At 48.1% G+C, this 72,089-nt stretch overlaps 1 protein-coding gene and 1 long non-coding RNA gene across 2 annotated transcripts; one reads left to right on the plus strand and one right to left on the minus strand.

Moving 5' to 3' along the window:
- The first annotated feature begins 11,653 nt into the window (after positions 1 to 11,653).
- On the plus strand, positions 11,654 to 45,929 carry LOC144153532 (uncharacterized). The gene is made up of 10 exons (XM_077685159.1): positions 11,654 to 11,747; positions 12,024 to 12,053; positions 12,954 to 12,995; positions 14,210 to 14,314; positions 15,858 to 16,072; positions 19,383 to 19,486; positions 38,262 to 38,355; positions 42,271 to 42,453; positions 43,193 to 43,315; positions 45,662 to 45,929. The coding sequence occupies exons 1-10, from the start codon at positions 11,654 to 11,656 to the stop codon at positions 45,779 to 45,781; spliced, it is 1,110 nt and encodes a 369-aa protein (XP_077541285.1). The 3' UTR covers positions 45,782 to 45,929.
- LOC144151371 (uncharacterized) lies at positions 30,921 to 36,751 on the minus strand. The gene is made up of 3 exons (XR_013318857.1): positions 36,575 to 36,751; positions 35,882 to 35,968; positions 30,921 to 31,714 (listed from the first exon to the last, which is right to left on the minus strand). It is a non-coding gene; the product is annotated as an uncharacterized LOC144151371 (long non-coding RNA).
- Positions 45,930 to 72,089: the final 26,160 nt, after the last annotated feature.

Consider the following 72,089-nt stretch of genomic DNA (forward strand, 5'->3'; position numbering starts at 1 on the left):
AAGTGTGTTGCCCACAGCCGCCAACGGTGATCCCTCGTTCTGGCCCAGCGCTGAGCCTGAGCCCGTCGGGACACGTGGCGCCTCCTCCCGGGTGGGTTGTCAGCACTTGCTCGCCTTCTCACAGCGCACCCAACCTGCTGCTCAGCACCACCGGTAGGTGGCAGCGGTAACAGTAGAGGGTTTTAGATTAGCGGTGAACTATGCTTTCTGACGTGCATTTACACGATTTAACGTTGCTGATTCCTAAATAAAATTTAATTTTTGAAATCATATCTTTTGCACCCATATATGGATCTACGCCCCATCGAGCGACTCGACGTAGCAGCTTTTCCAAAGCTTTTTGTTCATGCGAAAGTATTACGTGCCACATTTGAGCGAAACATCCCTTGTCTGGTGTCAGCATCTGCAAAACTGCTCCTAAAAGTTCTATTCGCTGTGACGTGTACCACATTCCAAGCCTTAACTGAAATTTTCCTGACATCAGTCTTAACTTTAGTGTTACTGGTCTAACGTCGTTAAAATGTACCTGCTGCTTGAGGTATGAAGAGATTTGTTGCTTGGTACGTAGTGAAGCTCAATGTTAGGACTACATTATATTAAATCAAACAAATCCAATAGCCGTCGTGTGTGTCTTCTCTTCTGTGTCCTGTATCTAGCGCTACTTACGATGAATCAAAACCAACTAGCCCAACTGTCAATTTTATCGAAAGCCAAAAGCACATTCCTACAGGGGTGCACTGGCTGACGCTTTCCCTGGGCGTTTTTGACATGAGACCAACTTTTAAGTTTGCACGTCTGACAGCGTCAACCGCAGCTTGCTTGACATACCATACTTCAACGTTGTCTCGCACATCGTCACAGTCAACGTAGAGCTACCAAACTCAGGCGGAACAAGGACGATAACACATACCTGTACATGTAGGCCGACCAACGTTTGCCCGGAAAAAGACGCTGACAGGCACCAGGAGCTCCTGGCCGGCGGCTAGGAACTCCATGTGGAAAACAAAATAGTTTTCTTCTCTCTTCTTTTCTCTCTTGGTAGTGCCAATACCTGCACAGTGTTGCATATATGAAGATGCCCGCTCACAACATCCCCCCCTTCACACGCACACACCACTACCCAGGCCTTTCTGCGCTGCAGTACATACTGTACCGCAGTGGAGATTAAACTATTTACATCACCCACGTCGGCAGAACAGGAAGATCCACGGCACTGCACCCCAAATACACAACTCCAAAACAACACTCCCAGGGCAAAACCCGGATTACTCAGGAGTGTTCATTTCTACATATACGCAGTGCTTAGTATGCTTAGATTTTTTTTCCATTTGTGCATGGAGAAAAAGTAAATCTCAGTTTTGAATTTACTCGAAATTTTCTGATCACCATCGTGCGCTTCGTCGTCGAGGCTGAAGCGCCGCCTGTCATTGGCAATCATTACAGGTGGAACCGGTGCGTTGAAGGCGACGGGCACATCCAAACATGCCATCGGTCCCGTGGTGGCCTCCGGCCCGGCGCGAGCGAAGAGCCGTTTTGGAGTCTCGTCAGCCGACGACACTGGCCTACAGCAGTCGCAACAGCTACAGTCGCAGTCGCAACAGCAGCCACTCGTGCCAGCATTCGGGACACGCTCTGCCGAGTCTTGGCTACACCGTAAGTTAACGGAGTAGCGTGCATGAGGGTTCGAATTTTCCTTGAGAACGGCGATCCCGGGTGTGTGCCTAACCCGAACGAGAAGTAGGGCAATCGACTTTTGCTATTGTCATTTTTTTTAAGGGGGGGGGGGTGGAAGGGCAGCCGAGCGGCACATTTTTCGCTTGGGATTTTAAAATACCGGGTATTTTCAACACACTGCGTTCCACGGAGAGTTCTACTCAGTAATATCCCAGCTAGACAAAAAGTGAACATGAGACAATCGTTTATATTTGAAAGCAAGGTCTGTATGAAGTTGGGCAGAAAAGGGTAAGGGCTATTGTCCCAGTTGAGTCCATGCAGTCTGTAATAATAATGCTAACGAGTCTGTAACTTCTTGTACACTAAATGTGAGACGAAATTCAGAGATTTCTGCATGGGCAGAATCAACTTCTAAACATGTATTCAAGTATGCAATTGAAACAAAGCTTCTGCGCAATGCTGTTTGGGCTTTGTTTTTTTTTTCTTTTTGACACACTTCCGCCGTACAAAATTAGTTAGCTATGAGGTACATAAAGGTTGTTCAGCAGGTGAATATATTCTGCTTCCGCGTGCGTGCCTTACTTTTGAGCCAGTTAGAAGTTCATATTAGGTCATTTCGGGGCATTCAACGCTCCTAATCTTTTCGAATGTTTTGACAGTTGGCGAATGATTTACAAAGACCGTTGTAACCGAGCTATAGTAATTTCCAGAAGGAGCAATGCGGCTGAACTTGGTACATTTCAGCTGTTATAAAAATTATTGTTGTCAAAATTAATACGGAGTGCTGCACTACCGCGGGCCTCATCGCCTGTGTAGCGTTGGCGCGTTAAACCTCATAATAGAGAGTTTAAGTATAGCGTTTTCAGCTATACGCAAAGTGTTACCGCTCTCTATTTCCATGCGTCGGTTGCACTGCGCATTCGCAGTACGCGAAGTTGTTTTTGCGTTTACGGGCCGTAAAACGAACGCCCGCTATTCCAGCGCAGTAGCGTGAGTGCGCTACGGCCCTTGCGTGTGGCAGTATTTACAACATGGAGGCAGGTAGAGCGAGGCACCAAAACGTTTCCGTTCCCCTGTGGGCAGTTCTCTGCGTCTTATAGAACAAGTTACGTGCTCCTGTATTCTTAAATAGCTCCCGTGGTTTGATCATTGCTACCGCCGTGATGCTATCGTGGCATCGCTGACTGCCCGAACAAAGCTCCGGCAGGCCGGCGTCGGATGGTGTGTGTGTGCTGTTGACGAGTTGCCTTCACGGTGGAAGACGACGGTGTGCTCCCGAGGGTGGACTGTGCTTGCTATGTTCGTAATCAGTAATTACTAGCGACGACTCAACTCAGTGTGTGTGGTTAAAAGCCTTCTCGGCTTGCACCAGGGTGAAGTGACTTGCCGTTCGACCCCGCAAATCGAATGAATTGAGTGCGATATTTCCGACGGGCTGGAGGCAGAAGATCGCATTTTATTTTTGTGCTTGGGCGTCGAATTGCAAACAGTTACGTATATATGTCGCGTGCGTTCGAAACGGATTTTCGCAATGTTTACGAGTCAAATAAAATGTATACGTGAAACCCAGTCCTTTGGGTCTGCACGTTGTGTGCTATCGCCAAAACAAGTAACCTTGAGCCTTCAATGCTTCCACTACAGAGTGTGATTAAGTATTCTAGTTCACTATACTGATTATGTAGGAGAATATTTCTGTCATGTTGTGCACATTTTGCATTCAGAACTAACGGGAAGGCGTTTGGATACGCCGGTTGGGAAGTCGCCCAAAATTCCGGGTGCTCGTTCGGCCAGATGAGTGTGGCTTCGCATTCGGTTCAACATATAGCGCCATCAGTGCTAGCGTGCCGCAAGGCAAAACCGGCTAAATGTTGCACTAAAACTCCCTGCACGGTTCCGACGTAGCGTGCCACAAAAAGGTAACATTTAACGTACGCAAAGTAACAAAGCGCTACTCTAAAGCTCTCAATGCAATCAATGTATAATGATGTCCTCCGTTTTCGTTTTCAGCGCCAGGATCCGGAGATCGACACGAAGATACTCCTCCCGACGACCACCAGACAAGCACAGGTGGGAATTTATCATTTCGTTGTTTTCACGGTCTTATATTGCTACAGTTTACTTGCCTGCTTCTCTCACGATGCCGGAGTGATTTTCGAAGGCGATTCTCAACCCGATGGCTTGAACTTGTTTTCAAATTTGAAATGCCACTTCCTTGAGTACGCAGTTCGATGGGTGTTTTAATCCCTGAGAAACACATGGGGGCACTTTCAGGAAGGGATACATAACCGACCATCGCCTTCCGAAGGAGTTATCAGCGCACATAAAGCACACAAAAAGTATGACGAGGGTTCGGCATGGAGGTGAACAACAAAAACACTCATGTGTCGAGATTTCAGCGCACGTTAAAGATACCCAGGCGGCCAGAATTAAACCGGAGACCTCCAATGCGGCGTACCTCATAGTCCGGATCTAGCTTCGGCGCCGTGTTAAATCCCATAATCAAAATGAAGCACCGAGGCCAAAATCTCGATTTTTTTGGAGGAAAATCAAGCCCAAGAGAATAAACATACGCCTGCACACCCACACACACCCACACGCACAGCGAGAGAGAGGCAGAGAGAGAGGGGAGCGGACACTCGACGTACAGAATATTTGGCAGAATTAAAACACACTAGTCTGCGATGATCCTTTGCCCAGGTGATTAGACCAAGGTATGGCGGTTACATAATCGCTATAAATCATAAATGCCTAAAAATTATTGATATACTTTGTATCAAATACGAACAATAATTGCCTTCTACGGTCACGTTACCAATTATGGTGATACGCGCACGGATATGATTAACAGCCGACACCCCCCATTTGATACACGGCAGTACAGACAGTCGAGTTCTTGTATCAACTCACCTCGAGTCATTCAAATGCTTTTTTGTGCTTGTTGTTCAAAATGTACGGGAGACAGTCTTTAGTGGTTAAAGAGCACAGAGCTTTCGGTTTTTTTTTTGATTTTGTTTTTTGTGAAACACATGCTCAGGTATACCCCTGATCATAGGTCGTCAGACTCGCTCATGAGTGCACTCACATAACCCCCCCCCCCCACTTACCGCTCATGAGTGAGTGGTAACTGAGTCTCGCAATTGTTTTGTACTCGCGAGTGTGTGTGCGAGAAAGTGCGAGCCCCAGTGCAGTGGACTCGGCCACAAACCGCGAGTGCGAGCGCCACTTGTGGCAAGCCCCACTCACTACTCGCAAGTGCTAGAGAAACTCGCAGGGAGCCCCGCTCACCACTCGCGAGTGCACTCGCGCGACTCGCGCCATTTCCGGGGCTTACCGCGGTGAGCGCCACTGTTGCGCTTGTACACGCTGTTTGCTATTCGTCGCAGGAGCCGTTTGCTGTGTCGGTTGTTAATGGCTGGGTCGCTTTTATCCTAGGAAATATGTCGTCACTGAGCTCCTGATATGGGGCACCCTAGAATTAAATCTCTGCTGGCGTGTTGATGTAGGAGTATGATTTGGATGGACTAGTGACGCCGTAATGCACTGATGCTCTTCCGTTTCATGAGTCATGGAGGGCCTGCTGCACACACTCGCGTGTGAGGGAAGACGACGAGTAGTGAGCGTGAGCACAAGTGAGTGCCAGTGGTGACGGTGAGCAGTGAGCGTGAGCGCCAGTGAGTGCGAGTAGTCACGACGAATGGTGAGCGTGAGTGCGAGTGGGTGCCAGCGGTGGAGGGCGCGTAGTGAGGTGAGTGCGCGTGAGTGCGTGAGGGAAAATATATTTTCCTGTGCGAGTGTGACTGAGTGGTGTCCAGTTTTTTCAAGGTATGCCCCTGATTTAAAGCAAGCCGAAAGTACACCGTACTACTTTCACAGGGTCACTCTTATTAAAAAATTGTCAGTTACAGAAGATCAAACAAAGACGATTTTATTGTCTTTCCACGAACCCGGCTGTTTTCTGCCTGCGTAAATGGTGGTAGTTAGAGTTATAGTTAGAGTTAGTGTTAGAATTCTAAGGATTTCTAAGGAGTTATGGAGAGTTCTAGCCCTTTCACTGCCGGGTGTTTCTGGTCGTGAGGCACCCCCAGTGTCGGTTTGGTTTCCGGAATATTAGGAAGGAGCATAGGTATTTATTTGATTATGATAGCGACCGCAACATAACGCGTCGAAAGGAGAGAGCGTGGGTAAGAAATCGCCTTTCTCTCACATATTTTGTTTGCTGTGCACGCTTCCTAGGCGACGACCCCACCGTTTCAACATCAGAACCTAACGCTGTGGAACTCACACCCCTTCCTTTGATAACAAACGCTCAGAATGCGAATCCGAGCTCGGGTCGCATTGTGATCAGAATCGGTAGAATCATCGTTCCTGTACGCAGTCAATGGCCCCGCGCGATCAGCCATCCGATAGTAACCGCGCGCACGGAGGGAGCACGTTCAGCCCCCCGGACAACGCACAGAAATGACGCGTTGCCAAATCATGATGGCAGATTTTGATAAAAAGGGGATACAACATTGATACAAGAATTTCGTTTGCTGGTGACAGCGGCAAGTGAGGGCACGGTGAGGGAGTGAAAGCCGCAATTGAGTCATGTTTCCGTCTATTGGAGAGTAAAAGGCCCTCTGGGCTAACCTGGCACGATGTAGCAGACGCGGAAAGAGCATAAAAAAAAACTTAGAAACGTGCTGCGGATGCGAGAACCTTTGCACCCTTACGGGATCGTACGCGTTCCGAATGATCACTCATCCCGACAGAGTACAGCGCGCGGAGCGACCATGCCCGCCAGCAACGAATGGATTCCGCAGATGGCGGGAACAGTCCAGGCGCGCCAGCGTTGCCCTATAGCGCGAATTTTTGAACACACAATGGAGAATGTACCGGTACGTCAGTTACACTACGGAGGGGAAATGCGGAAACGTAACGGTACGTCAGAGATATCGAAAGGGCTAGAGTTGTCATTAGAGTTCTAAGAACTCTAACGGCGGTAGTTATAGAGTTCTTAGATGTTCGGGAGCCTTAAGCTTGCTTTTGTGGGTGGGTGTTTTCGACCACTTCCGACAGCATAGCTTTTAAGTTTGTCGTTATTTGATCGTGCATGCATGTTGGCACAAAAACTTTCGGCTGCTTTCGCAATAGTCAGGTTTCATTTTGCAGAATCCCAGTCGGAGGAACGTAAGTGCTTCTGGGCTGTTTCATCACATTTGCTTGGTTTTTGCAGCATCTAAGCGAATAATAATAAAAAAAGACAGGTCATCTCCTGTTGCAAATATTTCGAAATTGCTTCACATTGCGTGCATAGGACTTTCTTAACATGCCTGTTCCCGAATTATTTTCCAGATTCAAGGTAAGTTCAACTTTCTAACACTATCTTGAGGATTAATATATTTTGCAGGTGTATTAGTAGCAAATTTGAGCGTATTCTTCTCATTCGGCGCTGTACTCATTGTATACTGCGCTGGTCTTCGGCGTAATTGGGGATTGTTGCGCACGTGGCTAATCTAAGAGCTGATGATGGACGGGCTAAAAAATGTACAGCATTGGTCGGAATGTCCCCGTCGACGGCGACTTACGCCGAATGTCCGAGAATTTGACCCCAAAGAACCTATGCGGCAAAGATTTCTTCTTTTGCAACGAACCTCGCAATGTTTTTATAACACACGTTCAAAGAATCATCAAAGGCATACCACAAGGCTATGTGGGAATTTTTAAACCTTGGTGACATGCCCGGTGCCCGGGAAGTACTTAAGCTGTACATAACTTGCGCGGTAAAATCTAAGCTTGACCAAGTTATAAAATGGACAAAAGCACTCGGCAGAACTTGGGCCTATCCATGCGGCTGTTGTAAGAGCGAAATCATCATACCTGCAGATATACGTATTGTTCATTTCCTGAATGCTAGAGACAATGGGGCTGAGAAAAAATAATTTTAGCAGTTGTGCAAAACTACTGGAATACAATTCATGACACTGGGCGAATAGAAGGCACGAACGAAGCACGGCGGACTATGTGTATTCAGCAAAGATGATTACAATACCCTGTAAAAAATTTGCGCAACTTGCACTGGTGGCGCAAGTATGGAAAAACCGCAGAGCTGGTTGTCGACCTAGCTTATCCCCACACTTACAGCGGGTTCCAGGAGAGAGGGAATAGCCGGACCCACCCCAGCCCTGCAAAGCTCTTTTGGACGGCAGTGTAATGCAAAGACCATCAACGCATGTAAAGTTCTCTATTCAGTAGCAACCGTCGTCATCCCTTTCGTCGTCGTCTTCCGACGCCTGAGCTGCGTCGGGCAATATCCTTTTGTAGAGCGTCCTCACCTCAGGTAGACCTCTACATGATCGTCAGCTCATCCGGTGGCTTTATCCAAGCGTGAATTGTGAAGGAATAGCGGCGCGGCGGACCCGTGGTGCGCCGTTCACTATACGATGACGACGACGAAGGCAAGGGCTCCTTATGCGACGCAAGCGCACGCGCAAGCCTCGACTATGCCAGGCGGTCGCCATGAGGACGCGCCTATGCGGACAAGGTTTTCTGTCTATGCCGGCCAGATTTGTGCCGGAATAAACAGCTCTGCTGTTAAAGTGCGCGCCAAGCCATCCTGTGGAGGCCGTTGGCAAGCGAAGCTTTATACACAACCTACCACGGCCGACTACAGGCCGCTTGCGTTAATCACACGTTACACTCTACCTTTAACACGTTCTTTAATATTTCACTCCAGGACAACGTTAAGAACAATGTTATGATTGGTGTGATACACACTCGGACGTAGCGTTTTCACCGAAGTTATATTCTTCTTGAACGTTAAGTCAATGCACGTTCCACGGTTGGTGGTCGGTTATTTGGTATCGGCGTTGCACACGAGTGCAAACTCTTCCGAGGATGAAATAGACGAGCCACTGCTTTTGCCGCTTCGCATTGTCGGAGTCAAAGGGACCGACGACGATCATGGGCGTAGCGCGGTTATCGGTATACAGTGCGTTCGCATTTCGGGCTTGGGTGGGTTCGGCGCAATTTGGCAGTGTAAATGGCATCTCTTGTAGTGACGGTGCACACGTCGCCACGGCCAGCCTATTGGTCCGACCTTTCAAGCGTACGCGTCTGGATGTCGTTGCTAACATCATCCCTCACGTATATTGCAACGCAGAACGCGGCCGACCGGCCTCTCGACTCGCAGCCGCTTTTTACTAAGCCCAGTGCATGCCAACGCGCGCACACGGCCGCTACATCTACCGTGGGTGTAGCGCACAGCGGCGCGAGAGGTCGCATGACTCTATCAGGTGTCATTCCATCAGCTTGAACGCAGTGGGTAAACCGCAGCTGTGCTCGGTGTGTACAGCCTGTCTCCCCCGTCACCGCGTGCTCTCGTAGCGCAATGGGTAAGAAAACGGGTACTCACTCCATTTCTCCATTCAGTCCAGGTTCGATTCTTGGCGGTGGCAAATATTTTCTCTTATTTGTGCACTGGAGTTTTCTGTTGACGCCGACGGTCACGACTGAACCCTGGGCTGGTAGTTAAAAGCCTTGCTTTGAAAAGTCGGAGAAATTTCACGACAGGTACATAGACTGATAGACTGATAGACAGGTAGACGATATACTGATTAGAAAAAAGACGGGAAGGAAGGTGCAACAAAAGCAGCAAACTGTTTCCCGCGCAGGTTTCTGAAACTATTCCCATGCACTCTAAACTTTACCTTGATTTCGCGATCAACTTTCATTCCTTCACAGTGAATACCAATGACCTTGGAATGCATGCAAAAGAAAGCCTGTTCTTGGAGACCTGGATAAATGAAGCCATTTTTCCAATGCTTTCGTTCCCGCCGCGGTGGCTAAGTGGCTGAGGCGCTGTGCTACTGAGCACGAAGACGCGGGTTCGATTCCCGGCCTCGGCGGCCGCTTTTCTAATGGAGGCGAAAAGCAAAAACGCCCGTGTGTACGAGATTTCAACGCCCGTTAAAGATCCCGGAGTGGTCAAAATTAATCCGGGATATGGCGCGCCTCATAGCCTGCGTTGAGTCAGCGCGTTAAACCCTACAATCAATCAATCCAATGTTTTCGTAAAATGGTTTTACTCAATCAACCCCATCATAAATGCACAGTCGTTACCTGCAGGGACGTTATCCGGACGGCCATAGCTGAATAGCACGGCGAGAACGGCCCTATACGTTAACAATTTTTGTTTGTTTTCGTGCTGCCTCAGATTTATTTAGTCGAGTTTCATCTCACCTGACCAAAGAAAAGTAATGCTTATTTTTCAGTTACACAGCCATTGTAACGTAATTAGCAGGCTAAAAACAGAAAAAAAACAACAGGATACTCTTAACGATGACCGCACACACCGCTCTACCGGTAGTTGGAAGCAGAAAAAGCCTTTTTTAGCTGGAGGATAAACATAGTAAATCATGATACCAGCTGCGAGGAAAAGAACAACATTTTCTAATCACCATACCCGCGCCCCCCCCCCCCCCAATCCAAGAAAAAAACGCCACCGGTAAACTTGTCCTGCTAATTCCTCCATAGTTGTTGCTCGAAACAGTCGAGCCTCGTGCAGTTAGCAGCTAAAAATGTATTCTAATACAAGTACTGTCGAATCAATAACTATTGTTCGTGTTTGCATACGTTGTAATTTTATCATTCAAGGTAGCTTCACTGATCTTTTGTGCACTCCGATGGCCACTGACGCAAAAAATGTTTTGCGGAATTTTCGTGAATGTGAAGGGTGCGCGCGGGACGACTGTATGACAAGGTGCGTAATTTTGTAAACTTTTATCACCAGTACGCAAGACAAGACCACCAGCCCTTGGGCGGAGCGAACGCCCAAGGAAACAACGCTGCCAACAAAATGGCAGTTAAGCAAATTCATCCAGACAGCTGATGTGAGGTCAAGGGACAAAATATTGTTCGTGGAATCTCGGCAAAAGGCATACCAAAGGATACGCCTCTTATTGCGCGAGCAATCGATAAAGACGTGTCGAAAAAAATTTCTCGTCGCTCCGTCAACGCGGCTAGCGTTGATTCGTCGACGCAGAGAGAGAGAGCGACAGAAATGAGAGAGGGAGCTACGTTCCAGAGTGGATAGCGAGATGCCCAAGGAGACATCCGTCGGAGCGCGGCTGGCCACTCGCCCGTGCCGACCCGCTGCTTCGGGCGCGCGGAGTCTCGACGAGTACAGTGACTCACTCCCGCCAATGCTTGTACGCCTCGTACTGCGTCGCAGTGTAGAGGTTCGAATCCCTTTTGATGTTGATTTATTTTTTTTTTCGAGGCCATTTTTCATGGGAGCCTTCAGTACTCCACGAGCGAGTTGGCAGGCTGCGTGCAGAGCGACACTGGCCACTTCTTGTTGGTGTGGGTTGACATCTGCACCGACAGGCATAGTGCCGAATGATTAGCCGACTGCCTCTTACTACACAGAAACAATCCAGCCTAGTTCCAAAGGTGGGGGCGAAGCACCTCGCAGTTGAGCGTCTCCGATCACGCTGAGGGCGTTCCGCCAGTGCATGCGCCTCGGCTAGTGGACGTTACGACTCTAATCGGTGCTGGCAAGCCTATCTGACTCATTATACAGCCGCCGCATTAGAAAAGATATCGCGAATGCCCAACCAACGATAACGTCAGACGACAATTACGCACGTTGCACAGAAGCAAAACCGAAACTGGTTTGAGCTACAACAATCTTCGACATCGCCAATATCCCCGCAACAAGAGTACGCGTTACTATGCTGTAGTTGTTGCGGCCGCAACAAATGTCGCAAGAAATTTTTCTATCAGACTGTTATCAAATATTAGTTTAACGACCCAATAAACGATGAAAAGTGTGTTCATTTGAGCCCGTGTATGCAGTGCAAACAAAATCAGAAGTTTGACAAATTCACTTCAGTGTCCCTTTACCAAGCTGGCCAAACAAAGTCACCGAGCGACGCGTCGCGTCACCCTTCCCATCAGCACCCGCGGCGGGGTAAATTCGTGGTGGATGGTGCCCGTCATGGTGCTGGGCGCATGCGCGGGGCTCCTGCTGCTGGCGGTGGCTGCCCTGGGAACCACGTACACCTACCGCATGGTCATCGCGCGACTCGCAGGTAACGAGTGCCTCTACCGCCTAATTCGCACTCCTCGTGCGATTTTGTTAAACCGCGGTTTGACTGCATGAGTAAAGTAGACTGGAGCAAAGCAGAGAGGGTCTGTATCCTTCCACATTGCTTTTTATTATGTGGCAAATTACTAGAACTGGTTTCGGAAATCTACAACACCTGTTCTTTTCCTGTTAATTTCACGCGTTAACCGCCTTGCTTTAATACTAGTGAGGGTTTAAAGCTTTCAATGCATAGACCTAATCTCACTATTTTTCTCGCCAGCTGCTGAAAGAGCTGCCAACAACCACATTGGTAAGCGAAGGGTCGCCGTTCTTTTCATTTGTCAGCTTTTTCATCGTCGAAATGTATATTTACGCAAAAATGCTTGGGTAAGCATTGCCACGCTACACGGGAGAATAACCAGCGTTTGTCACTGTCTTCTAAACATTGTGTGAGTTGAGTTCGGACGTGTTAACGCGAACACGACCACAGAGCAGTGTGTTTGGTGCTTGCGACAACAACCTTTAGCGAACTGTGCACGATGGAAAACCCAATTTTACGCGACTGTTTGAAATTTACCCCTCGCGTTCCTACGTGAAAAAAGAAATGTGAACATTTTTTTGGCGTGGGAGGCGAGCATGTATTTGAGAGGGGTGGGTGGGGTTCAGCGAAATACAACATGGCAATGCGGAGAGTGGAATATTATTCACAGTAAGTATTTGGTGCTGTACGCCCATGCTTATCTTTTCAAATGAACTGTTCATAATTTGTGTCAGCATTAGCCTCAAAAGGTAGAGGCCATTCCGTATTTTTTTTAAACCGTTAAAAATCTGATTATTATAACACGCTAAAACTAAGGAACAATTCACCCTCGAAACATCTGTGAAATTTCTGCACCACAGGTAAGTTGTAAAATACACTTCAAATATGCTCTGATTTTATCGTCCGTTCACCCGTCTATTTAAAAACAATTTTCATCCAATGGTCTAAATAAAAACAATGATATAGGTACGAACAGGTTATGTTTACATTTACTGAATTATGGCCCTCCGGTGTGAACCCTAATCAATTTTCGTTTTACTATGGATTATGATATGGTGAGCTGTCCACTTTTTTCATGTACTGCCACGCACATTGTAGGAGTAAGCCTTCTCTGGATCGTATTCTGTGTATAATTAAGGCCAACTTCCATCATTCTTTTTCTGCTTTCAGGAGAATTCGGGAATCTAAGCGCCTTCCTCACAGAAGACGACGGTACGTCACTATTTTCCCCATTTCTGTTCGCTTTAAAATATAATTAGATAAGCCGGAGTTCCGGTTAGGTAGTAAACTGTTCCCCACGAAATATTGTTCGCCAGGCAAAAACAAAACAGCAAACTGTTTACGCCTGGAAGGCTCCGTGGTTCCATTACACTACAATAGCTTAAATAGGCAATAATAGAAAAATATAACTTTGTTCAATTTGAAAGAACAAGCCTTTGCTAACTCAATCAGCGCTATTGTAGCAATGAAAGACGTTTGTTTAAACTCAAAAACTTCGAGAAGTATTGAATAACTTTCAAATTTCGCGCCAGTGTTACGTAGTATGGGACAGCGACAAAAACATAATTATCACTGTGAAAACTGCCCGTTAGCATTCAAGTAATACGGTCGACGTGACCTACAAGCCCCGATACAGTCACCCAGTCATATTTTATGGCGGTGGCTCAGGCTGCCGACCGTACAAACAAGAATCGGTGACGTCAGAGAAAAGTGGCCAGAAAATGGGTGGCGAAACCTACTGCTTAATCTGTTCTGCTCAATACCAAGGTCACTGTTTAAAGTTTTCGATGAAGTAAGCATCGTCGTTATCGGGACAAAGCAGTCTTTTTAATGAACCAAACATGTATTTTGTCTGCACGGCCCATATAACAATGGCAGGAAGTCAGCAACCCCCTTAGTGGTCATAAGATGTAGTCAAGTGAGGAGGCCAGCGGCTTGCTTACGGCTCCCACACCACCAACCCGGTGGGCGGCCTCGTTTCGGAAAGGCGAAGCCATGGCACTCCTGCCAGGCCCCGAGTACAGCGACGACCGAGACGACGTGGTCGAGGACGGAGTCACTGGACCCAGGCCCCGGCTGTGGTGCTTTCTCGGCCGCCTCGACCCACGGCCACGCACCCCCGCCGGCTCTGTCAGGAAGGGCAGCAGCAGCAGCGCCCCGACCCGGGCCAGCATCGCGCCCAGGGGACTCTGCTCGGCCCTCGTCTACCAGGGGGTTAGGCTTGTCTGGCGAGATGGTCAGGCCAGCATCGACGTCAACCATCCCTGTGAGTTTACAGAAGTAGATCGGCTCGTATGTTTTAAGGCCCTCATTATGCCTGGAAAGCGTCCAATAATATATGCTTGTGCAGATGGTAAATGTTTATGATACAAGAAAGCTCCGCGAATAAATTGTACGTGTATAAACTGAGTAATTGTCCATGACAGCGAACGAGGAGGACCTCCAGCGCCTGGCGGCGCGGCGAGATGTGGACCCCCTGCTAGAAGTTCACATTCACGTTGCTGGCAGCCAGCATCAGCCGCCAACGTCAGGTATGACCGTACGACGGCTGCCATCACGCGGCTAGGTCGTACTAAAGTTAACGCCATTACCCGTGCTCTGCTTCTGACTTCGTTGTCACAGGCTACGACGCACGCTTTTTGCAAGCAAGAATATGTACGCTCGTATGGAGGACCATCCGCACCATCATTATCCTACTGTTGTCATCATCATAATGACAACTAACATGATGAGATGAAATGAGAGCAGGATACGACCCACCCTCGTAAGAAGCAATGGTGGTTGATTCAGCTCCTTATGCATAAGAGTCGTGATGGACTCCGTCTTCTAAAACCACCATTTAAATTGACGTGGATGGAATCACAAACGAGCAGCTTAACCACAAATACACACGTAGAAAAGTCGTTTACAGAATTCTCTTCAAAACTTTTAACCTATGCACGAACGTCCACGCATCTGTTTAACCTAAGCCCACTCAGCGTCATCGGTTTTCACCAAACTGATCCACGAAAAAACAAACATCATTCCCTGCAATTCCAACCCTTAACTGTGGTATCAAAATTGCGTGTTTTGTGTTAACACGTCAATTCGTCGCTTTACACACGCTATCCGAGCGGAGGTAGCTTCGCATGCTACACTACTGTCTAAACTCCAGGTGAAGTTGAGCAACAGGGGAGGGCAGGCAGAACCCTCTTAACCTTCAACGTAATTTGCAGTGAAGCTAGCACATACTGGGTCAGTTTTTTAACTGCGAAACTGTTTTCGGTCGACCCTTTATGGTACGAAGCTCGGAAACGCTTGCGCAGCGATGTGGAGAGAGAATAGCCGCCGATGGGGCGAGCAACACCAACGACGCATACAGCGAGTGAAATGAACCTTCGAACGAGACGGTTACATAGGTAAAGATTTCCAGAACTACTAAATCGGTGGGTACTTGTACTTGTACTTGTCAACATAGTACGTGTCAACATTGTACTTGTACTTGTCAACATTGTTGAGCGAAAAGAAAATAATAAGCGCATTTTTAAGCAACAGATCAATACATTAGTGATGTTTGCGTTATTCTTGGACACCTATACTTGCTTTGTGTGAGAGCAAACAAAAAATACGCCCTGAAAATACCGAAAGCGCTTGGGGCGCTCCCTCGCGGCAGTGTTTCTAGTTCAAAAGTAACAAAAGCTTACAGTATATGGCGCGAGTAGTGGAACACGGGAAAAATCAATTGGCGCGATGAAATCAATCGATCTTGTGGCTTTGAGAAGCTCTAGGAAGCTTAGGCGATTAGAAAAGACAAGGCAGTATGGCTGTTAACATCAGCGTTTGAGACATCGATTCAGGAAAGTTGGGCTATATTTTGTGGTTTGTCCTCAGTTCAAGATGATTCCAGCAATCGTACACTTGAACGGGAGCTCAAAAGCACACTTTCCCGCTTAAGCATCACGTACCTCCGTACCTGAAGTGATGTTGAGTACGATCTCAACGCGCTTTAAACCTTTTGTACCAATGTTGCCACATGACGTGTTTTGCGCACCAGGCGAAATCCCCTCCAGATTTTCTTCGGTCCGTTTTGCGCAGAGACGTCTCCAGCCGACGCCGGCAGCAACGCTTCGGCGCCCTCTGCGACCAGGGAGGCGCTGCGATCGCTCCTCCATTCTCCGCAGGGAACCACCGAGGTCTTCGCCATGCGCTCCGCCCGTTGGCTGGCAACGCACCATTTGGACGGCCTTGTGCTCGAGTTGGGCTACGCCGTCAGCGGCGCCGCGCCTGAACTCGTCACGCGTCTCGCCGAGGTGAGGCGCCACTGTACGGCGATACCGTGTGCCAGTCTCGAATAGACCTTATGCAAAAGTTCCGCCATCTACCGGGAGAAAAACGAAACGAGCCCGCGACGCCATGTTGGGGGAAGGCGGTCGTGGGATTACTGGGTATGGAGCGTATGGGAGGCTTTCGGGGCTTGGCGATCCTTAAGCCCAACAAAATGAGCAACGAGTGATCTGTGATCTGTTGCCCACATTTGCGAGCGACTTCGTCAATACGCATTATGCATCGAAAAAACAGTCAGGGCGGCACCGGCAGGGAAGCTTTTGGAGGCTGTCGCGTTTCTTCTCCTTTTTTTTTTGGATGTGAGAACGCGAACATTGAAAGTACATCCGTGTTAGTTCACATCCTGCGGGTTTCTCAGGAGGTCATTCCTGAAACGCTTCGAGCCGATGCGGGCTGCCCCGAGGTTGAAATGGGGGAGGGGGGCACTCCGCGATATAGCTATGCGCGAAGGGTCCTCTGGGACGCAGATGAAACCTACAAAAAAAATAATAAACTGCATACCTTGCATTTTTTAACAGCGGGGCTGTTGTAGCTGACCGTAATGTATAGCACGTAACCTGTGTGGCGTGTAACGCGTTAAACATTGCCAATATATTACCAATATTTGCCAATTAATATTTAATCTAGCAATACATTGCCGAGCACTGGTGACCGCTTGCCTCGCGGCGACCGCTGAGCATCCCGAGCACACGCAAAGACTTTCGCAAAAAAAAAAAAAGAAACTGCGAAAACCCTAAAGAGCGAGAAAATTCCGAGCGCTCGTGAGCGCGTGTCTCCCGGCGACAGCTGAGCGTCTGCTTCTCGCGCCCTGGACAACAAAACGGGATGCACACTACCGGTTAGAAAATTCCGCTCGAATAATTTGATCTTGGGAAAATAGGCTCCGGTCGAACAGCAGGCGACGAGCGGTAAATGACCGATACACGGTTTACTACGTACGTACTTGCGCTACTCATGGCGCTACGTGAAGGTTGCAACTCTCGCGGATCCCTTATTTCCTGTAACGTTTGGCAAATGAAATAATGCGTAGTACTTCCATAAAAGCGCAGCGAACGTCCGGAATAAAAAGAAAACACGGGCGCGCAATGAACGAACGACAGACTCAAAACTCATCTCGATAAAGTACGAGCTGACTGATGCAGTGCGCCTTAACTACCAGCAGGCAGGAGTGCTCGGCGGCAAATACAGGGCTAGAAAATATCTAACTTTGGCACCTTTTTAGTCCTGCACATATTATTCGTTTCGTGACTATTCATGCGATCTAGCTATAATATTACTGCGCTAAGAAGTCGACACACGCAAGCGACATCACGCAGGGCTTGAATCACGCTTCCGTTGAGAAATAAAAAAAAAGATGTGTACGCTTTTTCTGTGGTCGTCCTCGTATCATCTTTGTGCACAGCAAGTTACACGGCAGTACTTATGCATCTTGGATAACGATATATGCCTACGTGCGCATCGCTAACCCCGGCCTATCATGTATACTGCGGTATCCGGAGATCTGGGAATCCTCCAACATGACGGAAGCGCACGCGGTTCCCGCGAGAGGGCGCCAGTCTTTGCATAAGATCTATACGCGGCAGCATGACACCGCTACGCGCAACCGTCGGCCTCCTGCGCAGCATCTTGTCTTCCGAACAGAGGTGCCCATGCACACATGCTTGTTGCTCGAGCGTCGTTAGTTGTGTACTACTTAAAGCACCCGCACTGCCATCTTTCGTTAAATTCAAAGAGTCTGGACATCAGCACCCTGCCGTAGATGAGAACAGAGGCACTGACGCGGTTTCAATCCCGGCCACGGTGGCCGCTTTTTATATAGAGGGGAAAAGCGAAAACGCCGGTGTGTTGTGATCTTAACGCACTTTAAACATCCCCAGTTGGTCAAAATTTAACTGGAGCCCTACGCTACGCTGCGCATCATAGCCCAAGTGTAGCCCCGGCATGTGAAACCCCCGAAGTATGAATTTTTAATAAAAGGGATAGTAATAAGAGTCGAAACCACCAATGTATTCTAGTGCGAGACATTCTGTGATAACGTCATGAAAACAAGAGGGGTGAGCATAATCCTTAGCCCATCATCGAGACACAAAGACCCTAATCTGTCGATTGAAGGTCTGGAAGTTGGCCAATCATACCACGCCAAAAAGGGGAAGGAGGAACGTATGCAGCATTGTGGTTATTGTTCCCTATTTTCGCTTGGTGTTACGAATTGACAGCGTCATTCAAGTCACCAATCAGTTTGCAGTTTGCCAGAAGCGGTGGATGCAGGAGCCAGATGCTCGGTCTGAGAAGTTAGCGCACACCGTAGGGCTCCTGTTCGGGCATTTAAATACTTAGTACTGCCGCATTGGGGACAGCCTCTGTCCATCGCAAGATGCCTAAAGCCACCACCCGTTAGATATCTTTCCCATGGCTGTTTCCTTGTGCGTCCCTCAGCCGTCACAGATCAGTTGAGGCACCGGAGCCACTTCAGATTTCCGGATGGCATCGTCTTATCGAGTCAGCATGGATATGGCTAACAGAACATGCTTCAAGAAATCTACTCACAGCTTTCAGTTCTAGTATTAACGATGAACAGAAAGAAATGGAAAGTAATGTTTAACAAACACGTCTAGAAAAAATTCAAGGTAGGTTTGATGTACTAGAAATAGAGACTAAAATCGTCTACTGCAAGTTCTCAGAGCTGATCCAGGTCACGAAAAGAGACCCAGAGAATTGTTATGGGTTGGCCTGCAAAAGCTGAAAATGTTCAGCAATTAGTTGTTTAGCTCGATATAAAGACTAGTATACGTGTGTGCATTACCGATCATCATAAACGGGCATGAAACTTGCGGATTTACTATTAAAACTCAAGCAATACTTTGGCCAGCCCAAATAACCACGGACAGAGAAATGATAGGGGGTAACACTTAGGTATAATGAAGCAGCGTCATGGATACGACAACAGATTCAGGGGGAATTCATCTTAGCTCAAATGAAGAAAAAACTGCGGGGTAACGTGGGTGTCGGACAACGGGTGAACTATCCGTTTCACGTAACGGCTAGCGAGGGGTTGGGAACGAAATAGCAAAAAGCAACGAGTTCGATGGAGGAACGAGGTAGGAAGTTTGGGGTCCAGGAATGGATTCGCAAAACGTTCGACGAAGGGCGTTTGAAGCCTTTGGGCGACGCCCCCGTCCTGTAAGAGGCATGTAGAACCTGTAATTGCTGATGTTGATTTTGATGGTGGGAATGGCAAGGATGTATTACACACCGTCACGTTCGGCGCATGCGCAGATCAGCCACCGCCAACTGGGCCGCATGGGCAAGTCTTTCACGCTTGTGCTTCCGGAGTCGAACGCGCTCTTCGCGCAGTATGACCTCGACGCCCTGCTCACCACGTACGTTGCCTGTCACGGCTTTCCAACCTTGGGCGCCAGCATTTCTTCACACAGTGGGGGTATCCAGAGAGTGGTCAATCACCCTTTCCGCCTCCCTACTGGTCGAGCACCTCGCAATTATCACAACCAGGTCTATAGCCCGTGCCTTATCCATCTCCCCTCGTCGCCATGCTCCATGTATCAACCGTGCCGGCCCGGCCATTCCACGAGGTCCTTGAGCATCCGCCACTGTCTCGGCGTACATTGAGCAAGAACACTAAATTCGAACGACCCAGAAAAAATATGAATGTTCAGATTGCAAACTAAATGTGCGATCGTAGGAGATAACGGCAAGCCTTGCTATCTTTCGTCTCATATCCTTGTCGGTGGTAATATTTATGATCTTATTGACACCTCTGCATTTGCATTTTCACCTGTGTTTCACACATTTTTCCTTTTCACTTCGATTATACGGCAGCGACGTCTAGTGGAGACAAAGGCTCTTTCGCAAATTTCTATTCAGAGCATTATGCAATCACGCGGAAAGGAAATGTAAAACTTTTTTAGCCCAACTGCGTACGGCCTCAAGGGTCGATGAGACGCTTCCGTTACCGCGTGGTCTACCAGAACATTTTGATCGTCACGGTCGGAGCTTATGTAGAACACACTAAACTTTTTTACACCCTTTTTGGCCGAAAAGGGTGTAAAAACCTTGTCCCATGGCTAACACCTTTAAAAGGTGTTTTCGCCAAAAAAGGGTGTACGGACGAAAAAAGGGTGTAAGAACAAAAAAAGGTGTTGAGGATGCTCAACACCCTTAAAGGGTGGTGAGGACGCTCAACACCCTAAATAAAGGGTGTTGAGCATCCTCACACGTTTTTTAAAGGTGATGGCACGCGCAGTACCATGGTGTTGCGCATGTCATCACCATCGCCTTGGAGGCTTGCGACCTGTCACCATGGTGTCCTAATGCAATTCATGGCGACAGGTGTATGTCTGGAGGCTGTGTAAGTAAATGAAATGCAACAATTTATGACTAATGGCACAATTTTAAGTTATATATACAGTGATCCCTCGTGACATCAAACTCGGATATCTTGAAATATCGGTTAACTTGACATGACACACAAAAAAACGTAGTAGTCTGAACCAAAAAAGAAGAAATAATAGAACTTCCCAATTTCATGCACGTGACGATCACAACGTTGGTGCACTAGAGGGACCACTGAAAACTGTTATCAGTGTGCTCACTACACATTAGCATTCAATTGATACAACTAGACAGAACTGGACCCCCACTACAATTGCAATCATGTTTTCTGGTGGTAGCTTCCAAAAACAATATCCCATGTGATGTGCACCCGTAGAGAACTTGTATTGGTATTTGTCGTCACAACTTTTTTAAAAGGCAGACAACCACATTTATAAGTTCTATTGACCATAAATTGCACAATTTCTTTTGTGTCAAAAATCTTGAGACTCAAGCCGAATGAAACCACGTTTTCCGAACAAACTTTTACAATCGACAGTAAATGTTGCAACACAAAAAAAGAAACAAGAATGTTTGCAAAATTCTGTGCATGAATCCTGAGACTAAAACTAATTCACAACCATAAACTATGATTGAGGTGTCTATTAATAAACATTTTGGCAACTTCTCTTAAAACTTTACAGCTAAGCACATACCAAATATTAAGATACAAGCAATTATGAACTTCCTTCCCTCCGAATGCAATGAGGTGGATACAGCAGTCTGAACTATAAAGAACATTTATCTTTGACCCATCCTATAGCCGGTATTCATTGAAAAGTTTAGCTGTCAATTTCTTCGTTTGGCAACACTGAAATAGCCACGAACATGGCTGATCGCACGGCTCGTGCCACTGCGGCCGCACGCCGAAGAAAAATATAACACCGACGTGCGTCGCCTGCTCCGTTTCAACCGATTCTCAACAGTGGTGTCATCAAAGTTGTTATTAAAAGCACTCGCGTTGGAGTCAAGGCATTACTTTGCGTTCGGCGGGCTAGAGCTTGGAATGTCCAAACCATATCATGCGCTTAGCACAGACAAGTACCGCCAGAATCCAAGCACACCCTTTAGGGTGCTTGGATTCTTTCGCCGCAGGAGCACCCTTTTCTGCCCAAAATATCATAGGTAGGAGCTTTTCCTGCAAAAGCACCCACCTAAAGGGGTACAAAAAGGGTGCATCATCCTCGGTTCACAAATGGCGCTGCAGGTGTGCAGCCACATATGGCACAGTATGACACACAATTACGGTATGAAACATTCGTGCTTTCCCAGCTCCGTTCTATGAGACATTCCATTAAAGCTCAATGTCAGCTGATAATTTACTTGAACTTTCTGACCCACCGATTTTTGAAACATCCATTTATAAAGTCTAATATTACAGCCAAATCGCAGTACAGAAGTTTTATCATTAGAGGATGTTGATTATTCGAAACGGTGTTAAAAATTCAATTTTATGTTCATTTTGCTAAACTGCAGCGCACATCCTTCGAGCTTCACTGCACAGCATAAACGTGTTATGCAGTGAAAGCAAGAAGGCGTGCAACAAATCAACTGCACAAAAGTTCTTCGAACCTTAAAACCCTTGGCTTCTCAGCATTTCATCAAACTTCCAATCACGGTAGCTACTCGCAATGTTTAGTGCCTTATTCTTGAGCTGAGCAGAAAAGCTCAATATTAAGGCAGACCAAATACAATATGTATACTTCCCTACGTACTGTGGCTTTATTCTACCCATAAAAGTTGGGTCCCCACTGCCACTTATTTTATTTTACATTATTCTTGTTGCTTCATGAAAAATGACCCCACATAGCAATACCAAGAACTGTAAACATCACAGAACAATGCATATGAGTTCCCTGGTTGAAATGTGATGACATTGTTGTTATAGCAGTATTTTATCATGAGTCTAGCTTGTGCATGGTGCCTTGCATTATGTCCCTGCTGGTGGATGTGGGGTCATTTTTCGATGTTGCAAATGAAAAGCCAACAGCCAGTGCCCATTAGTTTCGTCTAGTATTACAAGGTGCGTCATGGGAACCATCAAACCCGTCTATAGCCCTTTTAAGAGTTGACTAGAAGTAAAATCAGCAATATTATCAATAAAACGTTACGATCTTTTTTATTAGCAGCTTTACTGTTGCTAGTTGCTATATTTACGTTTTTTCTGCTTTTCTTAATGACATTTTTGTTTCGCTGAGAAGGTGCATAACCAATGAAAGCTTTTCTGTAAACCTTTGGTAGCTATGCAATTGTTAGAAAATATTTTACTAAATAAGGCAGCTTAAACTTAGAATACTTGCATTTAGAAACATTAAAATCAATTTAAATTGATCATACATTTCTGGCTGTTTTTACACAAAGCTGCACATGGGATATTAAGTGCACCGCGAGGAGGGCTCTGGATTAGCTTTGGCAACTTTGGGATATTTATTGTGGACTTAAATCTCCACACATGGGCATTTTCACTTTCTGCCTCCACCAGGAAAATGGCCACCAATTTAGAGAGCTATTCTTACTAGTATTTGATGTACATTTTAAAATAATCTCAAGTATTATAGCCACAAAATTATTCTCTACAACAGCACCCAGCGGGTGCTGTTATAGAGAGATTGTGCACTACACCAGACAATGTACTACACTGTCGAGAGCTTTGACATCTACAAAGCAAGCTAATACTGGTAAAATGTTTCATACCATAATTACTGTGTGTTCAAAGCTCACGTGTGAAGTACAGATACTGGTGCTTCAGCAAGAACCGAGGATGAGCACCCTTCCTGGTTCTGAAAAAAAATAAACATGGAAAAATGCTTTAGGCAGGATTAAGAAACAGGGTTGAAAGAAAGTGAGCAAGCAATTCTTTCAAAATATGCAAAGCAATGCAAACAAATATTTATTTCAACTTCATGTCTACAAAAGACAATCTCATTAAGGCTGGTAATGGGGTCTTGGGTAAAAAAAGAGCAGAGAGCACTTATATAAATGCTACAGGGAACCTTCAAGACAAAAATTGCTTTAGCACTTAAACTAATCGCTGTTGAACAAATTCATGAAAATTGAATGGATGAAAAACCAGCGGTAAACACAGGACACAGTTAAAAGAGAACAACAGGACAAGCTTATCCCGTCGTTCTCTTCCGTACCCTGTGTTTTCCACTGGTTTTTCATCCATTCAAACATGTACCAACTAGCGCAGTTCGATGCCTTGGTATCATAAAAAGACGAATTGTCACTCCTTACAGACAGTTGAAAAAAAAGAAAGTATAAAGCAGGTGACAAAATTAAAATGACAGCAGATTGGTTAACTTTTAATTTTAAGTGATAATATAAAAAATAATGGCATGAATGAAAGTGAGCAGCAACCACAGGACCATGATGCTAGGCCAACATTCCACTTTGAAGCAAAATATCCGCTTTCAACGCCACATCGGCCAAACATGCAATGCGGCAACCCTTTAGGCCCACAAAAACTTCCATAATCTTTAAAAAAGCTACAATTTAGTTGAGAAAAACTGACCACAACAAATTGGAATTGACAACTAGATACAGTTGTCACACCAAAGCAAGCCGGCGAAAGATGAACAGATATCTAGCTGTACTACCCCCTATTTGTGCCCTAGCCTCTGATCCGCTGCAGCAAACAAAAAAATTGTTTATATGTAGAACTATGGCTCTTGGTCAAACATAGACAGTTCTAATGAAGGAGCCAAGTAGGTTCCGAAACGTTGGGAACACTTCGGATAAAGTCCTTGGTTAGAGTATTATATTTGTTTCCATCAAACACAAAAAAAAATGCATGGTAAAGCGCTAACATTAACTTTGTCTACTGCAGTTCCTTCATGCTGACATCACTACAGGAACCAAAAATACAATACAGTGCATTAAAGGGGCCATTCGGACAACATAGAAGTTCGCTTCGTTCGAAATATTTCCTGTTTTATAGTGCCCCACCGCTTCAGCAAATGATGCTGCATTCACTGAGAAATTAATTTAGGTTAAAAGTCTGATTCTCCCACCATATCGTGTGTTTTTGGGATGTCAGCAATGAAGCCATAAGTGCATGTAATCAAACAAACTACTGCGTCACTCGGGTCTGCAGCCTTGCTAGCCATCAGTCCTCCCAGGTGGAGCTACCATACTCATCCACAAACAGTTGTTTGCCATTGCTTTGTTTTTGACCGCGTCTGCACCTGGCTTGTTTTCGTTACTGTAGAAAGTAATGGTTTTGTGAAACATGGGGTATCCTCGACAAACAGGGTCACGTAAGACAACATCGCCTATGCCAATCGGCCAGGGCCGTGCAAGCCAACTACAAAGCGGCGGAGTGCTGTGCAGCTAAAACAAGCATAGTGCACGCCGTACCAACAGCAGTGCGCATCGGTACTTGTATGTGTACGCGTATTTTCGTAACTTTGATTGTTTACTGCCCCATTTTTACTGCTGTAAAATGAATATGCATTACATTTAAGTGCAAATAGCTCATTCGGCATGCTTATAAGGCCTGCCCAATTTGCGTTTGCTTTTGCCGGCCTCAGCCAATCGCACAGCTGGGGACATATGAGATCATAGGTACTGCTGTGGGAAATGAGCTAGTGGGTCGCATGGCCATTCCCTTTTTCCTAATTATATAGCTTATTCGAGTGAAGTACAGCTAAAAATGGTGTCAGTATGATTCTAACGAGGCAATCTGTCGAATGAATCAAACTTGTGTGTTGTCTGCATGGCCCCTCTAAGCAAAGACAAGGCAGCCAATTTTTTTATTTAGGCTGCCTTCATGCACACAGTACGGGACTCCTGACATATTTACAGTTGCAATAAAAATCAGAAATAGAACGAATATACATTGAACACTCCACAATGTCCAAAAACAAAGGAATAATGTGCGAGTGAGCTACCTAAAACACTGCGACAGAAGATCATATACATCAAGGCAACTAATAAAAACCATGGCTAGTGCATAGCCACTACGCAGCTCATTTGTTAAGAGCTTATGTGCGTCCCCACAAGTTGGGTGTGTAAACCCACTGACACCTAGCAGAGTCCAAGGTTCGACGAAAACTCGTCAGGGGAGGGTGATTCATTGATGAAATACAAGCAGGCACTCGCCTGGTCAAAAACAAATAAATAAAGACGCCTTGGGGCCCCTACTGGCCCCTTGTTCACAATGAAGAGGGGGTGAAAGGTCGCGACTATCTATAGGTTCGGTGGCACAGATTGCGCATGTATATCTCGGGGAGATTACCCCGCTACCGGTTAATCGTGTTTTTAGTTGGTTGAATATGCTCTGATCCTAAAAGTAGTCGTGTTGACAGGCGCTTCTCTGATGCGATTATGCTTGCGGAATCCTAATCGATGGAGTGGTCAGTAGCCAGGTGATGATCCGCCGAAGCAATTCAACTTGCATTGCCTTTTTTGACATCGTTCTGGTGCTATTGAATTCTTTTAAAAATTTCCAGTTTCACCTATGTAGGATTAAAAACGAAAAAGAGACGCCGACCAGTCCAAACAAAACGTACTGACGTTTGGGCTTCCAGCACGGAAGCCTTGTTCACAATACATGCATCACCAGAAGTGGGTCGTTTAAGTGGGCTTAAATAATCGCTGCAAAGAGCGTGCGTAGATCGGGTTTAGATTTCCGTCGTTACGATTGACTGTGTTAGATGTGGTCTGAATGATTAGTGATTCCAGATGTAGCCGTGATGCTGTCACTTTTTCTGTAGCGACGATTCTTGCATTGTACCAATCAATCTTGTGGTCATTCACGACGCCGTGTTCGGCTAAAGCATTGTTGCGGACGCTTTTATTCTTTACGTCACGTGCGTACTGCTGCAGACGATTCTTATACTTTCCTGATTCCCCGATATACACGCCACTGCAGTCTGCACAAGGTATCTCGTATACCACACCGGGGAGGCGCTCCTTGGGCAAGCGGTCCTTGACTCTCACGAGCTCATGGCGCATCTTTTTGGCTGGAACGTGGGCCACCTGCACGTCATATTCCCGTAGGATACGTGCCAAACATTCACTTGTTCCTGGAAGGTAGGGCACAGGAGCTCGCTTCATCGGGGCAGGAGGCACGTCCAGTTGTCCCCGTCGGGTCAGTTGGCGTTCCGTTGCGTTTTTAAAGTGGCTAGGGTAACCGCAGCTAGCCAGGTCGTCCCGTACCTTTGCCGTGTCCACCGCCGCATCCTCGGGCTTCGAGCACAATCTTTTCGCACGCTGCAGTAGCGTGCTAACAACAGCCGTCTTGCAGGAAGCGGGGTGCACGGAGTTGAAGTTCAGGTAGCGGCCTGTGTGCGTTTCCTTGCGGTACACGCTGAAACGTAGCCTCTGGCCCTGCCGAGACACGAGGACGTCCAGGAAGGGAAGTTTGCCATCGGCCCCCTCTTCTGACGTGAACTGAATGGCACGTTCCATACTGTTGAGGTGGGCCAGCAAGCTGTTCGCCGCGTCTTTCTGAACGACGCCGAAACAATCGTCGACATAATGCAAGAACACTTTTGGTTGAGGGGCAAAGGAGGCTAGCGCGCGTGCTTCCAGCGCTTCCATAGTCAGGTTCGCCGCCGTGACCGAAATAGCGGCACCCATTGGAGTCTCCTGCCTTTGCTTGTAAAAATGGCCTATAAAGACGAAGTACGTATTGTTGAGGCAAAAATCTAGAAGCCTACGTAGTTCTGGCACATCCATCGGTGATCTCTTGGGCAACGTCTGATCAGCCGTTAGAGCAGCGGTGCATAGGTTGACAGCCAGGTCAATCGGAATGCTCGTGAAAAGGGACTTCACGTCGAAGGACACCATCAAGTCGTCTTTCTCGATCACAGTGTTGCGAGTCTTCTCGACAAAATCGAAAGAATTACGAATGTGAGTGGTCCCTTTACCGACGAGCGGCGCCAGAACTTGGTGCAGGAACTTCGACAGGTGGCCCTGCACCAAGTTCTGGCTCCGCTCGTCGGTAAAGGGACCACTCACATTCGTAATTCTTTCGATTTTGTCGATAAGACTCACAACACCGTGATCGTGAAAGACGACTTGATGGTGTCCTTCGACGTGAAGTCCCTTTTCACGAGCATTCCGATTGACCTGGCTGTCAACCTATGCACCGCTGCTCTCAAGGCTGATCAGACGTTGCCCAAGAGATCACCGATGGATGTGCCAGAACTACGTAGGCTTCTAGATTTTTGCCTCAACAATACGTACTTCGTATTTATAGGCCATTTTTACAAGCAAAGGCAGGAGACTCCAATGGGTGCCGCTATTTCGCTCACGGCGGCGAACCTGACTATGGAAGCGCTGGAAGCACGCGCGCTAGCCTCCTTTGCCCCTCAACCAAAAGTGTTCTTGCGTTATGTCGACGATTGTTTCGGCGTCGTTCAGAAAGACGCGGCGAACAGCTTGCTGGCCCACCTCAACAGTATGGAACGTGCCATTCAGTTCACGTCAGAAGACGGGGCCGATGGCAAACTTCCCTTCCTGGACGTCCTCGAGTCTCGGCAAGGCCAGAGGCTACGTTTCAGCGTGTACCGCAAGGAAACGAACACAGACCGCTACCTGAACTTCAACTCCGTGCACCCCGCTTCCCGCAAGACGGCTGTTGTTAGCACGCTACTGCAGCGTGCGAAAAGATCATGCTCGAAGTCCGAGGATGCGGCGGTGGACACGGCAAAGGTACGGGACGACCTGGCTAGCTGCGGTTTCCCGAGGCACATTATAAACACAACAGAACGCCAACTGACACGACGGGGACAACTGGACGTGCCTCCTGCCCCGATGAAGCGAGCTCCTGTGCATTACCTTCCAGGAACAAGTAAATGTTTGGCACGTATCCTACGGGAAAATGACGTGCAGGTGGCCCACGTTCCAGCCAAAAAGATGCGCCATGAGCTCGTGAGAGTCAAGGACCGCTTGCACAAGGAGCGCTTCCCAGGTGTGGTATACGAGATACCTTGTGCAGACTGCAGCGGCGTGTATATCGGGGAATCAGGAAATTATAAGAATCATCGGCAGCAGCACGCACGTGAAGTAAAGAATAAAAGCGTCCGCAACAATGCTTTAGCCAAACACGCCGTCGTGAATGACCACAAGATTGATTGGGACAATGCAAGAATCGTCGCTACAGAAAAAGTGACCATCACGGCTACATCTGGAATCACTAATCATTCAGACCACATCTAACACAGTCAATCGTAACGACGGAAATCTAAACCCGATCTACTCACGCTCTTTGCAGCGATTATAGAAGCCCACTTAAACGACCCACTTCTGGTGATGCATTTATTGTGAACAAGGCTTCGGTGCTGGAAGCCCAAACGTCAGTACGTTTTTTTTGGACTGGTCGGCGTCTCTTTTTCGTTCCTAATGTACCCTCCCGGCCAGACGGGATTCCATCATGCTCTCGATTTCACCTATGTAGGATGCGTCGCAATCCTTGCATGGAATTTTGTAGGCAACACCGGGGAATCTTGATTTTTCTAAAGGGTCCTTCACGCGTACCAGCTTCTGATTAAGCCTGTTCGTTGGCACGTGTGCAATTTTAACGCCATATGTGCCAGACACCCTTGCAAGAGCTTCACTGATGCCTTGCGTGTAGAGGACGGCAGCGCGGTTTTGCCTGTATTTTTCAGGAACCCTTTCGGGGGAGGCAACTGAAGCCCGCAATTGTTGCGTCCTCACAAGCTTTGAAGGGTAGCCATTGCTGCGAAGGTCCTTCCTTACCACGGCTAGCTTTTGGTTGCGCAGACCAGGCTCAGAGCAGATTCGTGGTGCGCGTGAGAAGAGTGCAGCGGCGACGGAGCGTTTTTGGCCTATAGGATGCGTAGAGTCGAACCCCAGGTATCTACTCGTGTGGGTCGGCTTTCGATACACACTGGTTGTAAATCCTTTGGCCGACCGTCTCACAAGTACGTCGAAGAAGGTGATCTGTCCATTATTTTCCTGTTCTATGGTGAACTGGATGCTTGGAACACAAGAGTTTAGATGCTCAAATAAAGGCATGACGTCTCGGCGGTGGATCACACAAAAACAGTCGTCTACGTAGCAGACAAACATCTTGGGGCCGTCTTGTACGAGTATAGCGCAGAAATTTCTAGAGCCTCTAGGACAATATTCGCACAGACTACTGAAACGGAAGCTCCCATCCCTGTTCGAAACCGCTGGTCCGTTGAAAACAAAATATATGTGTTCTGCAAGCCAAATTCCAGGAGACAATATAAGTCTTGCGTCTCAATTGGCGAACGTGAAGGCAGAGATGCATCGTTCTCGAGTAGATCCTTGCAACTCCGGACCGCGTAATTTTGCCTGGAATTTGGCCCGCAGAACACGTTTTGTTTTCAACGTATAATGTTACAAGCAGCGGTTTGGAACAGCGATGGGAGATTCCATTTCAGCAGTCTGTGCGAATATTGCCTTAGAGGCTCTAGAAAATTCTGCGCTATGCTCGTACAAGACGGCCCCAAGATCTTTGTCTGCTACGTAGACGACTGTTTTTGTGTGATCCACCGCCGAGACGTAATGCCTTTAATTGAGCATCTAAACTCTTGTGTTCCAAGCAACCAGTTCACCATGGAACAGGAAAATAATGGACAGATCGCCTTCCTCGACGTACTTGTGAGACGGTCGGCCAAAGGATTTACAACCACTGTGTATCGAAAGCCGACCTACACTGGTAGATACCTGGGGTTCGACTCTGCGCATCCTATAGGCCAAAAACGCTCCGTCACCGCTGCACTCTTCTCACGCGCATCACGAATCTGCTCTGAGCCTGGTCTGCGCAAGCAAGAGCTAGCCGTGGTAAGGAAGGACCTTCGCAGTAACGGCTACCCTTCAAAGCTTGTGAGGACGCAACAATTGCGGGCTTCAGTTGCCTCCTCCGAAAGGGTTCCTGAAGAAGACAGGCAAAAACGCGCTGCCGTCCCCTACACGCAAGGCATCAGTGAAGCTCTTGCAAGGGTGTTTGGCACATATGGCATGAAAACTGCACACGTGCCAACGAACAGGCTTAAGCAGAAGCTGGTACGCGTGAAGGACCCTTTAGAAAATCAAGATTCCCCGGAGTTGCCTACAAAATTCCATGCAAGGATAGCGATGCATCCTACATAGTTCACTGGAAATTTTTAAAAGAAGAATTCAATAGCACCAGAACGATGTCAAAAAGGGCAATGTAAGCTGAAATGCCTTGGCGGATCATCACCTGGCTACTGACCACGTCATCAATTGGGATTCCGCAAGCATAATCGCGTCAGAGAAGCGCCTGTCGACACGACTACTTTTAGAATCAGTGCAGATTCAACCAACTAAAAACACGATTAACCGGTCGCGGGGTAATCTCCCCGAGATACACATACGCACTCTGCGCCACCGAACCTATAAATAATCGAGACCTTTCACCCCCCTTTCGTTGTGATCAAGGGACCAGTAGGGGCCCCAAATGTCTTTATTTGTTTATTTGTTTTTGACCAGGCGAGTGCCTGCTTGTATTTCATCAACACCGAACTAACCCGCCTGAATCACCACTTTATAGACATTGAGAAATTCTTTGAATTGGTTTATTGTAGCAAGCAACCACTTTATGGACATTGAGCAATTCTTTGAATTGGTTTATTGTAGCAAGCTGTCTTGTTTATTTCCTTATTTTTTTGGCATTTCCTGTCTCATTTGAAATTGGGAGACCGGATAGCTTTTACTACGGGTCATGCACTGGTGACAACAAATATTTGATTTCACTTTAAACAATTTTGAGTTCTGTTTTATTGCTCACCAGCCAATGACCTGAAATATAAGAGGCTCTTAAAACATGTGCTGGCATTTCTTTCCTGCACTGTAGTACAACTAATCATGACTTTTATCATATTTTGTTCACAAATTGTAATGTTTAGAAAGTATTCAGCTGAATGAAAACGTTATTTCAGAAGCATGCGCAATCAACAAGGCCTCAATGACTCTCCCCACGTGGTTCACTTGTTTCTGTCACAAATAACCTGATTGCAGCCACATTCCACCCAAGACGAAGGTAACATACCCTCTGGGATGATGAATATTTAAAATGCCTTACGAGTAAGTGCTCAGCACATGAAATTGTGGCATTAAAACAGAAGATCCGTCTGCGGCATCCTTCACTTGGGGCACCGCTTGATCACAAACTTCGAGAAGCTGAAAAATGCTCCATGCGCCGCTCCAGCCAGCAGAAACAATGGAGGATGCAAGTTGGTAGGTGGACCGTTGGCATCCTGCGATTGTGAAGATTTTTATTTAGTAGATGCTCTTCTTTTTGTACCATTGTTCATTTTTTCTTTAACAAGCAGCTGAAGTCCTGCAGGTTCTACGAATTATACAAGCATAATAAAATGCAGCAATGCAGAACAATTGGCAGGTTACCTCAATTTTTCTTTTCTAGGAATGAAAACAATGTAGGTAATCTATACACCACTACAATCAAACCTTTCAATTTTTACCTACTTCACTCCTAACAAGCCCGCATACACGTTAGACATGTGAGAAAGCTGCTACATTTATGCCCACAAACTTAATCAGGCATCAGAAATCGGCAGGGAACGACGTGTTACCTTTAAATGGCACTTTTTTTGTTCAAAACACGTAAATGGGCGAGAAAGGCCCATAACTATAATTTCGTACCCTTATCTTTAATGGTTTTCACGCAATGCTTACATCTCACTTCAGTACCTTCAGGTGGTGGAGATCTTTGAAAACTCATTGCGGGCAAGTGGGTTGTGTTCAAGCTCTCGTATCTTGCCAGCACATGCTGGATTCCAGCATTCCCAATTCAACGTGACGACTCGAATGTGGTGGATGCAAGAAAGAATAAGCACACGCCAAGGGCGTAGCCGGGGGGGGGGGGGGGGTCCAGGTGATCCTCCCCCCCCCCTTCTTCATAATGTTTTATGCCAAGGCTGGGGTGCGGTTTAGGCAGCCTGAAAAACCGCCTGAAGTTACCTGCAGTTTTAAGGACATTCTTGCTCACATAAAGCTGAAAACAAGGGCTATGTCAACGTCTGATCCCTGCGCCCGCTCCAGATGCTGTACCTGTCAATATATACAGGCCGGCTGCATTTCGCGCCGGATACACCGACAAGCGCCAAGAACCTGCTGCGAGCCGATCAAAACAGCCCCACTGTTTCAATGGCGGAACAGCACGGCCGGGGAATGGCAGAACAGCAGGAAAAGCCTCATATAGGCTTACATGTGGTTGGGAGCGTGTCATTCCTTGTCTTTACACTGGTACAAAGTATAATCACATGACAGAGCATGTCGCTGTATTTTGTTCAGTCAACTATCAATCCTTGATATGTTTATTTTTCTACCGACATTGCATTTCATTGACTATTGCAGATCCATAATTTCTGCTGCATAAAAAGCATTGCTCTGCCCATGTTGTATTTCCTCCACATCAACAAAACTACACAATTCTCCTTATTGCGGAGCTTTGTTTTTTTGGCACTATTCCACTGTTTCCTTGACCTCCCTCTTGGTTAGAATCAGCATTCTGTATTTGCTTAACCGGAATTTTGCTGAAGCCATGTCTGTTTCGATTTAACAGATAGAAATATAATGAAATTTAAGAAACGTGCAACAAGCTCAATATTCAACAGCAGTGCAATAAGGTGTTCTGCTTAGTGCAAGTTTACTACTCACGTTACTAGCACAAAAAATAACAAAAGGCGATTACTTAAGGACGAAGACGCACGTTTGCTAGCTTCACCGCCACAATATACGAATGCGACGCATGTACAGTCCACTGCGATTCGATGGTTGTCGCGGGAAAGCTACTCTTTCAAACGAAGCAGAAAGAACACCAGCTTTAGCAAATATTCCATGCAACTTTCGTTATCGTCGGCGTAATAAAGGGCAACCAAGTCCAAGTCTGTGCTTGATAACAACGAATGTACAGCTTGAAACCCAAAGGGTGGCAAGTCAGTCGTGCGGGCCATTGTTGTATCATGGAACAGCCAACAAGGGAGCGAAGAGTGCGAAATCTCGATTTTCATGGTTCCGAAACGAAACCGTGGGCTGGTGGCACGCTTGGCCGCTCAATGCTGGCGCGATAACCTTCAAATCGTGCTCGACTGTACTTCATAGCTGACAAGAAAACTTAATAGTCCCTTTTCTAAAGGAAAATCTAAAACACGAGAATCTTGATAGCGAACATTCAGTGTTGGCCTCCACTTCCTCCCGACGAACTTCGGGGACCGTGCGCCACTCACGAGCGCACTCATGATCACGATCACGAGCGCGGGTCCGCCTAACCACCTGCTCTGCGGACGAATGATTCGCCCGTGGTCTGCCCATAGACCAGCGAACGGGAATTTAGGTGATCCTAATTATCATCACCATCTAAGCTCCTTAAAGGAGCCATGAAGAGAAAACACAAGTTTGGTTCATTCAAAAGATTGTCTCGTTAGAATCATACTGACACCACTTTTAACGTAAACTTCGCTCAAATAAGCTACATAATTAGGAAAAACGGGAATGGTCATGCGACCCACCAGCTCATTTCCCGCAACAGAACCTATAATGTCACATGAGCTAAGCTCCGCGATTGGCGGAGGCTGGCAGAAGCAGACGCCAATTAGGTAGAGCTTACAAACTAGACGAATGAGCGATTTGCGCTTAAATTTAGGGCACATTCTTTACAAAGCAATAAGAATGATGGGACAAACAGTGGAAGTTACGAAAGCACATGTAAACATAGAAGTACTGATGCGTTCTGCTGTTCGTACTGCGCACAGCATGCTTGGTTTAGCTGCACAGCACTGCGGGGCTTGGGGTTGTCTCAGACGACACTGGCCGATTGACGCAAGCAACGGTGTCTTACGTGACCCCATTTGTCGAGCGAGCACTGTTTCAGGGAACGAATATTTTCTCCCAGAACAAAAACAAGCCAGATTTAAATGCGGGCAAAAACAAACCAAACGCTTGCCACGGTATGGTGGCGCCATCTAGGTTACAGAACGTAAAAAAAATGCGGGAACAAACCAACACCGCTGTACAGGGTGGAGACAACCTTTGAACGGTCCCGTGCCGCCGCAATTGGGCCAACAGGCTCAACACGTTATTCTTTTCGTTTCCCACGAGACCTAGCAACGCGAAACAGACAATATGATTCAAACTTCTTCAGTAAACCGCGTTGCAGCGATAATTTTAGCGCGGTTTTGACACAATGACTTGCTTCGGCGGCGAGCGAGCAACCGAAAATGGCGGCGCCAGCGTATACGTGTCTCTGCCCTATACGGCGGATGCGTGAATGAAGGTACTCTAGGCTGCAGAGCGGTCGGTTCCTGTGATGTCATTTGGGACCACGAAAACGCACGATTGAGCGGGAAAATCAAAATTTTAACCTAAATTGTTTAATTTCTCAGTGAATAAAGCACCGTTTGTATCCAGACAAGCGCTGGGGGCACTAAAAAACACGAAATCTTTCGAATAAAACCAACTTGCATTTTCTCTTCATGGCTCCTTTAAGGTGGGCTTTACAGTTAGCGTTGAGCATACACAAATCGCATGTTAAGGTCAGTTATTTCAAGCATCGTTTGCAAAACAACGCGCAAGATGCCTTGCCTACATATTTCCCCGTCCCATCTTTTGGTCGACCACGGCTCCCCCCCCCCCGAAAAATTCCTTGCGCCTGGCAAACGCCCAATCAGGAGTACGTTCAGCATGCACGTCGGTTGTTTAAAAAAAAGGGTGTAATGTATTGCTCAGAAGACTCAATGCTTGCACACATCTTGGAGCAGCAACGGCCTTGGCAGATGTGTTTGAGTGGTTTTCCTCTCTCATAACATCCACAGTGCTTTCAGGAAAAGCCCCAGGCCTAACAATTAGCATGTTCCAGTTAAGAATAATGCTGCGGATACTTTACATTTTTCAAATCTTTTTCTTTGTGGAAGGATGTTTCTTTATTGGCGGTACAGCACTAGCGTGCGTAAATCGCAGCCTTCAGAACCCCAATCAGGCCTGTTTAAATGGTACAGGCAGTTACATAACTATTTGAAAAAGTGGACTGCAAGGACTGTAAATTCACATGATAAACATCCAAAAAATAGCTGAAAACAGAACTGGTAAGGCTTTATCGAAGACTAAACTACAAAGGTAATAACATTTTTGTGTCACCACCTAAGAAATATGGCTTCACCGTAAACATGACTAACACCAGGAAGTTCGTATACATGGTGATTAACTGCTACGCCCACATTATGATTTTGGGTGAAACTGAGTTTTCCGAAATTAACAATAAAGGTTGCCATTGAGCGCCTACATGTTAGGTTATGCATGAAACACAAATAATTGTTACGGGGGACAGAACTTGTACATACAAGTGATCGAACAATATTCAAGTATGATAGCCCACTGTGCTACCAAAACTGTGTTTGAAAACTTACGTTCTGGAGGCCAAACACTGTTGACAATGCTTGTGGCTCTTGTCCGGTTGAATGGAGGGACGTGATGCGCTCAGACCGTCCAGAGGTCTAAAACGGGATGACACATGATTACCACACATGCAAGAATGGAAATGATTAGGTGCACGAATGTTACGTCTCGGGCACACAACATTCAGCCAAAATCACTGCCCGCGTACCGCGGCACCGTACACATGGTGAGGTGGCTCGCCGCAAACGCAACGAAGCTTGCGAGGCGCGCACATTCGCTCGCAAACGATTCTCCCTCGCAATTCCCAACACGGCACAAACGACTGCGGTGATCAACGAAGCCGAAAACGCTGCGCAGCACAGTTTAGAGGAGTAGCCGCCCGTGTTCTAATAAACTACGCGTAAGACGTGGTTCGCAGTGGTGAACTCTGAAGCTGTTCAATATAGTGCTGCGGAATGGGAAACGTTACTGAGTTACTGAGCGCCACGTCGTTACTGAGCGCCAGTGCGTTTAGCGCTCAATGCAAGCACCACAATCTTTCGCACATCGCCTTTCTAGAGACGAGCCCTCTAGGTTCAACCTCGCCAGTTCAGTTAAACAATTCACACACGCGTGCTCCTGTTAACGAATCCTTAAAGCGGCGATGACAGCTACAAACGACATCCAGTGACAAGAAAGGCGGCAAATGTGACGAGACAGCTTACCGAGAGGAGCCGACGCAGAAGAGCGAGCGACGTTCAGAGGCAAGCGCCAACGAAATTAGCCGTCTTCAGGTGGCAAAGTTGTTCTCAAATACTTCATCGCGAAGTCGAACACGACAGACATAACCGAAGACGACGAGGTGTCCAATTAATCATAATAACTGCGCTTGTGTAACCGCACACCACAGTAAACAATCGATGAAAGACGGGTGACGGGGTATCTGTTCCGGAATCCGGCCACGCCGCCGCGCGCCGTACTCAGGGAATCGGCCGTTGGCAGGGAGTTGCGTAAACAAATTAAAACGACAACAATAAATAATTGCCTCTTTTACTGAATATAACATAATCTTTAGGTTTATTATTTATTGTGTGTATTATAATAAAGAAGCTTAGATATTTAAAGTTTACAAACACAAAACGCGAACTGAAGCTTTTGGCGCTCGATTTGAACGTTAAAAAAAGCAGCAGATAGTAAGATAACACTGCGAAATGAAATTTGGCAGTGTTCTAGTGTAAGTAATCGTAGTATTATTTGGCGTCTGTTTATTTAGCGCCCGATTTCATGCCCCTACCTCCCCAACTTTTGTTTTCTTTTGATATCTGCCTTGTTCTCCAACGTTGTTCCTCAGGAGAAACTATGTGGTCTGTTTATTGCATTTGTACACAATGTTTACGGTCGCTAACAATAAGAATGGAATAAAATTGTGATTGCTAGTACGTTATAACTCCACTGAGTGACGAGAATGACTGTTGTCAGAGAGGGCTATGATTGTGCTGGTGGGGCAGGAGAGGAACAGGGAACGACGGAATGATGATACAGATGTCACAGTTCAAGGCTGTGCTGTGCTCCGTGCAAGGCTGTAGAAAACAAAAAGTGGGAGGGGGAGTGTTATTCTGTCGAAGTCGTAACAAGCAAGGGCTGATATTTTTTCCTGTTTCAACGTCGGTGCTGCCGATGCTTTTTATTGAATTTGGCAGCTTTTTTTTTTCTTTTGAACATTTTTGACGAGGTTGGGAGGATGGTGCAATGGGATGTCTTTTTGAAATTATATTGAATGCATGGCCTCAATCAATGAAGAGCTGAACACCTTTCCCACACCCTTTCAACACCCTTCCTAAAAACAGGGTGTTGAGGTTGGTCAACACCCTTTTTTTCACGAAAAAAGGGTGGAAAGCAATGAAAAAGGGTGTTGAGATTCAAGAAAAAGGGTGTGAGGGCCTCCCAACACCCATTTTTCAATTATTTTACACCTTTTTTGGCCAAAAGGGCGTAAAAAAGTTTAGTGTGAAGAGAAAGCCGAACTGCTTCGAAGGGCTGCATTCTTTGAACAACGCCAACAAGACGGCCTTCTTTCTTTTTCCCCATCTTGCTAGCGCTGTTCGAAGTATGCTCTCCCACTGTTCACGGAAAGGGATGGGGGTTAGCGGGGTTGGTAAAAGTGGAGAGTGCGGGCATTCAATGCCAATGTGTAAAGTGGCTAGAGGGGTGTAACAAAATTGACATACCTGTGCGAGGATAGGCTCAACGCGGGGAAGTCAGGTACAATATACTAAAGGTATCAGTTTGTAGGTGTCGCCAGCTGTACGTTTCTTCGGGAGTGAGGGAGATTTGTAGTGGTCATGCTTGCAGTGGGTACAAGGGTGGCTTCAGTGGAGGATAGTGTGTCGGTAAATGTCTTTTGCTACGCAGGAGAGGCTTGTACCCGATACAGAGGACGCATCTGACGAGCGACCTTCGACGGGCCAGCTGTCCTGCCCCTTACCAGGACCCTATCTTTGGAATCGTGAGTATAAACGAGAGGGAGCGTGCGTGCTGCTGTTAGTTTCGTTCATTCACAAGCTTCAACTCCTTCTGAGTATATTCCAGCCAAATGTTTGATAGCGAGTACAAATAACCGACAAGAGAGAGTACGTATAACGAGTAATATTACCAATCTAGACATTACAAATAAAGAAATGACCATTATAAAGTAACCTTTCGTAAATCCAATTCATGACCAATTTCAAAACACAAAGGATAAGATGACGCAGAGAAAATTTGGTGACAAATTATTAAAATACAAAATGAGACGTTGCGTCCGCTTAGAGCACCACGGAGACACAAATAATATGTTTCTTTAACCTTGGTCCAAGCTATCTTATATTACCAACATCAGCAATCCTTATTTTTTTAAGAAACCGAGTGTGCGTGAAATCTATAGCAACGATCGTTGCGGTGGTCGTAGATAAAAAGCTCAAACAGTTAAAGATGACACTTGTACAGGACGATTACGTGCGGAAAAGTCACAATTTTGGCAACTGGGGGAAAGCAACGACGTGCTTTTTTACGGAAAGACGTGGATGTGTGGCGTAAAAAAAAAGCCCGATCTATTGAACAGAAACGCACTGTATGTCGCAGCTGCAATGTATCAGGGATGAACAAATTGCCAAAAGAACCAAGTCTTCACAGACATACGACAAAGCGCCAATTTATGGTATTCACAAACAATTCAAAAGTTTACAAATTTATTTATTACTGCAGTTTTTATTTACTTATTATTGCGGTATTTATTATAGCAGTTCACGGCCAATGGCAAAGTCGTTTTTCTTTTTTAGCCCCGGCAGCACGCTCGTACCAGACGACATGCTGCCGCCTGATGACTGGATTAGCGCGGCGAGCTTGCACTAGTGGTGCAGAGATGAAGGAACAGCTGAGATGGGGGTCGACGTATAGCTTTCTCCGGTTTTGATAAGTTTTGCCAGCGATTGATGAGTTTTGTTAGGTTTGGCGGTATTCTTGCTAGGCTAGGGTGTTTTGTGGGGTCGCTCTGCGTTTGTTCTTCCTCGGGAGTTACATAACTCTTTGGCGGAACCATAGTTTTCTGCACTGAAAGCGATAGAGTCACGATGCGCTGTTTCGCCGACACGGCGCAGTTACGTATAGATAGGCGAGGTGCATAGCGCCTCGCGCCTGGTGAGTTCTTTTCTTAATATTTTTTGATAAAGGCACCGGACCGAGCTCAATATAAAACAGCTCCGCCGTTCGAATGGTACCGAATTTCCTTTGTTTAGATAATGGCTGCATACCTAAGCACCGGACGTGTTTGGGTGTGGTCCTCGTGCTGGCAGCGAGACAAGTGTCTCGCTGCCAGCTAGACACTTGCTATAAGCATCTTGCTATAACCTACTGACATCGTAATCTATCTAGTGCCGTAATGTTCCCCAAAGCAGCGATATTCTTCCGCCACTAATACTAACCAGATGTTTTTAAACTACCGGAACTTGAAATGAAGGCACGTGACAATAACGGGCTTTTTTGCACTGTGGTGTCAGCTCTAATTGGCTCGTTTTCAACATAACATTGTTAAACTTATACCGACCACTAAGGGGATACAAGGCAAATAATTTTCCATATTATTTGAAGCTCATTCAACAAGGGTATCAATCTTCGCACAACCCGGGAGCGATCAAATAGACCGCGGAGTGGAATCGCACTACGGTACAGTCAAAAGCTTTATGACAGTACTCCCGGGAGCCTCTTCGCCGGTTGAAAGTGCATGTTCAAGATTTCGGCAAACATTAGAGGTCACCATGTGGCCAGAAATAATCCGAAGCGCTCCACTACGGCGCGCCTTATCGTGTGTGTAGCGTCCGTGCGTTAAAGCTCCCACTAACTAACTAACTAACTAACTAACTAACTAAACAACTAACTAACTAACTAACTAACTAACTAACTAAATAAATAAATAAATAAATAAATAAATAAATAAATAAATAAATAAATAAATAAATCTTAGTGCAGACTGCTCTGGCGTGAAGCTGGCGCACTTTCATAGTTCGTACGTTCAGCGGACCGACTGCCTGTTTACGCTTGATGGCGCGATTTCCTGCTGCGCTAATTACGTCACGACATCTCAAAATCTCAAGACCCTATGGTAAGGCCCTTTTTACGACCCTACTGGAAAGCTGTAATCCATCATTTGACAAGGTTCTGTGTTTTTTCCTGGTTCATCAAACTCACCTCATCTCCACGCGTGCCCTCCAAAATCGCTTCCATACATCGTGACTTAACCGCTGCTGTAAACAACTTCACAATCGAGCAATATCAACGAGTGGGTTCTGCGAACGTACAAACTACGCTGGTGTGCAAGGCCGTAGCTAGAGCGCTCTCGTTCTACCAAGAGGCACTCGCTCCCGTGTTTACTCTCATAATGCTGTTACTATACATGATACACTTTGTTTTTCAAGTGCTAAACAGGGAGGAGCAGCGTGAAAAATGCCCCCCTCGTTCGATTGGCTGACACTGAACTGATGCCACAGAGGGTCCCTTATCCATGCCAGCTGCAGCCTGTCTCGGAGACCCGAAGAAACGTCGTCAAAGTGGGGGATATTGTACAAGTGGTGTGGACTGGAGAGACAGCAGGGTTTAAAAAGGCCAAGCTGGACGACGTAACGAGCACTGGAGATGCGGATACACTCCGGCCATATCGATTTCAAGGCGTAGCAGCAAGCACTCGCTATTGATGCCTGTAACAGCCTGTTCAAGATAACAACATATCGTCGATGAACGGGATCAACGCCGCGAAGGTGGAATGATAGGCGACCACGTGATTTCCCTTTAATGAAACCGCACGGCGCACTGCCTGCAGGCGGTACTCGCCTTCCTCTAGCATTAGGCATTATATTCAGACTAGTTTGATCCCCGCCTGAAAGGCCTGTGTCAGCAACGCATTTTACTACACTATTGAAGAAACGCAGACTTGCGGCGATGGTCACACGGCGCAACAGATGTTGCCGCAAATGTCGGAAGCACGTCAAGAGGAAGCGAGTGACCACAGGTGCACGATCACAAAAATGGACAGGCATGCGCGAAGCGCGCATGGCTCGCAAGTTGTGTGAGCCTCGATCGGGCGGTCTGCTGCGGCAGGTGGCGCAGCTATTCAGGTTTGCGCACTACAGTTTTTAAATGGTGAGCTCGTGAGAAACTCCATGGTTTTGCGCCTCTCCGGCACGCACTGCAGATCCCAGAGACTTTTGCGGCCGACTGTACGTTGTAGAGCGCTGAGAACCATGACACGATGAAACGAAGCCTGCTTTTAGTCCTCTTCCTTTCCCGGCACGTACAGAGCGTCTCGTTTGTATTGATTTCAACGTGGGCACCAGCTGCTGATAGAATGGGGCAGGGACCCGTAAAATTATTTGCATTCCGACACACTTTGCATATTAATATTTTGGAGGCCATCCACTGCGGAGGCCTGACCCGGGTTCCAAGAATAACAAAAACATTACTTTTATTTTATATATGAGGGGTTCGTTGCGAACTACAGTATCGGGGTGTGCTCGGCAAGTCTGGGTGCCTTGTCTGAGTGTGTTTTAGGTCCTATTGAGGCATTCTCGGTATTCCGGGAAGTCCGGTACCAACGAGGAATAAAAACTATTATGCCAACAGGTCCAACATCTGCCCTTATTGTGTTTGCCTCTTGTGAACCATCAGTATGAACCAACTAGCTTCTCTTCACACTCCACTGCGTGTTTGACTTTACACCATTACTTCTTCCCCCCCCCCCCCCATTTTTCTTTCTGATCGTGGCATTCTCATGGGAAAAAAATATTTGTTTTATTTTTCTCTGTTCCCCTGTGTGTTCGCCTCAAGGCACAGTTTATTTATTTTCATACTCGGGATATAAGCTGGTAAAACTTGCTGGCTGGCCACGGTGCAGGAGCACGTTCTGAACCGGACCCACGCGGCGCTAGGGTCCCGTCGTCGGCGCCAGGGCCTGTCGCGCCTGTTCTTCAGCGTCAGCCTCCTTGGCGCGCATTTTGTGCTAGACCAGGAGCCCGGACCCAACGCCAGCGTCACCTTCGCGTCGGCCAAGTTTCAGGGGTTCATGCCCTACGCGAATGTGAGTACCCTATCACGGTGTGACATGCCTTTTTGTGCTGTGCGCTTACCAACCAATGGCTTCTCACCCTTCTTCGCGGGTAGCGCGACGGAACATTCACAGTTAATTTTCACACACTTATTAACCCTATGCGTCTATACGTTAGTAGAAACTTCTGGAAGGGGGGGGGGGTTGTTGCTCAATTACTAGCTTTAAGGGAGATAACGCCTTGTAACATAACCCCAATTTTGCCAATATATCGCGCAAGAACATATACACCCGCGTCATGTTGCAGGTATCTGTAACACTGCTTTTTCGCGTCGTACATGTCGCATGTGCACGTCGGCTGTTCCGAGAGAGAGAGATAGAGAGAGAGAGAGGGGGGGGGGGGTTGTTTGACGGTGTTGGTGGGCATATTTACATGTGAACTCATGGCGTCTGGTGCTCTCCCCAATTTAATTACTCATATTTAATTCTTTTATATGATCATCTCCATGTATTAGATAAAGGTCCCCCTACACCCATATATACATCACTTTTATTAACGACATACTCTTTCTGTCCATACATATTTTACCATAAACAGACTGAATGACCACATAATAGTTTTGGCGCTCTGTGCCCACAGATGCCCTTACGCCATATTATCAACGTACTAATGCTACTACTGCTCCAACATGTCTACGTTAGGCAGCTTAAATCTCGGTCAGAAAAAATCCGCGCCTGCAGCCACTGCCAATCTAGCCTCTGCTCCTCGCAGATGTGCCAGCTGATCATGTCTGGCAGGTGGAATGCGCGTGCCAACCTGCACACGGACTGCACCGAGGCCAACAAAGGCATCGAATGGGCCTCCGCCTTCGCCCCTTTCTCCGGGGACTGGATCGTGAGTCGCTTTCGGGAGATCTTTAAGTGCCAAGCTGATTAAGGGCGAATAACTGGCGTAAACAAATATTGACGGGTTTAGTCGCGGTTGAAGTATGTGGCCTCAAATGCGGTTTCCATTACGAAAGACTAAATGGTATGTACCAGAGAAGATATGCGTCCGCCTACAACTGAGAATGCGAACAAATGTCGTTCCGGAAGGTTTCATTATACAATATCCAATCGATGACAAAGTATTTAGATGGCCTGAGTTATACTATGCCGTATGTAGTGCACACGCTCGCATTTAGACCAAAATGAACACGGTCGTTATCAGCACCGTTTAAGCTTTAACTAGGGTTGGCACGTGAAGCTCCAATAATAGTATGGCAGCCAGAGGTACCGAGTTCTTTATAGTTATAAACGGCCCATGTAAAGAAAACCATAAAACCCCATTGGCACGTCCCCTCCTACGTCACAAAGTTGGAATACGCGTTTGGGTCGATGAGCACGTACCCTTTCATGCCTGAAGATTGGAAACATGAACCGGAGCGCCATGTTAACTTAGTTACAATTTTTTTTTCTGCAAGAAGGATTTCAGACAATGCTGAAACTATACAGGAATACACTTCGCTATCTATTTGTATTCAATCGCCTTTACGTATATAAACGCACCCTATATCAGTTACCCATACAGCGCATTAATTCTTTCACCGATGAATAGTGGTATGCTCGAAAACAGTAGAAACGTTTAATACTTAGAATGTCAAAAAAAACGCGAGAAGTCAGGCAAGTAAAATTTGCTGTTCTTGACGTTGACTGCGCCTCAGTAAGAATTTACATTCCTTCTACTTCCGACGTGGTCGCCGAAGCTGCTCGAAGGAAGTCAAAAAGGGAGCACAAGCTACGCCTTTCTAGCCTTGTTGTTGCCATTGTACACCTAAACCTACTGTATTTATTTTATAGTTTTATATTCACTATAGAGAAATTCGACCGAATCATTGAAGGAATACTAATGGCTTGAACGATATTATCGCTCTGGGTACTCGCATTCGCATGGGAGGGAACTGGCTGCCGAAATGGCAGAGCCCCCATCCCCCCGAAACGTTGAACCCTGGGTAGGTGTAATGCAAGAAGAGGAAACTGGTTATACCTGTCAACAATTACGGCTACCGATAATTCTTGTGTGGATGAGCTGCTCAACAGCCCCGTGCGGCTTCGCTCCATACTCTCGCCACGAAGAGCAGCCATTTTTTAGCTCCCGCGGTGTCTCAATGCTGTGGCGTTGTGCTGCTGAGCCCAAAAACAGGGGTTCGATGCCAGCCTCTGTGGTGGTTTTTACAATGGAGGCGAAAATGGAAAGCAGCCGTGCGTCAAGATTTTGGTGCCAGTTAAAATTTTCCAGGTGGTGAAAATTAATCCGGAGCCTTTTGCTATCGGCGCACCTCATATCCCGGGTGTAGCTTCGGCGCGTTTAACCCAACAATAAATCAGCCCTGAATCCGAAAGATATGGGGAGGACGGCGTCATCTCGAAGTGTGTGTACATTTCTTGGTTTGGCTTTGTATTGTTCTTGTTTTATGTGCGTAGTACCTTAGAACCGCAGAATGTCCGTCCGCGTCCGTGCGCATAGCATTTACAATCGCAAAAAATCGCAGATGCACCGCCTGGATTCGACCCTGTGTGTCGTAGACCAGACAGAGTGAGGCTATGTTCAGACTACCGTCGTAACAGCCATATCGTGAGCTACGGACGTTAAAAACGGCGTGTCACGCAGTTTGGTTGGCGGAGACGTGAAATGACGTCATCCGTTAAAAATATTACGAAGGTTGCGGCAACAGTCTGAACACGGCCTTACAGTCAGTCGTCTTACCAATTTGGACTATGACCGTGAGTTAGTACCCTATAGTCGAGAGGCTTACTCCCTCGCCTGTAATGGTGCGGAGTACCTTAGGACCTGCCAATGTCCTTGCGCGTCCATCCGTGCACACACCACCAAGCGAAAATCTAGCGAAATTCGATTTGAGCCGTGAGCTGCAGATTTATTTAGGGAATAATCAAGGTGCAACTCACGGCTCAAATCGAATGACTGTCGCCTAATGGGATGTCACTCGGGGCGCAGCTTGGATGTCATTTCGAATCCCCGTACTCCGCACCTTCGCCATCATCCAGGGAGTGGAGATGCAGCTATTTTTGTTTTAATTTTCACTTTTGTCTCCTTCCATGGTTTCCTTTTCCTTCTTGTCTATTCCCATCTCCCGTAATAAAATTGCTTGCGACACTGTCTGTGCGTCTGTATCAAATACTTTAGTTCCTTTTTGTCCATATCAGTTTCTACGTAATAACGTCCTTATCACTCTGCCTGCAGCTCGGCTTTAAAGGCTCGATCCGTGGTCTGGCGGTCTTCGACGTGGAAGGAGACGACAGGGACGGCCACTGCGGCGAGAAGCACGTTCTTCTCAAGCGACTTAGGGATCTGCTGTCGTAGAACAGCCGCTCTTGTGCGTCGCCACCGTTCATGCCATCGGCACGCCGATACACTTGCTGAACCCCTTGATTCGTCAGTGCATTCGCCGTCGGCTTCATGTTTCAGTCATAATTATTTTTCTGTCACATACAATCTCGATGTTATAGTTTCCCATCTGCGAAATTCGCATGATTTGATGAACGCAATTTTTTCACACATTACACGAGGTAGATTGAAAGGCAGCTTATTTGTCGTTCGAATGAGAGCAGGCGTTATCTGTCCTGCTATACGTAAGTGAATGCGGTAATCTCACGTAGAGCACGCCCCACTCTTTATGGCGAAAAACACAGCGCCGAGCGCGCACACGGCAGGTGCGACAAACAATACCGTATTTGCGGAAATTTTAGGGCAAATTTCTAAAGGTGTTACATTCTGGTCTGTCAATTTGTCTCTTGAAAAATAAAAAAAATTGCCACAGCAAACATGTCAGTAGGTGTGATGAAAATCTTGTCCGTATGCACGTATGACAGTTTTCGTAACGACTCGGCAAGGTACATATAATGCAGTCGAGAGCACGGAAAGCGGTTGGCGGGAAGTTTGAACGAAGGGAGAAATGCGGTAAAACATCGCAGTAGTAACCGACAGCGCACAGCGTGTTCTCTAGCAGTGAGTAAGTAGCTCAGCCCTACTTATCTAAGGCAGCGTAAAACATCAGAAAACACTATCCTTTGCCTAGACGCCACTCATCAAGAACAAAGAGTATAAAATGATGCTAGTTGGAACGACCACGTCCCCGTATTACCTACCCCTCTCCCTGTCTGAACACCACGCTATCAATCAGACTGTCTGTCGCTACAAAAACGCACAATGCATTCAGATCTGTGCCCTCCAACCGAGAAAAGGCCTGCAAAGAAATCTGAAATTTTGTCGAAGGTTCAACCCTTCCCACGAGCATCAGGAGAAAAAAACTAGCCAGCTCCAACCGCATGACACTCAGCTTCGCGACACTCAGCGGGAATTCATTCAAGCACGAGAGAATGTTTATTTTAATAATAGTTTGCTCACTCTTCCTAGGCCACTAACGCAACGTCTGAAACGAGATCGAGGGTGTAGGGCCAGTGAGTCAGAGGAGGGACCGGCTACGCATGAAAGGGGTCTGCCATCGTTGAGAGGAAGGTCACAAACGTTACGACGCAGAATCGGAATACAAGCGTCGCTGGTAATTGGTCTTGCGGAGGTGAAAAATGGATTTGGCTGAAGCAAGGCAGAGGCCAGTGGAATTTGTAAAGGGGTGTTCGGCCCACTGTGGTCTTGCAACCGATGACATTGCCGACGGAGTTCAACGGGTTCACTTTTAACAATGGAAATATGCTGAAGAAACGTATTACGATGACTCCTATCCCTATCCCCCCCCCTCCCCCCAGCTCACTCGATCTATTGGCTGGGTCGCTTGCTGCTTTTGACCGTCCGTCAACTGTGACGAATAGCGCTCGCTCCTTAAAGGCACTACAAAAATTGTAGCTCCACAGCGAGGTTAAGCCGGTTGTGGAAGTGGATTACTACAGTGAGTTATATTATGGTGGCTTATCACGCTGATCGAGAAGACACAAACTTGCGTTTCTTGGATTTAATTCTGAATAATTTCTCATATAGCTTGTTTAATAGTTGCCATAAAACAAGACTTATAGCCGTTTTCTGTAACCATATTACCCCCGTGTCTCGGGTCAAGCGAATTATCACTTCTCAGTGCCAACCTGTGTAATATGTTAGTGGGAAAGCATAAATGATCCATTCGGCGAAAAAGCCGGCATTGGCGTTTTCTGTAGTAGCGAAACAGCGCCTATATTCCCCGTGGCTGCGACGCTCATCGCGTTCCAAACACGGGCAGCGCAGCGGTAAGGAGGGGCACGTGCTATACGCTGGCATCACCCATTGGCGCAGCAGTCGCCAGCAAACCTTCGCAGCGCGCCGCAGAAATCGCTGCCGGCGCGGCGGTAGCTCCTCTTAAAGGAGCCATGAAGAGAAAACAAAAGTTTGTTTTATTCGAAAGATTAGGTGTTTCATAGTACCCCAAGCGCTTTCCCGGAAGCAAATGCTTTATTCACTGAGAAATAAGGCAATTTAAGCAAAAATTTTAAATCTCCCGCTAAAATTGCACATTTCGTCACGTGAACAATGGCGTCATACGAGCCGGTCCATGAAACAGTTACTTAGTATGTCGACTCCATATAGCACCCACACGCGGGAGTCGACCTAGACGGCGGCCATTTTAAAAATACTAGTAAAACCTAGTGCACCCGCAGCCCTAGTCATGGAATCGCCTGATCCGGAGAACAAAACTCTTGCCGAGGAGCTCGGGCTTGCATTTAACAACCTCACACCACAAAAACGCTCAATGCTTCTAAGTGCACGAGCGGCAAGAGTTGTGGGATACGCGGTGGACGGGAAAGCGACCATTCCGCGATAGCCACAACAGACGAACGCCCAGCCGTCGGCACCGCTGCCTCGTCAGCCCCGTCGCGACGGACGAATATAGACTGGTACGTGTGTGCCGTATTTTGATTACGGTTAATAATAGTTCAATTTCAGTAGCAGTATCACTTATGCCAGTTGGCCGGTGTCGTGTATGGAAAGCCGTTCGCGCGAGCTCTCTGCTTCGGCCAGAAAGATACGAGCGTCAATGCGCGGTGTTTACGGCATTTTTTTCCCCAAGGTCAGAGCGATTTGACGAAGTCGGCGACGAGCGCCAGCATGTCCCAGGAGTGAGCTAACGTAAGGGTCCCTGCCGTAACTGAACAAACTGAAGTTTTCAGTGGTTGTAAACTGGAAACGAGCTCGTAACGACAGCAGCAAGCCAACACCATTCGAAACTTACGCGACGACTGGCAGTATCTCGTCGCTTCTTGCTGTTCCTTACTCCCCTCGTTTCTATTTTTACCTTTGCTGGTTGGCGATATGACGGCCAACCCCCTGTGAAGGGATTACGATACGAAGCAAGGTCGCGGCTGTGCGTGCTGGAACGGGTCGTTGGCCCCGAAGAGCCTCGAACCCGAAAATTCGTCTGCGCGACGGCGAGATGTCGGGCTCGGCCGGCGCTGGTTTCGTATGCATTGGCGCACACGCTTGCGAGTTCGTTCGGACCTTCAACCGTTTACTCCACCGTTCTTTGTCATAAAAAGAATGTGCAGTATGTTTCACGGGCATTTAGCTCGCTATGCAAGCTGTAAGCCCTGCCTAACATGCGTTTGCTTTTGCCGGCCTCCGCCAATCGCAGAGCATTCCCAAGTGACATCACAGGTTCTGTTGCGGAAAATGAGCTGGTGGGTCGCATGGTCATTTCCTTTTTTCCTAATTATGTAGCTTATTTGAGCGAAGTTTGCGTTCTAAGTGGTGTCGTTATGGTTCTAACGAGGCAATCTTTCGAATGAACCAAACTTGTGTTTTCTCTTCATGGCTCCTTTAAATTGCGGGGGGGGGGGGGGGGTACCAATTCCGGCATATACGCTCCCCTCCACGTCATCTCGAGAATACTCAACCGGATGTTGTTACGTAGCTGCAGGATGCAGGCGACGCCAGCCATGGTAGATTAAACGATGATTTCTGGTCGGTCATGACAGCATCAACACTCGGGCTATGCCCCATTCTATAACCCTTGTTTTCATCGAGTTAGTATAGTGATCTGCGTCCCTGCCAACTTACTCGCATTGTAGCTATATTTAGTACCAGTTCAGGCGACCTTCCGCTCGGGAATATGCGGTACCCAGTGAGCACAGCCACCCGTTGTGTCAGCTAGCTTTTGGGGATATTTCACAGCAGAAACCTATCTTAGGAAACAAACGCACACACACTAAAAAAAAATACCGGCAAAAACAAGATTAAAATGAACCCAGCATGCAAATGCAGCTTCGAGTTCGGCCAGCCCTTTGCTGACGTATATGGAGATGAATGAATGAAATCTTTAATCAACATAACAGCGGAAATCAGCCCAAACCACAAAAATGTGCAAAGAACATGCATGCTGAGGCTGTCGCAAAGAGAAATAATTACCCGAAATCCTCTTTGGAGCGCACGGAAGGCGCCATAGAATTCAAGCGTGATAAGTTATACGCTTCAAGAATAACCATTAATAAAACATGGATGTAGATCTAAGGTGTATTCGAATCCGACTTCATGAAGCTGCTAACCAAAGGTAGAACCACAATTATCAGGCACTTAGTGATAAGCAGCTGACTTCCAGGCATGTAACGGAAGCTTTATCGACGTTTTACTTTGCCTGGATCATGAAACAAAAAATGGCTAGAAAGACCTATATCGGAAGACGTTAAACGCTCCGTGCGTTGGTATTTCGAGCGCGACAGCAGCGCCGCCGAACTGTGGCGCCGTCAAAAACGGGATGTTGGTTAGCTTGAAGGAGTGGCTGTACGGGGCACAGATCCCGCAGTCGTTAGAGAAAGTCTAGTAGTAGTGCGCATTTCTGTGTATTGTTGGGTCTACAGCTCTTGCAACATTTCATAAAAAAGTTGCGCACAGGCTGCCGAAAAAATAGTTCATCTCGGTTCTCTTGAAATGAAGCCGAAAGGCAAAAGCGATGAATCCGCGCAGTGCGACGTTCAGTCTAAGCAACGCCGACCGACCTCTGGCCATAAAGATTCGTTTTGCTGTTTTGTGGGAATGTGGGTTATACTCGGTGATCTCGTTTCTGTGCACACCCTCTATATAAGGCCTGTGAAAGCCGGTGCTCCGCGAAATTTGTATACGCCTCGCCACTGTTTCTTCCGGACTGGCACAGCGTTTATTTATTTTTTTGTAGTTTCATTAACTTTCTTTCATAAGGCGTGAGTGGGCACTTATTTAACGAAGGAAGGAAGGAATAGTGCAGGAAAGGCAGGGAGGTTAACCAGAATACTGTCCGGCTGGCTACCCTACTCAGGGGGGAGTGGATACGGGAAATGAAAGGGAAAGAAAGGACAGTGGTACATATTAAAGGAGAAAACGAGAGAAAGAAAAGTAGAACAAACACAAGGCGTGACCAGGCAACTAGAAAGGCGGTACATACAGCGCACACAACCAGAAAATGCGCAAAACTAATACGGTCTGTTGCCTCGGCGTTATGAAGCGGTCACAATGGCACAGAAGGTGTTCAATCGTCTCGTCGGTGGCGCACGCATCACAAGCAGGGCTGTTGGCCATTCCAATGGTGTAGGAGTAAGCACCGGTGAAGGCAACACCTAGCCACAGGCGACAAAGTAAGGTGACGTCCGAGCGTGGCACGTTATTAGGTAGGTGGCGCTGCAAATCTGGGTCGAGCGAGTAAAGACGAGCGTTGGAGAACTCAGGTGTATTCCACTTAGCGAGAGTGATTTCCCGGGCAATGGAGCAGAGCCTTGTACAATACTAACATTTTCGCAAGGCCTATATTTTTATAAAAGCCACAAGTTATTGCCCTGGATTCGGTAATCACATCTCCGAAACATATTTTTCTACGACGTATATATGCGAAACGAAGCCGCATCGTTATCCGTGCTGCAAAATGAAACCCACCTCTCACTGTGTCAGTATCAGGTCTAAACGAAGCGACAGTAGAAATCACTTGTGCATGATGTATTCGGAGGTGACAGTGGTGATATGCTGCTGCCGTCGCCGACGCCCGAAATCGCGGCGACGAAGCGCGCAGAACCGCGTCCTCTGGTGGCTGTTGTTGGCGTTCGAGTACTCCACGAAGACGCAGCTACTTTTTAAATCCAAGGGCTACTAAACGTACTCTTTGCTTATAGGCGTCACCATAACAAGTTTTATAGGACGCGGAAATGCGAAAAGAAGCGAAACAGAACCAAAACACTGCACGAACCCCTATCAGCCACGCAGCGCAAATCCCGCAAACACCGCGGAGAAGCGGCGGCAGGAGCCGCAGCGATCGCGAAGCTCGAGGCAACATGAACTTCGCCGGGAACAAAAACAGCGCGCCAGCATACACCCCCAGCAATATTCCTAGAGTGCTATAGAATATGCGCTGAGCAACGGTTCACACGAAACTGCAGGGATTTCACAGGCAGCCACCGCAGCTAAACGAATGGGCCATTAATATGCGCTTCAGTCATCTTGAAGCAGTGACAGTGTCTGTCGTTTTCTTTTTTTTTTTGTCGCTGAGCTTATGCCTACCCTGGCATTTTATTATTACATTTCGATTATGCTTTAACAATCTCTATGGTTTATACCTCTTCTGTATTACGGTGCTCGTCGCTGCTTACCCCTTCCTATGTGAACGCGCGGAGCTCATGCCCGTGCGGCCTCGGCGGCTGCTTCGACGCAGATATCGCGGCCAACTCCACACGACTAACATTTCGTTGACACAGGCAGAGCGAACACTGGCGTTGATACCGGTGCAAAGCTTGGGCATTAGTTGCCCGGTGTTCACAGTTATGAGTTGACGAACATAGCAACTGCATCAGCATGTTTTCGCGAGTCGTGTGCAGGTTGCCCCCACTACTTGGCTTGGATTCACTGCTCCTAATAAAGTACAGTAATGCGTGAACCGCGTGTTTACAACAGAACTCACAACCGTTCGCTGTACCCGCTGCAACCAAAAGTCGTAGCCCAGGGACACGCCTGTCATGGGGCCAACGCCACTGCTTGAAACATGGGACGGCTTCGTTGGGCTCGCTTGCTCCTCCCGGACGCAGTAAACATCGTTTGCGGTTGGTATCTGGCAACCATGGTTTGAGGTTTTCTTAAGCCTACCTATCTAAAACCGTGAATACGAGCGTGCTGGTTTGAGCAATCATTTATCGGAGTGTAGCGCGGGAAGTCCCGGGCTGCGGGCAAGAGACGCCGACAACATCCGACAAATGACGCCAGTGGCCGTAGGTGGCTCTAGTTGTTCAGGCGGCCGGTGTCGCCACCATATCAGCGCGCGGAGCCTAAACTCAGGCAAGTCGTCCGGACCAGATGGACTCAGCTGAGCCTTTTAGAGAATATTTAGATACGAACTATCCTTAGTTCTTTTCAGAATGTACAATGAAGTCTATAACATCAAAGCCCTGCCTCCGTCATCCGCTGCGCCGCATAGAGTCGTAATCTCCAAAACAAAGGAAATAGAAAAGCCAAAGAATGCGAAGTCCTGCCGGCGAATTCCTCTAAGCAGTGCGGATTACTCAATATTTATGAAGGTTCTTTCAATCAGGCTTCAACCAGGTATTGATTGAATAGTCGGCCCTTATCAAAATCAAACATGCTCAGTTAGAGCCGCAGCATATTGATATACACACAAAAGGCGATATCTGTGCAGGAGTGCGCTGAGGCCATGAACACCGAAGTCTCGGGTATACAGCTTGACCTGAAAAACGCGTTTGACTGCGTGTGCCACCAGATTCCGTCTTCGATACTTGAACCTGTTAACGTCGGTAATGCCATTAAAGAGGGCGTGGCGTTGCATGTTGGAATTGCACTGCTCGTATGATCTTAAATAAGCAGTTGGGAGCACCCATCGATGTTCGTCGTTCTATACTTCAAGGCTGCACCCTCAGCGCCCTCTTGTGTCGTATATATATATTGAAGCTTTGAAGAAAAAAATTGTACAGTAAAAGCTCGTTAATTCGAAATTCACGGGGGCATCTAACGAGTTTAGATTAACCGAAATTATATGTAACGACAGGGAATAAAAAAGAGCAACATTCGACGAAAAAGTAATTGGGAGCACCTCGAGGTGCTACTTTTATTTTAAAAAATTAGCAGTGGCTTAGCTATGCCAGGACATACGTAGCGTGAGCTGAGGTGCAGCTGGTTACTCTGAGGTTTCCTGGTTGTCTAGGATTACCGGATTATTATGATTACCTTAAACGATTTCCAATCCAATTCAACCCAATAAAATCCCATCCGGTCGCGGCGGAGGCGGCTCCGGCGCGCCAGCTGTGCGCCGTGAGGCGGCACTGCTCCTCGCGCATGCGGAGCACGGCTCTCCAGGAGCCACGCGAAACTCCTCAACCTCGGCCATTGTAGCTCACGCGACAAAACAAAACGGTTACTTTTCTCTTCTCTATCTTTGTGAAAGCGATCACCATTGGTCTACCTTCGAGACCTCTAATGTGCTGGAAATTGTCTTCTTTCCCATTCTCGAAAATGAAGAACAGCCGGGCGTGACCGCGTCCTTCTGTTGAAAATGAAGGTCGTACCGGCGATTCATCCTCTTCACTCGTGTCGTCATCGTCCATAGCAGGTTCGTCTTCGCCGAAAACTTGGGCGATAATTTCATCTGTGGCGGCCCCGCAGTCAGCGGCGCAGTTGTCTACATTGACGTAGTCGCCGACGTCCGTATCCCCGACCAATGCACGCGCATGAACGAGAACAGGACTCCACCTCCTGAAGACGCCATACAAATTTATTACACAATAAAGATATTTATCCTCCTCCTCCTCCAGAAGTTCACCGGTGTCAGTGTTAGCGTCACCGTAGGCGCAGTGACGTAAACCATTCGCGATTTTCATCCACCCAGCACTATCTTTCGACAGCGACTGCAACATCGTTATGGCGGCGCGCAGTTCGAATTATCCGCGGCGTACTGAATTGGCGTTCGAATCGAGTTTTTAATCAACCCAGTGCCATCTTTTGAGAGCGACTGCAAGATAGTTACGGGGCGCGCTGTTCGAATTATCCGCGGTGGACTGAATTGTCCGTCGAATTAATCAGCTTTTTTAATACGTGGCTGTACCACGCCACTTATTTCGAATTATCGGGAAATTCGAATTGACTGTTGAATTAACGAGCTTTTACTGTAAAGGGATGTCTGCAATGTTTTCTCTCCAGTATTTTTGTACAGATAATTATGTTCGGTTTGCCGGCACCTAAATGTCTTCAAGCGAGTGAAGTGTATGGAAGTACCCCCTGGAATGAAGTATACACGCAGGTACAGTGTCTGTTAGCCCATGATGATGAAAGGGGGCTGTGTGTGCGGTGGGGATTAGAGTTCTATATTTTTAAATAGACTGATACCATCGAGCACGTATTTCTTCGCTGCGTGGCGGTTTTCCTTTGGGACATCGTCCAGAGAACGATCCCTAAAGAGTTGAAAGTACACCAATATAGCATAAGGAGTCTGCCCGTAGAAAATGAGGAAAATGTACCCTTTAATGTGGTAATGTTAATTGGCCTCCAAAGTATTTGGAGTTGCCTCATGGCCTGCTTCCACAATGATGCGGACGCGAGGCCGACACGAAAGTGCTTCCGATATAGCGTAAGCAAGTTTGTTGAAGCGCAGGGTGCAGAAGACCCCGTTCCTGAGTGGCTCCCAAATTGGCTACCACACCTAAATTGGCTACCACACCCAAATTCGCTACCACACCTTATAATCATGTTTCATTGGTAGATATTCTTTGGTTGTGTTTACGGTGTATTAACATGTTCAAACTGTAAATATTGTTTGGCTGTGTTATGTTGGGCGCGACGTCAGAAACAGGTAAATAAAAAGCGGCCACAGCACAGTTGCCAATAAAAAGAATTACCAGTGGCTTAGCTAGGCTATGGCGGGGTATACGCAGGGTGAGCTAAGGTTCAGCTGGTTATTCGTAGCTTTACTCGTTGCCTAGGATTAGCTTGATTACCGGGCTTGCTGCTGCTTCAATAACACACACACGGTATACGCATTATGTGACGCATGGTCATTTATCAATCGGGTCCGGCACAGCGTCACCAATTGCCCCAGAGCTAAGCTGATTCCGCAGGCGCATGCCGGTGTTGCCGCGATGCACGAGCCATCTGATGCACACCCAGCCACCTCTCGCATGATCATCAAGTGGACCGGGCCGCAACGTGCGGAACAAAAGTCGGCGAAGAATCTGGGCGCGCCGGGCAGCCAGCAACGTTCTGAGCGCGGTGTGACGTCACTGCTCCTCGCGCATGCGCAGCACAGCTCTCCAGGAGCCACGCAAAACTGCTCAACCTCGGCTGGTGTAGTTCCCGCTATAAAAGTTGGGAGGTCATTGGACTGCCTCTGCGGAGACCTGCTTACAGATTCAATGGGATCGCACACGTGTTTTTATTCATGTACTTTTTACAGCGGCGGTCATTTTCTACGGACTACAACAGCAACAACGACGCCGCTTTTTAGGCAAAACTGGGCTTTTAAGGCTTTCTCCTTAGTATTTTTACGTAACCCAAACCTGCGGCCGCAAAAACAATAAGTGGCAAAGGGAAGCGCAGACTCATACGGTTGATTGGGCCCTACAAAACCAACCGTCTAGCTGGCAAGAAGCGGTGGCACTTTTTGAACGTTTGTTCAAAAAGCGCGACGCTGAAAACGCAGGACAAATAGAAACACAGAACGAGGCTTCCTCTCAACAGAAGCTTAATCAGGAGAAACGAAGGACACATTGCCTCCCAGTGACCAGAAAACGCATGCGTCACAATGAGATAAGGGCAACCCAAATAAAAACAAATACAACTACCGTAAAGTGTGCGACTGACTAGCTGCCAATACAGGCAATCTCTTTCGCGCATAAGGAGATAGCAGCCTGATTGAAACAATTGTCACCTCTCTGGCTTATCTGGAACCCTTTGGCTACCTCCCTACTCATTTGGTGAGCATGCTGAAGCAAACTTTTTGTCGCAAGAAATCCCGGGCCACGTCCAGTAACGTTAAACCTGGGGAGGGGCGTAGCCCGCAGTGTATAAGTGTATTCTTGGTGCATTTGGTGTTTTTGCCTACGGAGATGAAAAAGGAAGGTAGAGGTATACAGGTTTACCGCAAAAGTCTCTTGTCTTTGAAAGGCGAAGCTCTCTAGCGCGAGGCGTTAACGCGTATCCCGGTGTTTTTTCAGAAGGCGTTACGTTCTAGCACGAGGCTTAAGCGAGTTTCCCGATGTTTTAGTACCGTGACGACATGACATGACGATTACGACGATTCTTACGACAACGAAGACCTCAGGAGATGCCAACAGCCCCAGCCGCTAATGGTCTTTGCCCCTTAAAATCGGCCTGCAGCCATGCCGGTACCGCCACGAGCTGCAATGCGTCGCGGGGTGGGACTATAGCAGCTTCGTTTAAGGTCAATTCATAATATCTAAGGCTCACTTTTACGCACGTGCAGGTTTTTGCAACGTGCTCCTAGCAGCATGAAAGGGAAAGCACATACACATCGCCAACATTGCACTCAGCAAACCTTGTCTCATGTTTCACACTGCACACATTCGTGCCGCCGTAATGGTCTCCGGACACCTTCCTCTCAACCAAAGAACTCACCCTGCCAACCTTGTTTGTAGAATAAAAAAGGACCTTCACATCGTAGCTCAAACTAACCTTTTTTTATACGCATGTGACATTTTGTGCAGGAATGTGATTACTGCTGGCTTCTTATTTATACCACCGAATAATGAAGGACTATTAACGTCTAATGAAGGGCTATTAAAATCTGCAGGAATTCCGAGAATTGTCTACTAATGCGTAGTATTCCAATGCCGCTTGTCGTGAGTGGGACTTCTGTACAGTCGATTTTTATGGTTTTTTTCTATATCCTGTCACAAGAATTGTGTTTATTTACGCTATCACAACGATTACAGGTGGAACATCCGCGAAATCTGCATTATTGTGGAAATGCAAGGCCTTATTATGTTAGCCATTTTCAGTAATTTTTTTTATATTTTACTTATTTTCGAGTCTCAAAATTTTGTTCAACCAATTATCTCTACTTACGCTACTATAACGATTAAAGGTAGAACTTCCGCGAAATTTATGAAATTTGCAATATTGTGGAAATGCAGGACATATTGAAAGTTTTTATATTTTTCTATTTTTCATTTTTCCACTAGATTGTTCGACTAATTATCTCCATTTGAGCTATTATAACGACTACAGGTGGAACTTTCGCGACATCGGCAATATTGTGCGAAATATTTTTATATTTTCTGATTTCGAATTTTTCAAAATTTTGTTAGAACAACTATATTCATTTACGCTATTATTGGGGTTACAGGTTGAACTTCCGCAAAATCTGCCTTATCGTGGAAAGGCAGGGCATTACAGGGTTCGCAATTTCGGGTAATTTTTTTTGTTTCCCTTCTTTTTTTGGCTTTTCAAAACTTCGTTCCACCAATTATCTCCATTTATGCTATATAACGGTCACAGATGGTACTTCCGAGAAATCTACATTATCGTCGAAGGGCAGGGCGTTATAAGGTTCGCCATTCTCCATAATTTTTTTATATTTTTCTTCCGTTCTAGTATCGAATTTCTGTTCGACCAATTATCTCCATTTACGATACGTAACGATTACAGGTGGAACAGGTGGATGAAGCCGCGGGGCGCTCCCACGTTGGGACGGAAAGGTGAAGCTTCACCGCTGCATCATGGGCTTTCTGGAGAGCCCATAGCTGACGAGAAGGCTCGGAGCTTCGTATCGCAGAGCTCCACTTTCCTTCGGGGCAGCTGTTCGGGCCTCTGTGTAACGAGGGGCATCCCCAGCGCATGTGTTCTAAATTGCTTCTCTGTCCACATCTCCGGCAGTCCAATCTAAACCCGTCTGGATATATGGAGCGTAGTAAAGCCAAGTTTTGATAGGATACTGTCTGAAGCATGCGCAGTCTGATAGCCTGTGGTCTGTTTAGTTAAACGTGGGCGGAGGGGAGAGTAGACTCTCCTGTCAAGGTAGTAGTGCCTAGTTACCTCATCAAAGGTGTAAAGAATGTCTGGGAACTCGAGAAGCCTAGGATCAAGAAAACCTCGACTCGCATTCGCCTCCGCGCGGTGGGTTAATGCGTGCACTTGACGTGTGCGATGTCGTTCAGGTTGGCGAGAGAATCGAGCTGGGAGTCGAGATGTCCTGAACACCACGGGATAGTATGTGGATGGAGTACTCTACCGTGGAGGATTCTATATGATTCTTCGGCGACGGAGCAGAGGCAAATGCCGTGACCACCACCCTCGAATAAGTGAAGATTTGAGTTCTCTCTTCGTCTAGGAGAGGCATAGAGGTCGCTGCATGCTCCGCCCTAGCCGGGGTGGAGCCTCTGATGGTGACAGCGCAAGTGACATGGCTTTCGAGATTGACTACCGTTGCGACGAAGCTAGATGTGCGCCCATAGTGAGCCGCATCCACGATGCTGACCGTGTGAGGGGAGTCCTTAATCGTCCCGAGCAGTATCACAGCCCGTGCTCTGCGTCTAGCGGCATTGTGTTGCGGGTGTATGTTTTTAGGAAAAGGAGCAACCATGATGTTGTCTGTTAGGTTGTCCGACATAGCACATTTACGTTCCTCAACTACGGTGGGGCCGACTCCGCAGAACGCGAGGGTCTCCCTCCTTACGGGTGCGCTAGAAAGGCGTGATACCTAGCCGTTTCCTGGGCGTCAATGATTTCTTCGAGTGTGCTATGTGCACCCAGCTGGAGAAAACGTTGTGTGCTGGCATTTCCCGGAACTCGCAACACTTTCTTGGTGCTCCTACGGATTAGAGTTTTCAATTTGTTCATTTCGGAGGCGTACCACGTGTGCATTGCAGCCACGTAGACCATGTGGCTCGTGCGGAATGTGTGGAAGAGTCTCAGAACGTTATCCTCCTTCAGACCTCCCCTCTTATTGGAGCTTCTAGATATCAGGCAGATCATGCACTCCGTCTTCGTTGTGACTTTAGGGAGGGTGGTAATGTTAACTCCGTTAGGTTCCGTGGATAATCTTAGAGCGTCTACCCTAGGAATGTCGGCACCACTCTTGGTGCGAGGCTTGATGTTGACCCCTCTTAGCGGCTTCCACCCCTTGGGTCTGGGGCCTTTTCAGACCGGTCTGTAGAGAAGTAGCTGAGACTTTTTCGTCGTTTCCTTAGCCCTGTGCCCTCGAGAAAAGTTTCGGTTCGGTCTACCGCCTCCAGTAGACTCAATTCCTCCGACCCTTCGCTGACTCCGGCACACAAGATGGTGATGTCGTCTGCATGTATCGTATGATTAACGCTCTCGATCCCCGAAAGAAATACCAATAGTTGCCTCATGGTCAGATTGAACATTTACAGGGATATCACGGCTCTCCGAGGCATCCCTCTCGACCAGAGCGAGTACCCTTGAGACTCTGATACACTTTCTTCAACTTTGTTAAAGACGGTAGTCTTTCTTGGGCTACTTAAACCTAGAAATTTTGGTCTGTCTGTATGTATATATGTCTGTCTGTCCGGGCGGATCGCCACCAGGTGGCCGACCGATGTGGGCGTGCTTCGCATCAGCTCTGCTAAGCACCGCTCTAAAGTCTCGCCAACGGCCTCCAGAGCCACAAAACGTACACCAGCCGATAGACCTCGTCAACGCGATTACCGGGACACCAAATTTCCAGCAGGCAAGCCCCTACGTTTGATTCTACGATTCTGAGAAAATTCGAAGCGGCGACCGCCACGCTAGCCCTAAATGTAGGGTTAGCTGTGGTGACGGGTTGGCTTCCTCGACAAGCTCGCTACACCGCTCCAGCTCGCCCACACCGACGCCGCCGCAGCGACCGGTGTTGCGTTCACAAGCCTGTTGCCGCGCGTTCACAGCGGCCTTGCCCTTCCGACCATGACATCCACGGCGATGACCGGAATCGTACAACGCCAGCAAATGGACCCTTATACGAAGACGACAGCAAGCCCACCAAGTGACGCCGGCGACCGCCATCTCGCCTTCTTCTAGCCCGGTACATCAAAGCAACACCCGTGGGAAAACAAGACATGCCCGCAAACTACCGCCCCTAACTCCACTCCCGGCCACAGATATTAAAGTGGTTTTCCGACCTCGTGGAGGACTTAATATCTCCGAGACCTCCGCCCTAACCATCGCCACCGCCCTTCAACAACAAGCTGGCTTGGACATGAGTGACATGGACCAGCTGCGACTTCACAAAAAAGCCAACTTCATGGTCGTCAGCACCCCGTCTGAGGAGAGAGCAACACGATACGCAGCCCTCCAAAGTCTTCAGCTGGCTGACTGCACCTACCCCTTGGCCACACACATTCCGGCTCCATCAAATACATCTTCAGGTATCGTGTTTGACCTCCACACTCAAGAGACGTCCGACGAGATCACGGAAGAACTCATCCATTACAATCCCCACCTCAAGCTTCTAGATGCAGGCCGCATGGGCACCACCTGTCTTGTTCAGATCTTGTTCGATGGACTCAGGGTGCCGTACTGGGTCTGGTACAGAATGACGACCCACCGATGCAAGCCACTGCGCCGGAAAGTGGAAACTTGTGCCCTTTGCTGGAGCACTGGACACAGGCAGGATGTCTGCCCCCAGCGAAACCCCCCCCAACCGGTGCCCAACGTGCGGTACTCCTGACGCCACTGAAACCCACGTATGTGCTCCCAAATGCATTGTCTGCGATGGAGCACACGCCACGGGCTCTCCGGACTGTCCTCGACGTTTTCGTCCAAGACCCAAACCAACTTATGCAAAGATGTTGCAACGGCAAACCCCGAAGAACCAACACCATGAAGATCAACCCTCCTCGAGTCATCCTCAACATGCCAGGATCCCCGTGAACACCCATCGACAGCGCTCTCCGCCGAATCAACCCCACACCCAAATCAACCCTCTGGAGGAGCCAGAACCACCCATCGTAGAGCCACGCTCCCACCTCTCTACCTCAAACGGACCTAGGATGCATCAGCCAGGACCCTCCCGCCAGCCAACCAACCTCTCGCAGGTGAGCGGCCCAAGGGCCTCCAATCCAGTGGTCACTCAACAACCCCCCATCCCATCAGCACCCGCCTCCCGAATTCCCCCTGCTGTACTGCAAGAAATGCAGGCCATGCGCGCCGAGCTCACGGCAATGAGAGCTGAAAATGCCTCCCTACGACAAACCCTGGCCCAACTTCGCACTCCCCAGGCCAATGCAGAACCCCCTCCAAAGCGAAAGGCCCAAACCCCCCCTGAGCACGCTGCAAATACGACCCCCTGTGAAGAGAGACTCACGCGTCTCGAGCAGCTTCATATAGAGCAAGCTCAACTTATCCGAAACCTCTTGCAAAGCCAAGCAACAATGCAATCTCACATGGAATCCATAAAACAAGAGGTGCTCATGCACTTCCGTGCAACAGCTGCACAGACGAATGCCCTTCCTCCTCCCACTGATCCTACTTTTGACATAACTGATAATGGCTCGCCGTAAAGGGATTTTGGTTTGGCCGTGGAACTGTCGTGGTTTTGGCAGAAAGAGAGCCCACTTGGATTGCCTCCTCGAATCCCAAAACGAACAACTACACATTATCACCATACAAGACCCCGCCGGTCCAATAAAGTGTCGTGGGTATACCACTTATCAAAATACCAACGAAACAGCTATTCTTGTACAGCGCAACATCTCAGCACAACGGGACAGCCTTGTTGAAAGCCCTATCCCTGACGACTTCTTAACTATCTTCCCTGCCACCAGCACTCAACCGCCAATTTACATACTCAACATCTATAGTAAACCCTCGGAACATCATCACAACTTCAAACCCCTCTTTGTAGCCGCCAAAGCTCATGCTGCGCAGCACCCCCTCATTATTACTGGGGACTCCAACGCTCCCCACACGGCCTGGGGCTATCCACGCGATGCTAAGAAAGGAAGACACCTCTGGGAGCTCCTCCAAACTCAGCATTTTACTCTAGAGACACCTCCTGATCAGCCAACGCGAGAAGGAAATAGCGTCCAAAGAGACACTACACCGGATCTCACGATCACCTATCACACAGGGCCAACCACCTGGCAGCGTCTAGACCATACACTAGGCAGCGATCACCGAATTATACAGTTACAAGCTTCTAACCAACCCCCTAACCCCCCGCGCAAACTCCAAACTCATATAACCGATTGGGCTGCCCTCCGGGAATTTCGTGCTTCTAACTCCAGTGACACAACACTTACACCTCTAGCACAGTGGACACAACTTCTCCAAGATGTTCACACGCACCAACGTCCCCTAGACCCAGCCATACCATCTCCCCATGTAGACGCCAGACTACACCACATGTGGGAAGCTCTTGGCAGCCTTAAACGCCGTTGGCGTAAGCACCGTTATAACAAACGACTCAAAACCCGCATTGCCCACCTCGTAAAGTCTATAGAAACCCACTCCCAAACGCTAGTCCAGGCAGCCTGGGACACTGTATGCGACAGCATTCGAAACGGCCTCAGCATGAAGCGCACATGGGCTCTCCTAAGACACCTGACGGATCCCACTTTCTCTCGAACTATCCAATCTACTCGTATAACCCAACTAGCCCGTCAGTTAACTCACTCCAATCCCACCTGGCCCCATGCACTAACCCAGCAGTACGTCCCAGCAGGCTCACCTGAGCCACTGCCTCAATACACCGGCCCCCCTAACGAACCCCTTGATCTACCAATCCTTGAAGCGGAAGTGAGGGCAGTCCTACATGACCTCCGACTGCAGTCAGCTCCAGGTATTTACCGCATTACCAATAAAATGCTCCGTAATTTAGACGACCCTTCAATAAAATATCTCACCGATCTGTTTAACGCTTACTGGGAAGAAGGAACCCCCCCCCCCCGAGTTTACTCATGCAGAGGTCACTCTCATTCCTAAACCAGGGAAACCCCTCTCCCACATTAACCTTCGGCCTATATCGCTTACTTCCTGCTTAGGAAAACTGATGGAGCGAATAGTACTTGCCCGGCTGAATAACTACATTGAGGACAAACAGTTACGTTCCCCGCACATGTATGGATTCCTTGCAGGCCTTGACGTGCACCTGCGCTTGTACATGGATCTCCTCCAGCAAACCCCCAAACACGACTATTCGGCCATCTTAGCCCTAGACTTACAAAAAGCATTTGATCAGGTAACTCATCAAGCCATGCTTCGAGGCCTTGCCAGCATAGCTACTGGTGATCGTACATACAATTATGTAAAGGCATTCCTCTCAAATCGCACGGCACGCTACAAATTCAGTGACCTCCAATCCCCCACTTACCAACTCCCGTCCATCGGCACTCCACAAGGTTCAGTCCTCTCCCTCCTGCTCTTTATTCTCGCTGTCTCCCATCTTCCCCCCATCCTGGACAATATCCCTCGGCTATGCTATAGTACGTACGCTGATGACATCACCCTTTGTTTAACTGGGGGCAGCGACGCAGATATAGAAGCAACACTTCAAGCAGGAGTATCAGCGGTACAACAGGCAGCCCAGGAAGCTGGTTTAACATGCTCGCCATCAAAATCCGAACTCCTCATGCTATAGGCGCCGGACAGCGCCCAGAGGGCGACATGGAGCCCGCGACACCCAGCGCCCTCTTCGGCAGATATGCGCAACACTGGGTCGGTCCCCGCAAGCCGGTACGCTGCTGGCTCGGGGGCGCTCTTCTTTTTGCAGCGCGGATGAAGCATATTAGTCGCCTTTTTTGGGCTTAAAACGAATTAAGAGATTGTGAAGTAATCCGGCCACATAGTGCATGTGAATGAATAAGGATTTATTTGGTTGAACTCGGGTATAGGAAGGCATATAAAGGCCGCATAGGAGTGATGCCCAGAAGAGAAACGCTTGTACAGCCTGTCTGCGAAGCAAACCTTTCTCAAGATCAGCATGTTTCACTTCAAAAGAAAATGTAATTTATATTATTCAATCCACAAAAGAGAAGGCTTTCTCTGGAAATATATCGGACGTTGCGTGATGTTTACGCGCGTGGTATTTTATTCATGTGAGAGCACTTGCATGCGACTGCAGAACTACTTAGACCACATGGGAGTTACATTGATCCGAATTTGATGCTCCATACATGTAACAGTATGAAATTAACTTTTGTTGGGGTATACCGAAAGTTCGGACGTTAATAAGTGCCCGCTTCGCCGAGAAACTTTTGGGCTTCCAGTTAGCCCAGTACGCCGGTTTCATACATGTAAACACGCCCCGAAAAAAGAAACTCTTCACAAGAAGGCTATCACAAGAAATTCTTTGGGGAGGGATGGGATGGGGGGAGGGGTAAGCAGAACATCTAATAGGCGTATCGGAATTAATTACTGAATATTCATATTCGGGTTTTTTTTTTCTCTGGACGCCAACGGGTTCGGCAGGAGACCTACGTTAGGAAAGAATAGTAGCGCTTTTATTACCGTCAACACATTTGCAACAAAAGTCACGGGAGAAAAATTTAGTTCCCTGGGTACACCCCTCACTGGTCCAGAGAGACCGCAATCACAACGGATGCGATAAATAAAGTTTGTCCTCCTACTGCTCCTCCTGCTCCTCCTCCGCGAACGCGAACTTTTTTTTCCTGTGTACATATTGTTCCAACCTTTAATGCCGCACGTCTCAGCTCTATTTTTCTTTGCTTTTCAGTGGCTTAGACAACAATTTCATAGTTTCTTTTGCAAGAAGAGGCGGTGATTTTGTGCCATCCAAAAGCTCGCGAAATATTTGGGAACGTTAACGCCTGTAAGCGTCCGCGCCCCATATGTGGTTATATGTATTTATTACAGCGGTATAAGCACGTGAAATATTAGATGAAGCACAGTAAAACCACTGGGTGATAAAACTACAATGCTATAACTATGCTTGGGGGTCCTCTTTGTTACCAAATTTAAAGCGCTTTTGTGTGTATTGACCGTCTGCTAATTAGCCTACTAACAAGCTGATCGTACACCACGGCAGCATGTAATCCGCTCGCTTAATGTGGGCCTTTCAAGGTTCAGTAACCATTCTTGGTATCTGAAAAAAAAACAGAGAAGAAGAATCCGCTGGAGAATGCAAACCCTTGAACACATGCTTCCCATTTGTGTTAGCCTAGGACTCGTCAGCGAGGCGACAGCATTTTATCAGCGCTCCGTTTTATTTGGAGGCTTCCCTCGACTATATAACATTTTGCATGACTTCGTTGCACTATGTAGTACATATACGCGTAAATAAAGTTATAACACACGTTTTTTCCAAAGTTGCGTTCACTGGCACTGAAGGCGGTCGGCACGGCGGGACCGACCCAGAGTTGCGCGTGTCGGTCGCGGCTGGCGCTGCGCTCGCGCGGCAAACTTCGCTGTCCGGAGCCTATCCCCACACGCCACCACCCCTAAAACAGCACCCAGCGTGCATGTATTTCTGGATAATGCTCCTATACCAACTGTGAATCGCATAAAAATACTCGGCCTAGTCATACAATCGAATCGCCGAAACACATCAGTCCTACACACCCTTTCCTCGCATGTAACGCAAATCATAGGCCTCCTGAGGCGCGTAACTGCTAGGGGCCACGGCCCGACGGAAAAGGACCGCTGCCGATTTATCCAGGCATTTCTACTGAGCCGCATTACATACTCCCTCCCATATCTGTCCCTTTCTACCTCGGAGGTCACCAAAGTAGATGGACTCATCCGTAAGGCCTACAGGGCTGCTCTAGGCTTGCCTCATCACGCATCCACTGCCAAACTATGGGCCACCGGAACCTACAATTCCCTGGACGAATTAATTGAAGCGCACCGTACGGGCCAGATACATCGCCTGGCTAAACACACACCTGGCCAACTCTTACTTAAGGAGGCACAAATACATACTCCTCTTACATCAACCCCCACGGCTCGCATTCCACCTGATTACAGAGATTGCATAACAATCCGTCCACTCCCCCGTAATATGAACCCTACTCATCATACTGCCCGACGAGCTGCTCGAGCGCGTGCCCTCGTTTCCACTTTCCCCCCTTCGCCAAACACCTTCTACGTAGATGCTGCAGCACACAGGCACAAGCCGGCCTTCACTGTAGCTGTCGTCTCCTCGCCGACTACTACTCCTCTCACGTCTCTCACTATTTCCACCACAACCCCACACGTTGCGGAAGAGGTGGCCATAGCCCTGGCTCTCGCACACCGGCCTCCCCCTCATCTAATATTATCTGATTCAAAAACGGCCATAAAAAATTTTGCTAGCGGCACTATCTTCACGCTAGCCTGCAAAATTCTGCTTCGAAATTCCGCCCCCCAGCATCCTACGGAGCTCCTCTGGTTACCGGCACACACGGGACTAGTCGGCGCGGAGTGGGCTCATAAGGCTGCACGAGCACTCGTCACCCGTGCGCCTGACGAGACCACTTCCGGTCAAGGAGTTTACTCCGCCAGGGACTCCCTCACCACTTACAGGGAGGTTACAAATTACTACCGCCTCTCCCGCAACACTTTGTCCCCGGCTCACCCATCTCTAACCCCCTCGGAGGAACGGCTGTGGCGCCTCCTCCAAACGGAATCGCTCCCCAACCGAGCCCTCCTTCATCACATCTGTCCATCCGCCTACCCCTCTCCGTTCTGCCCACATTGTGGCGCTAAATCCACAGTGCAACACCACATGTGGGCCTGCCCCTCTGACCCCCACCCCACCATAACTTCCCCTGACCACTGGACGGAGGCCCTGGGGCCGCCATGGCGGCTCCTTAGGCCAGTGGTGTCAATAAATTCCCCCGCATTTCCCCGAGGGGGAGAATGTGAAAGTGCGAATGCACGGTTGTCGGCCCGCTTGCGGCGCTTGCGCTCGGCCCCCGCAGCCCACCGCCTCGCAGCCTTCTCTTCCATCTCTTCCATCGGGTTTGTAGTATCACGTGTACACCACGCAGTTATCAAGCCGCTATAACGCCGCTGAGTCGCCAACGCACGCCGCTGACGACGTAGTTTGAATGCGTTAAAGATATAAGGCGCGTCAGTAACACTGATGTCAGCGTCGCGTCCGTGGCTTGGTCGGTAGAGCGTCGCGCTGCGGCCGCAAAGTCCTCGGATCGAAACCTGGCGCCGGATGCTGTTTCTTTTTTAAATATAGAGGAGCACTGCGGACGCCGCCGCCGCCGCCGCCGGCGGTGGATGGTTTGGGGTCGCTTATAAAGTGCATTCGCACTTAAAAGTTAAGTTTTTATCTCTCTCTCTCTGTCTGCCCGTCTGTCTGTCTGTGACCCGATTCAGCCACCCGGCCAAAGCAAAACAATGCCTGCGCAATAGTCTTATATAGTCACAGCTAAATCTACGCGTCTATGTCCGGTGGAATGTTCATACTTGTCAACATTGTTGAAGAAGAACAAGACATTACGCAAATATGAGACAAAAAATCAATACAGAAGTGATATTTGCAATGTTCCTTTATAAAAAAATCATACATGCTTGACTTCTGCGAAATCAAATACTTCATCAACTGCAGAAAAATAATGCACTCCGCCGTCGCCTGCTGTCGCCCGCGCCACTACAGCTTCTGGGGCCATTTTAAGGAATCAACCGGCAACAGTTACGCAGGGTTCCACTAGGTGGGTTCCACGTTCTGCTTGCAACGCACGTAGAGTAGGGAAACGCGGTTCTATAAACGCTGAAGTAGGGCGCCTCGATTAACGCGCGTCTTCGCCGTACGGCAGCGTTCGCATCGAGTCACCTGGTTTGGAGCAGTGGAACGCGGGAAATTTAAAATGATTTAAGCAAACGTTTGGCGTCTTTACCTTTGGAGCTGCGCGACGCAAGAGGAACTACATGAGAGGTGAGCGGGAAAGCGAAGGGAGGCATTTACTTCGCAAAAGCCGATAAAGACTATCGTCTTTTGACGGCATTTACAACGAAAGGAGCAGATACGCAGCCAATTTTTTAAAATCTTAAATGACTAGAGGACGTAATCATTAAACAGGGCCCAGTACTTAGCCCAGTACTTGGCTTAGTACCTGAGCCAAGAATTACAGCTGTATACCCATCAGATAACTTGTAAACCCGCTTTCTTTCTTTCTTTTTCTTTCTTTCCCGGTCTCGACGTTTTTCGACAGCTCGAATTACGTCACTAAGGCCTTGTAGCGGCTGTTGGCCGGCTTTTCTTCGGTTGCAGCAATGAACGCTTTCCGATGAACGGGCAGGAAAGAGTGAAAGCACTTATAGAAAGTGTTGCAAGGTCCATTTAATAGTCTGATCAAGAGGTGTACTTCGCAGGAATGTTGATAAAGCTTTTGTCGCTCGAGATTCTCGTTTTGAGTTATACCAAGGACGTAACGTGTCCCTTAGCGTTACTCCTGTAGAAAGCGGTTGGCCCAAGGGCATAAAAAGGACGTCCCAGCTGCTGTATACCAAGCACATTTATATAATACGTGCTTCAAGTAATTAGGCACGCCAGAAGGAGTGCAGAGGGGGAAGCGGCTTGTTCCATCTTGAAGAGAAATAACTTTTGCAAGGGACGTTTAGCCGCAGACGGTATATAATTCTGGGACAGTCCGTGAGGCATCGTAAGGTTCCCGTGCGAGTCTGTCTAGTGAAGCGGCGCGTTAATTTTGCGACGCAGTAGCCTACGTAGGCCGCTCAAAACTCCAGGGAATCTTGGACGCAAGAGCAGAAGCATCTCCTCTAAAGAACGGCATAGTTGCGGCTTCCTCAGCTACATTCTATCCTCGTAAAACGTTTTTAACCAAAAACGACTAGTAATAATAAAAAAAACATCGCGCGATGTTCGCACCATTGTGCCGTAACATGGACGGAAGGGACTTGTTATGAGCGACATGAAATAGGTCATCAGTACGTAAATGTAACGCTAGTATTCGAGTAGTACGATCAAACAGTAATATAGTACGTCCCTCTTATATTCTTACAGTGACTTTTTTGTGGCGTTGGGTTAAGTCGGAGGCCGCTAATCGCACAAACAAGAATATTTGATATCATAGAAAAATTGCCGATAAGCGCCCAAAGAGTCACCAGTTTTTTGTATATAAAATATTTGTTTGAAGTTTGCGAAAAAATTGATATCGTTGTCGGTGCAAAACCGCCTTCATATTGAACCAAACTTGTATTTTGCTTCATGGCCCCTTTCAACCCATCGCCACCGGTGGACATAGCATGTGAACAGGGGCTCGGCATCACTGGTATTGCCTCTCAGCGTCCAGAAGTTCGCCAAATGTTCCCAGGGCATTGGAGAGGAGGGGGGGGGGTCAGACAAACACTATCCGTTGTTTCTCACCTGTGGGGATGAACCGAAAAGAGATGTACTCCCAACGAAAGGATATCGTCTTAGATACTGAATGCCTTTTGACACTGCTTCCACGATTGCGCAGCTGCTATGAGCCCCCCAAATTCCTCAGAAAACCTTTTAGGGGCGAAGTCCCATAGGGGCTCGGGCTGTCGGCGTATCATTTCGCCATCGTCTCATGTCGTCCTAGTATCCTGTAGTCACGGTTCTAAAACAACTGGACACTCGTTTTACAACGCCTCGTAATAGAACGTGCGCGTACTAAAAGAACCCACCGGGACAGTCGTCTTCCAACGCTTCGCGATAGACCTCTTCGTGCTTCAAAGACACGAGAATTACAGCAAAGCTGTATACTTGTATGCCCCCAACGGTTTCATTCCCGTGAGCAAAAACACCATGTCGCCAAGAATACACTGCTACACTGCATCCTTCGCTCCTCCCCAGCAGTCAACGTTACGGTTTCATCCCCGTGGGTAAAAACGCCAAGGCGCCAATAATACACTCATACACTACATGGCTTGCTCCTCCCCAGGCTTCACGTTAATGGAGATGACCCGGGATTTTTCATTTCCCTTGCTTCCCGCACAACCGCAAAAACCGTCATGCCTATAGGAGCGCCTGGAATCTGTTCTTTTAAAGCAGATGTGGATCCTCCATAGGCACCCGTCGTTAAGCCTAATGAACACCCGGCCTCGGCCGCGGTAGTCGCTAGGCCTGGGACCGTGCCGCGACGTCTCGCGGCTAATTGCTTGTGTTAAACGACGCCGTCGCTCATCAGCTAAGCGGCCGTTGACCTAAAATGGCGACCGCCATGAGAGTCGAAGTTGAAGGCGAAGAGATTTTACCAGAACAAGTCTCGAAAGCGCTGGGGTGGAAAACCGCCGGTGAAAAGCTCAAGCAGAAAAAGAACGGCAGGCTAAGCCTAACGCTACCTCACCAAGAATGCCAAGATGGCGGCGGACCCGCCAACGGCGACGGTCGACGTGGAACCCAAGATAGCGGCGCTCCAGGAGGCGCTAGCGGCGGAGATACACGTCACCACAAGGCGGGAAGTTTGAACAAGGGGAGGTTGCTGCGGGCCGCCCGCATGCCGGACTTCCCTCGCGATGACATAAAGATCGTCATGAGACCCCGGGGTGGCCTCCAAGTCTGCGAGGTGTCCCGCGTGGAGATCAGTCGAGCCATCACCGCGGCGGCGCAAGTCGGTGGGGTCGCGGCAAAGGATGACGTGGTATGCCCGAATCGCCAACAGAACATCGTCATCGTAAGCACGCCAAAGAGAGAGAACGCCGACAAGTACGCCCTGGTGGAACGCATCGTCATCGACGGGACGTCCCACGATGTGAGCGCTTACGAGTCGGCGCCTAACGGTACGGTCAAGGGAGTGATACGGGGCGTTCCGCTGACGGACACCGCCCGAGAAATCCAAGAACTCGTGGTCCACGAGCACAACCCGTCGGCACTCCAGGCGAGCCGGATAGGCAAGACCACGTCCGTCGTCATCGCCTTCGCGGGGCCCAAGGTCCCCAACTACGTCCGGTATGGGAACCTCCTGGTCGAGTGCTCGCTGTACCGCAAACAGATTGACATCTGTTACCAGTGCGGCCGCGTCGGTCATCGGATGGATGTGTGCCCCAATCCCCAAAACAGAATCTGCCGGGGGTGCGGCGTCGCCAACCCGGACTCTAAACACACCTGCAACCCAAAGTGCGGTCTCTGCGGGGGCAACCACCTCACCGCAGATCGGGACTGCAAAGCCCGTTTCAAGACACCCTACGTGGTTCGGCGCCGGCGCTGGGAACGCCGACGGGCCGAAGCCGAAAAAAGTTAAGAACGCAGTGGTCCTACAGGGCGACCCCAACGCAGCAACAGCCCTCGCTGCCGATCGGCAACACCGGCCCGCAATGGGGGCCACCAGAGCCGACGACGCTCCACGTCCCGCGGACCAAGGGGCACGGGCCGGACTCCATCGGGTGGCCCCTCGGGTCGCCGCCGTGCACCAACGTCGGGCGGTGCCAAGGGTGGCCGGAGCAGCAGCCGCAGACGCGGTTCCCGTTCGAGATCGAGGTCCAAGTCCCGGGCCGGGTCCCTTCGACGGAGGAACGCCGAAAAACAGGTGGGCTGGACCGCAGGTCTTCCGTCGCTCTCGCATGTGAGAAGGAGTTCCCTCCTCTCAGTCCCCCTTCCTCCCCTCCTCCTCCCTCTAACCAAAGCGTTCCAACCGCTGAATGTAGCGAATGCGCGGATCTGAAAAAGCTAATCGAAAAGCAGAACGCTCAAATCCACCAACAGCACCTGCAGATCAGGGCGTTAATGGAGAAAATGGATGCGCTAGCTAGCGGAAGGCTCTCTGGGGCAGTTATATCAAACGAAGCGTCCGGGGACGCCAACACGAAACGCAAGGTGCCACGGCGGGACCCCGCACCTTTA

Source organism: Haemaphysalis longicornis, unplaced genomic scaffold (genome assembly GCF_048455015.1).
Source record: "Haemaphysalis longicornis isolate Haplotype H1 unplaced genomic scaffold, Haemaphysalis longicornis Haplotype H1 scaffold_9, whole genome shotgun sequence".
Lineage (NCBI taxonomy): Eukaryota > Metazoa > Arthropoda > Arachnida > Ixodida > Ixodidae > Haemaphysalis > Haemaphysalis longicornis.

Excerpts from the sequence above, each read along its gene's own strand:
- LOC144153532 (XM_077685159.1), top strand. The coding sequence starts at position 11,654 with ATGGTGCTGGGCGCATGCGCGGGGCTCCTGCTGCTGGCGGTGGCTGCC. Across the intron at positions 14,315-15,857 it reads GCATCAGCCGCCAACGTCAG|AGACGTCTCCAGCCGACGCC; the intron begins GTATGACCGTAC and ends CGTTTTGCGCAG. Across the intron at positions 16,073-19,382 it reads TCGTCACGCGTCTCGCCGAG|ATCAGCCACCGCCAACTGGG; the intron begins GTGAGGCGCCAC and ends GCGCATGCGCAG.